The 72,089-nt window shown below is 31.6% G+C and overlaps 7 protein-coding genes across 7 annotated transcripts; 4 read left to right on the top strand and 3 right to left on the bottom strand.

The window, feature by feature from the left end:
* The first annotated feature begins 19,750 nt into the window (after positions 1 to 19,750).
* Positions 19,751 to 21,132, top strand: LOC108906234 (pancreatic triacylglycerol lipase). Its single transcript, XM_018709446.2, has 3 exons — positions 19,751 to 19,865; positions 19,929 to 20,823; positions 20,978 to 21,132. Exons 1-3 carry the CDS (start codon positions 19,811 to 19,813, stop codon positions 21,039 to 21,041), a joined length of 1,014 nt encoding a protein of 337 aa, XP_018564962.1. The 5' UTR covers positions 19,751 to 19,810; the 3' UTR covers positions 21,042 to 21,132.
* A 5,012-nt stretch (positions 21,133 to 26,144) lies between these two features.
* Positions 26,145 to 27,518, top strand: LOC108906247. The gene is made up of 4 exons (XM_018709461.1): positions 26,145 to 26,296; positions 26,647 to 26,799; positions 27,078 to 27,167; positions 27,227 to 27,518. The coding sequence occupies exons 1-4, from the start codon at positions 26,242 to 26,244 to the stop codon at positions 27,409 to 27,411; spliced, it is 483 nt and encodes a 160-aa protein (XP_018564977.1). The 5' UTR covers positions 26,145 to 26,241; the 3' UTR covers positions 27,412 to 27,518.
* A 3,134-nt stretch (positions 27,519 to 30,652) lies between these two features.
* LOC108906233 (pancreatic lipase-related protein 2-like) lies at positions 30,653 to 31,968 on the top strand. Its single transcript, XM_018709445.1, has 3 exons — positions 30,653 to 30,745; positions 30,807 to 31,701; positions 31,849 to 31,968. Exons 1-3 carry the CDS (start codon positions 30,691 to 30,693, stop codon positions 31,910 to 31,912), a joined length of 1,014 nt encoding a protein of 337 aa, XP_018564961.1. The 5' UTR covers positions 30,653 to 30,690; the 3' UTR covers positions 31,913 to 31,968.
* A 2,360-nt stretch (positions 31,969 to 34,328) lies between these two features.
* On the bottom strand, positions 34,329 to 36,046 carry LOC108906245 (UPF0235 protein C15orf40 homolog). The gene is made up of 4 exons (XM_018709459.1): positions 35,791 to 36,046; positions 35,647 to 35,737; positions 35,432 to 35,559; positions 34,329 to 34,510 (listed from the first exon to the last, which is right to left on the bottom strand). Exons 1-4 carry the CDS (start codon positions 35,914 to 35,916, stop codon positions 34,418 to 34,420), a joined length of 438 nt encoding a protein of 145 aa, XP_018564975.1. The 5' UTR covers positions 35,917 to 36,046; the 3' UTR covers positions 34,329 to 34,417.
* A 1,450-nt stretch (positions 36,047 to 37,496) lies between these two features.
* LOC108906236 (coiled-coil domain-containing protein 124) lies at positions 37,497 to 38,569 on the top strand. The gene is made up of 3 exons (XM_018709448.1): positions 37,497 to 37,704; positions 37,761 to 38,050; positions 38,111 to 38,569. The coding sequence occupies exons 1-3, from the start codon at positions 37,546 to 37,548 to the stop codon at positions 38,289 to 38,291; spliced, it is 630 nt and encodes a 209-aa protein (XP_018564964.1). The 5' UTR covers positions 37,497 to 37,545; the 3' UTR covers positions 38,292 to 38,569.
* A 3,463-nt stretch (positions 38,570 to 42,032) lies between these two features.
* Positions 42,033 to 53,659, bottom strand: LOC108906246. The gene is made up of 4 exons (XM_018709460.1): positions 53,456 to 53,659; positions 43,457 to 43,683; positions 42,773 to 42,865; positions 42,033 to 42,350 (listed from the first exon to the last, which is right to left on the bottom strand). The coding sequence occupies exons 1-4, from the start codon at positions 53,472 to 53,474 to the stop codon at positions 42,060 to 42,062; spliced, it is 630 nt and encodes a 209-aa protein (XP_018564976.1). The 5' UTR covers positions 53,475 to 53,659; the 3' UTR covers positions 42,033 to 42,059.
* Positions 53,660 to 58,925: 5,266 nt separating this feature from the next.
* Positions 58,926 to 61,656, bottom strand: LOC108906244. Its single transcript, XM_018709458.1, has 3 exons — positions 61,485 to 61,656; positions 61,217 to 61,347; positions 58,926 to 60,121 (listed from the first exon to the last, which is right to left on the bottom strand). The coding sequence occupies exons 1-3, from the start codon at positions 61,609 to 61,611 to the stop codon at positions 59,912 to 59,914; spliced, it is 468 nt and encodes a 155-aa protein (XP_018564974.1). The 5' UTR covers positions 61,612 to 61,656; the 3' UTR covers positions 58,926 to 59,911.
* Positions 61,657 to 72,089: the final 10,433 nt, after the last annotated feature.

The following is a 72,089-nucleotide window of genomic DNA, read 5'->3' as shown; positions in this document are numbered from 1 at the left end:
CCAATGTGAACAAACAGTATATCCGAAGTTGCACATGTCTTATTTTGAGGGGCATAGATGTACACATTTTAAATTTGCAAAAAATTTATATACAGGGTGTTAATGAACTTATGTCAAAAATTTAAAGGGATGAAAAGGGAGCAAAAACTTAGTTAACTAATGTTACAAACTTGTATCGGACGTTTAAGGTCATTGAGAAAGAAGCTAATTAAAAATGTGTTTAAAACTGTTTTGGAACTGCTGAAATACATGTATTTTATCGCGGCTAGTACTTACAAATAATTCTTTTCACAAGTTTGTAGGTTTCTTATGAAGCTGGACTGTATTCGAAAATCAGTTTGTAATACATTGTCGTAGTGATTGCTGTGCTGTTTTTCGAGAGTACGTTTAATAGCCGTATTTCCATGTTTTCTTTTGAAAATGGCGCATTTATTTAGCAATCGCGAATATTCAGCAAGTAAATATTTCGCATCCTGTTGTCTGGCGAACATTACGAGGAGCTCGGTTGTATCCTTAAATCCGGTTAATGGTGAAATTTTGCATTTAAATAATTAGTATCACCTCTGTCAAGCGATAAATTCCTTAATAATTCGGGTTTATGACTTGTTTCCTCGTTCGGATTTTGACTGACGTTGTTGATGTTGTAATTAAGAGTAATTCTTAAAAAGCTTAAATTACGCCTTCGGCTTCAAATAGTCGACGGTATATACTGGGTGAATCATAAATAATATCTGTAGATAAACGGAATACTTAACCAGTTTACTCTTTATACCTGTTTAAATTTAATATTATTAGTCAGGAGATATGGCCAGCAAGGTCACCGGATCTAACTCGTTTAGATTATTTTTTGTTTGGAAATCTGAAAAATACTTTTTTTATGTTTATTCCATAAATTAACAATGTATCATAACAACAGCTGCAAAATATGCATAACAGGTTGTGCATCGCCATTTTGAACATAATTATGTAAAGTTTCATGTTTAACAAGTAATGTTGTAGAGTAAATTTATAGTTTATATATTTACTTTGTAGGTTTAGGGATTTTTAGTTGCTAATACTAACCATGTAATATTGGTTGGCTATGCCCGATGTGACTTGTAATCATTTATGAGGGTATTTTACCACATCTCGCAGGCAATTTATATTGGGTTTGGTTATCTGCCTTCATAGCTGGAGATCTTATGATAAATATTTTATTACTTCTTTTGATGTACGATTTCAGAAAGGTGGCGATTATCTGACGCGAAAGCAAGGCATTTTTCCGTAGCCGACTGACTGTTGTAGGTGTTTCTAAATTGACACTGTCGGACCTTTCCCGTTGAAACAAGCGTTTAACGTGTAGAGGGTGTCAAAAACATCCACCTAAATGTGATATAGAGGCCAATTCGAGATTTGATTGAAAGGTTTCCCCAGCCCAACAGCGAAGAGTGTTTTGAACGCTCGTTGATAGTTATTACATTTTTCATTAAACCTGCTTCGGTATTTAGAAGCAGGCGTATTAAAAACCTTTATTTCCGCGGGTTGGACAAAATTTCAACCGGTTTCATAAATTATTGTTACGCTTTTCCTCTGTATGTGTGTTTAATTAAACGGTTGTTTCAAAAGTATTTTCATTGGCGTTTTCCTTTTTGTGTTATTTAAACGATTAAGGCAGCGGGCTGAATAAACAATAACTTTCACGTGCAGGTAATGTTTTTAAATACTCCTGCCAGTTACATTTGCAAATACGGGCGAATTAAATTTTTTTCACTTCGGAAATCGTGCTCGGGGAAATTAATTTGGACTCATCAAATAACGTTATGTTCAGGATATTTATTCAGAATGTTTCTGAAACGGGTTTCCGGACTTCTAAAAAAAATTTGGAACGTCCTATACAGCGTGTCTCGTTTGTACTTGTAAAAATTGAGGGGGTGATCTCTCTTGGAGGAATAGTTGGAATAGTTCACACATTTTCCTCAGAGGCATGCATGCGGGTAGAGGAATATAATTAAAGGAAAAATATGTTAAAAGTCAAAATTTATTAAATGTCCTGAAGCTTTGCAAACCCCAAAGGATAATAGAATAGATGATAGATGATAGTTGATAGATGAGAGATGACAGATGATTATTTGATAGATGATGGATGATAGATGGTAGATGGCAGATAACAGGTTTTAGAAGATAGACAGTAGATGACAGGTGATAGATGATAGTTGATAGATGATAGATGATAGATGATAGATGATAGATGATAGATGATAGATGATAGATGATAGATGATAGATGATAGATGATAGATGATAGATGACAGATGAGAGATGATAGATGATAGATCATAGATAGATAGATAGAGATAGAGATAGATGATAGGTGATAGATGGTAGATGGTAGATAACAGGTTTTAGAAGATATACAATAGATGGCAGGTGATAGATGATAGGCGATAATTGATAATTGATAGATGAAAAATGGCAGGTGATGGGTGATAGACGATTGACGATTGATGTTAAATGATAGATGATAGACGACAGATGAGAGATGGCAGGTGATAGCTGGTAGATGGTAATTGATAGATAATATATGATAGATGATATATCATAGATGACAGGTGACAGATGTGAAATGATAGATGATAGGTGAAAGTGACAGGTGACAGATGCTAGATGATAAATTATAGACGATAGATGGTAAATGTTGATGATAGATGAGAGATCACAGAGGTGACAGGTGGGAGGCAACAGGTGACAGATGACAGATCTCATATCTATATTTATTTTCTTCATAGATATAAACTTAAAAAATGAGTCATTTTCGTATATTTTTTTAAATACGACTTAAATAAAACTATTTACAATTTTCCAAATTGTGTATTTTAAATAAATAAATAAACAAATAAATATCGAAATAGCAGGCAAGCAAAGGCAGTCGATTGAAAGAAAAGTGAAGATCACGCTGTACATATTAAAACATTATACATCATATAGTTTTAGTTAATTTATATTTATAGAGAAAATGGCTCTATTATGCACATGCCGACAAAGCTAATAACTGTTTATTTAGCGAGTTCTGAAAAATCCTGGGTATGTAACAGGAATATACGGAATTATAGAGAAAACTAACTCTGGTAAATTTCCATGTAAGCCAAGCGGAACTAATCGATAAATGGTAATCGAAGTGTAAAACTTCTCCTCCAGTACTTTGATTAGATATGGCGAAAGAAAAGAATGCACATATGTCGTTCTCGTCTTCGAGAAATCTGAAAATTCTGCAAGACCTGCAACTAATCTTTACGACAAAAAATAGATCGCTGTAATACTGTTATAAATTATTAGATTACTGGTCTGTGATGACTAAAAATATTTTGAAATAATTTATTTCGAGTTATCACAATATGAAGCCGGCCTGAAGAACAAAATTATTAATTTATTTACATTTCAATCCTTGTTAAATGACCTAACAATGGAAGGATTGTTGTCAAAACACATGTATATAGCACATTTACATATTACTATTTTCATACGTACTTTTTTACTCGTTGTGTGACAATGCTCCATTTCTAACAAACACAAACGTACATTATTACTTATCCTAATGCTATTTACATTGTATAGTAAGTAGGGACTACTTAGACTTATGAATAGCACAAAACATAACGATAAAGAAAATACACATATACGTTGCTAACAATTCAATTTAACGATACTAAATCTATGGTAAAATGTTACGATCATTAGTTGTCGAAGTGATTTTTTAGAAAATAAAACTTTTTACATGATTTATTAAATATTAATTAATATTTAATTTATGTTTTAAAATAATAAAATACATGATTGATAAGAAATATTTTATAATGTTGTTCAAAGTTTTTACAGTTAAGTTTTACTATTTTTAAAGCAGTAAATCCCAGTATCAATGACCTCTGACATTGACCTAATTGAACTATACTGGTGCCACTACGTAAAGTAGATAGGGACACATTTAGAAAAGTTAAAACAGGTAATATTAAAAAGTTATAAGTTCTAAGCAAAATACGGCATGTTTCTAGTCTTTTTTATTGCTGTGGTGCTAGACATATTAAATTAATCCAAAATAATCAAACCAGCGCAAAACCGTGAACAGTTTAAATTTAAGCAGAATCCGATCCTGTTCCCAACGCTTACGAAATGCAATAGAGATTAGGCCAAGTGCGCACGCGCTGCAACTAACGCGCGTCGTTGTTTGAGGTCACATTAGCTGTTCAGCGGCGGGGTATGAAAATTACTAAAAGAAAAGGTTAAAAAAAAATCGGTTTCCACAACGGAATTTCTATCTATTAAATCAACTACGGGGAAAGTTTTTTTTATAGAATTAAGCAAAATGTGCGATGATGTGTATCAGTTGTCATTGAACAGTCAAGTATTTGACGACAACTGACTAACTGCACCTTTAGCGTCTGTTGATAAAGTAGTTGTATAATAAATTTTGTTATGAACAAACTTAACTTGCAACAAAGTGATGTGGCTTGGAACATAACCCATATTTATGGCACCTTTTCGAAGTGTTTGTTTCAAAAGAGGGTGTAGCAAATCCTGAATATTACGTTAACTTAAATTTATGCCTGTAAATTATTTTTACCCATTTCATAACAATTTAAATGTTACAAATTGACTTGTTCTCACAAAACACGATCCATTGTATTTCGAAAATTATATCGTATTGTAAGTTGTCAAAAACCGCACTAAAATGTAATTTTATGTTTCTAAAATTGCGGTTTTTATGGGCGGTATTTCACGTATTAGCAATAGGACTGGAGCGATTGTAAATCACTTTAAATTAGGTAATTTTATTGCGATATTAGTGGGTTTTCAGGAGCGCTTAAATTTTAGAGTGAAAGATACCGGTCTGGGAGTTGGTATAAGTACTCATAATTTTGTTGCGATTTCGGCTTAAACCTGTCTTCAACAATAAACTCATTTCTTAAAGCTCACCTCCTTAAAGCCAGTGACAACTTATTAAAAAGATTACATCCAAAGTTTTTTAAAATCATATACTCTGTTACTAGGTCTTGTATGTCTTACTCTATTTTGAAGACCTTGATCTAGACGTGATGGGGTCATATGGACACCGGGATCGTGATCAGCGACCCCAAGAACATAAAAGTTACTTAGTCTTGGAAAAAAGACTCGATTTCTGTTTGTGGGCTTCTGTAGTCATCCAAAATAAAAAGCAAAAAATAATGAATAAATACAATTAATACAAAAACTCATACCTAATATATTGAAACGGTTAACTATTCTAACGATTCAAAGAAACATCTTGCATTCTTGCTATTCTATTATCACCATTGACAAAGACTAATCACGAAAAAAAAACAGCTGCTACAAAGAGATCTTCAGTATAAATAAAATCAATCATAATTAATAATTTTGGTTACTATCAGAAAATACTCTTTAGATGTTAATAGTATTTGGTATGACTGAAAATGGTTCAATATACGTCATTAGTCAGTATTTGAGTGTTAAATTTCACAGTGAAATAACAATCACAGTAGATTTTATTTACACTTAAGAGTTTAATAAACGTCTGTTCCGAAACTACTCTAACGATTATTGCAGGCAAAAAAGTTTTTTTGGTATTTCATGAAAAATAATCAGGCGGGCGCTACTGTAAAACCAGTTTTTGTGGTGAGAAGTGAGGTAAAAAGTATATGGACTGTTATATTGTATACGGATAAATTGTACCCCTTGGCTACGTCACTGCAATCTATCTACTCTACTTAACCAAATACATACAAGTCTTATTTTCAGCTCCAGTGGTGATGAATGTGCAGGTACGTCACCGTTGGTAAACGTATAGGTTAATAGGATAACAGCATCCTTTCGAGTTAAATAGATAAGTTATAGAATAAATCACAAAAATGTACAATTGGTTTAAAATGATTTGTAAACGTGTACAAACCATTCCATTTTAGTCAAGGAATAGGCTTAATTTTCAAATTTTTAGTTACAATGTCACTCGGAAAAAGCATACTTGTTTAGGAGTGGGGGTATTCTTTACACCTATTTAAAAGCAATTACTGCGATTACTATATCAAAAAGTGACAACTAAATCGGATAAAACGTTTTATTTCAAACGTTCAAACATTTATTTGTTATTTAAACTAGTTTAAATAACGTCGTGCTGATTAATGTGACATTGGAGGCTGAAAATATAACGTTTAAAATGCGCGAACGTTCAACCAAACGTTAAACTTACTTATTTAATTAAGTCTATGAGTGAATGTAACTAATAGGAAACTTCATCTGAATAAAATAAACGTTAAAATTAGACGTTTTAAAAACACTGAAAAACGAAGAAAACGTAATTTTAATTGGTTGTGTGAAAATATCTTACGTTACATTCAGAGCTGCTGTAAACGTTACAATTAAACGTTATAGAAACAGGGAAAATAAGATTTTTACAGGAAAGTCAAACGAAGAAACGTTAAACTGACTTATTTCATTAAGTCCACGTATGAATATGACTTATGAACAACATTGTACGTATAGTTTGCGTAAACGTTAAAATTAGATGTTATAGAACGTTAATTAAACCACGTGTGAATATATATGTCTAAATTGTGTAAACGTTAGAAATAGTCGTCTTAAAAAAATAGGAAATTAAACAAAATATTAATTTAATTAACTAACGTAAACGTTAAAGTTAAACGTTGTATAATATAACCAATATAACTTTAATTGACTCCATGTGTGAATATGGTTTGTAAGACTCGTCATATGTTTAAGTTGCGTAAATGTTAAAATTAAACGTTATAAAATTTAGCAAAATTAAATAAAAAAAAAAGCAAAACATTTCTATATATAATAGACGTTTAAACGTACATCTATTTTTCGATGAATCAATAATTTCTATAATTCAATAATTATATTGTTTTAAGTGGTACAAGATAAAAGTTATATGAAACCTATAATAGTTTTGTTTGTTTGGTCTATTGTATTTTTATAACGTTGCAAACAAACGTTAATTTAACGTTCTCCTGTCCTCCTGACATCTATCGCTCACTTTTCTATATTTGCATATCTCGCGTACAAGATGAGTTACTAATAATTTGTTTTTGTTTCAGTGGAAAAATCGGATCTTCGGAGGAGTATGGAATATGAAGAAAGAAAACAACAAATCAAAATATGTTTGTTATTGTATTGTGTATAATAAATATTATGATAGTAGTAACTTCATTTGATATCCTAACTCCATAATAATAATATTGATTAAAAAATTGAATAAATATGTGTATTCTAACAGATATTATATAATACGACTATGGTTTTAGTGCTATATGTATACAGGATGTCTCAAAAAATCCGAACCAATCAACTTTTCAGGATCGAGTCTTCTAAAAAAAGTTTCGGATAAAGTTGTGGAATATCAAGAAATCAGTACGTACGTGACTTTGGACTTGACTTTGAACGAAAGTTTCAAGGTCATCAACTTGAAAATACTAATTGGAACATTGTATTTTTATATAAAATATAGTGTTTCTTTTAATATTTTCAAGTTGTCCTTAGTTTAACCTTGAAACTCAGGACAAGATCAAATCCAAGGTCACCAGCATATTTGCATATCTGTTTCTTGATGAACTACATCAATTATCTTCTTTTGAAAAGTGAGGGGGATCGGGTTTATTTGGGACACCCTGGATAATACTTGTATTAAGTTTAACATACATAATAAAGTTAAAAAAAAAGGTTTTTTATTTATGTTATACATAAATTGTCCAATCAGTTCAAACATAGCGTTAAAAACGTTCCGTTAAAATTTACGTTATTTAGAGAGACATATAAACGTGCATTCTAAACGATTGTTTCACATTTGTAATTGGAAGAAACGTTGAATTATATTGTTATCAGCTTTAAATGGATGTCACATTGTGGTGCTGAAAAATAATAAATTTTTCGTTTGTGACCTCATTCATCAAGTCTAGTTAAATCATCTTATTTAATTCCACGTGCACGAAATATTGAGACACCCTGTACAGCGCCTTCTTGGGAAAGCGATGAATATTTCAACTTAATTTTGGTGTGTACATCTAAAATTAAAATGCGTTTGTTCCCAGCACTCATCATATCGCTAACCAAAAGTCATGTACGTGTATAGATAACGAATTCTGCTCTTTCTCCCAGGTATACTGCCAATAAGTCATAAAATATGCACTTGTGACTCCTACATATCCCCGTCTCTGTCCGACGTGGTCTTTGTCATGGCGCCCCAGTCACACATGTGGAGTTAACGTTTCGTTACTATGGCCCTGTGATACAGATTGAGCCCATAGCCGGCTTGAAGGTAGTTTACACACTAAATAACTGATAGGAACTATTGGTTTAACCCCTACTGTCGATTACGGAAGTACTCAGTTTGTGAAATAAATGACTCCGACCTGCGGCAGCGGGCAGTTGGCCGACAGCGGCGTAGGGACAGATTTTCGCTGCCATAGGTGCGGATCAGCGAGTATATCAGTCAGGAGAATGGACGCACCCATACATACACGTTGCGATAGAAAAAACAGCAGTAAATGACCTTTATTTTCAAAAAAGTTTACTAAATAATCTGTTCTAGTAGTGTGCGTAAAATACGCATTATCCGCATGCTGTGTACATTACGCATATCTTGTACGAATGTATATGTGACTTTGTTGGGCAAAAGTCATAATTAAATTTAATAATAAAAATCAGTCAGTAGTGCGTAAATTAAAATACTTTAATGCACTAATGCGTTACTTTACGTAGGCGTGTGTTACTTCTGGCACTGATGACAACATTCCTATTGGTGCAAAAAGTATTATTCTACACATTTATTGCACAAGTTACAATTTTCATCAAGTAAGTTTATTTCAACAGCTGTACGCGAAGAAAGGGATTCATCATAACAAAAATAAAATACTAGTGGTAAATTACATAAATTCTCTTTTAACAAACCTACGCATAACGTTGGTGGAGTATCAACTTTACATGCGCTGTACAATACGCACTATTTTTGCACTAAAGCGTAAAGTGAACATATTGGAGTAGTGCGAAAAACGCATTGTTTATACTTCAATTTGTTAAAGTGAAATTGTGAGATAATGTGCATATGACTTTAATTTAGACGATTTATTAAATTTATTTAAACAGTTCTATTTGTAAATGTATTTCACTGCTGATCCACGCAAAAAAAAATAGTTGGTATTTGTCTTCTATGGTATTTTATTGTATACACTAGTGCGTACTTTAGTACATTAGTGTGTTACTTTACGCACCCGCGTGTTATTTTACGCACACGACTAAATTTCTAAAGTACTCTAATGCGTAAACTTTATATAAGTGTATAAAATAAATTGTTTATATTTTAACTTTAAACAGTACTAACGACTGTCATATTAGATGTCATGTCACCGTAGCGATCTTTCAAATTATCAAACTGATAATTATTCAACAATAATTTAGTAAAATTAAATTGTGTATATGGTTTAATGTGGATGGTTTATAAATAAATTTAATTCAAATAATATCATTGATTGCTGATGTTTGTGGAAAAGTAGATCGTCATTACCTTGTCTCATTTTGTACACTAGTGTATTAGTTGAAATACATTACTCACTAGTGTATAAAAACATTTATTTTGAAACACCCAGTATAATAACTGTATATGTACATCTTAATATTTACTTTGTTTTTTTCTAAACGCTCTGTATAAATTTATCGAAGTAAAAAATAAGGAAATTTTAACACCAAATTTATCGCCATTTATTTTCTCTCTCTCCGTCACTGAACGCAGCCGAACGGTTTCGTTTAGGGGAAAGGGGGATTTGGTCGACTACACACGTTGTACGAAGGACCTCACCGCCGACATGGCTTCTCTGCCGCTTAATGATTTGCTGCGTGGGACGAGTGGAAACTAGTATGTTTTAATAGAACCATATTTTGTGCCAGATACGTCTCATGCAGAATCGAATTCACGACAACAAATCGATGCGATGAAACTATAATCTACTTAGCACCTCGCTTCGTTTTATTCGATGCATAAAAATGAGGATTTAGGGTTTCTTAAAACGCACTGTAGAATGTTTTATTCGCATCACCACCATTACAACGAACAACACTGTTTGGCTCTATTGTACGTACGCTGTACAGTACGCACCATCCAACATTTCTGCAATAGTGCGTAAAGTACATATTGTACACACTAGTGCGAAAAATTATTTACTTATTAATATGCCATTGGCTGCTCTTACGTATAGAAAAGAAATAAATAATTTCCTTCCTATTTAATTTTAAGCACTAGGGAGTAAAATGAAATACTTTACATACGTAAATCGAAAGACTTTACACAATAGTGCGTAAATGGAAGTACTTTAAGCATTAGAGAATAAAACACATTGTTTGTTAATTTATAAAATGCCTACATATAATCAATAACTATTTTACAGCTTTAGATGTTAGTGCGTAAATCGAAACACTTCACACACTAGTGCGTAAGTCAAAATACATTAAAGCTTTAATATATAACATACTCCTAAACAATCAATAACTATTTTAATGCCTTATTTTATTTTAGGCACTAGTGCGTAAAATTTACAAAACTTGTGTATATTTTACAGACTATTGTGTATATTTAAATACTTTACACGATAGTGCGTAAATAAAAGTACTTTAAGTACTAGTAAATAAAATACATGTTTTTTAATTTACAATATGCCTATAGATAATCAATAACTATTTTACAGCTTTAGAAATTAGTGCGTAAATCGAAACACTTCACACACTAGTGCGTAAATCAAAATACATTAAAGCTTTAATTTATAACATGCTCATAAACAATCAATAATTATTTTATTGCCTTATTTTATTTCAGGCACTAGTGCGTAAAATGAAATACTTTACACAATATTTTATAAATGGAAGTAGGTACTTTAAGCACCAGTGAATAAAATACATTGTTTGTTGACTTATAATATGACTATAGATTATATCAATAACTATTTTACAGCTTTAGACATTAGTGCGTAAACACTTCGCACACTATTGCGTAAATCAATATTTTTCTCTACAGTCTACGTTACAGTTTCTGTGTTCATTATGAAGCATTAACTCATAAATTTTCTGTTCACAACTCATCTTTTTGCATCTTATAACATTTCCAATAACGGGGCGAAATCCTCAAGGTCGTTAGGTGAAGATAAAGTTAATCGATATAGGTCCTTCATTTCTACTAATTATAAATGAGTCTAAATATTAAAGGTGGATCTACTATTAGGAATTAAAGTTAGATATTCTACTATGAAATAATTTACACATTATAAACTGTGCTTTTTTATATACGTCCACTGGAGCTTCCGATTTAAATCCAATTGATTTCACAATTATAAAGTTCTATTCAACGTGGGTCCTAAACTTCTTTATTAATTTATTGTAAAGAGAAATGCGACTTTTATGAAGTACTCAAATAGATGTTTATCAAGCGCTAAGTAATTCGTTACGGGTTCTAGCGTGTTTTAGATATTGGTAGTGTTATTCCTCGCCACATCAGCGATCAATTTGATGTATCTACAACGACAATACATAAAATAACAAATTAACCTCAGTCTGATCCTTATATCGTAGTTTAAATTATTTTGTTGTGTGGCGGAGCATCCCATTAACTATTAACTAGTTAATAAATGCCACAAGTAAGTACTTAGACGGGATCTGGCACTAAGCTGTGTACATCAATATTTACTAGCAACGAGCACCTTGATTTAAACCGCTAAAAATATTATCGACAAAAACAACCCTTAGGAGAGGTTGTGTTCGACATCGCCGAAGCCATTTCATCCGGGATTGAACCACAGCCGTTGAATAATTAAGACCACCAGAGAAATCCTTTAAATATCTCAACCGAACACATGTCCGCAATTCTGTTTAAAATTCGGATACGTGGTAAATCTTGGGACCGTTCCTATTTGGCTGTTAGCTTTGAAATCCAAATATGAATTAAACTTCAACGGCAACTAATAATGAAATTTGATGTATTAAGCAAATTAGCAATTTGATATTTAATCTATCTCTGAGAATGTCGAAATTTCACATGGCTTCATATAAGGCTTTCGACAAGATACATCATTCAATTTTACTACAAATCCAAGTACTACGCAGCTACATGGGGGTTCCTCAAGGTTCGAGCTTGGACCAGCTACTGTTTCGCCTATCCATTAATGACCTTGACAATATGCTAAATTGTGAGGAGCCCTTGTACGCTGATCACGTTAAATTTATGCTTGCATCTCTTCAATTAGTCAGGCCCATAATCTTCAGGAAGGTCCCAATATAATTGCAGTTTCTGTTAACAACAAACTTAACCTCGCAATATTAATTCGCAACACAGAACCAGCTTGAAGCGTTACTGGAAAGTGTTTGCCCGTATAGTCTTTCGGATGCAGCAAGTAATACCAACCAATTGATTAGTACAATCTCCACTGGCTAATCCAATAAGAAATCTCCAATTTTGAGAGGCACAATGCAGAGAGAGAGACACAATACACAATTGAGAGACACAATATATATAAAATGAATATAAAAGCAATGTTTCGCAAAGTAGTTAAAAAATAACTATTTTAATAATTGCTTAGTATTGAGTCTATATTTATCATATTTGGTTCCAGTAGATTATTTACTGTTATTAAACCTTTATTGCAGTTTTGGATAAGTTGCAGTCACGAGTCGCTTCATTTTGGCACCTCGCGTTGCCCGAACGCCCGTAATTGCTTATTGAATCGCACACTGCGGATGCGTTAACTCAGACGCAGCAATTCATAGGTCATTTGTTGAGGCGTCAGAAAATGAACGATTACATCACGAACTTAGATCGGTCAGTTATCACCTGCCGCACAACGGCGTGGCGCCTTGTCTTACGTCCCACACAGGTCTTTCTCCAGCGCTGCAAGACGTTTTACAATCTGCTATCACATTTTACTTCTTATAATTGGCTCTTATACTCCTCGGATTATTCTTTGAATGGCCTCGCAAGTCGACGCCTTCTGTCGGCGGGCTAATTTATTTTTTCCACTACCGTGGGTAAGATACGGACTTTACGCACGCTGTACAGTGCGTAATGTACTAGTTGCGAAGTAATATATTTAGTATAGATTTCAGCGTAAATTCGAGAAACTTCTGAAGAGTTATTATATCCTTAATTTGTCCTCGTCTATTCATAAACACTCTGTATACCTTCCCATGCCAGGAACTTTACGGGGAGATACTGTATAAGCATCGTTTTTTATTCATGCTAATATTCGATCTGATATTTTTTATTTCGCGAGATAACTCATCAATACTTGACAACTTAAGTATCAATTTATAATCGGAACATATTCCTCTCTATCGCTACAAAGGGAAAGATGGAAATCGACCTGTTGACGTCAGAAATTAATGGTGGCTTAAAAAATATTAATGAACAGACCTAGTTTGTATATTTAAATGATCCTCTGCTGCACGTGGGCCATTTAATGAGACACGTCTAACGCAATTAATGAAACTTCTACATTCACTGTTTGTGGATCAATCCTCTTTGAGCGAAAGTATCGACAGGGATCAATAATTCAATTAAACAAACAGAGATTAATTCCTAAGGATAGGGTATGTCTTTATTGATCTAGAAAGTGATATTTGACCTTTCAATTTAGGAAACTGCAGAACCCTCCGAGGAGACTAATGCCCCATGTTCTAAGACCATGGGATTGAATGGCTATTTGTTTTATCTATTTGTTATAAAAACTGCGGTAGCTTGGATTACTGTTGTCCCGAAGTTAGCCTGCAATATTCTATCGGAGCAAATATATTGGGTGTTTTGTCATTAAATTTTATTAATAAAGGTAGTTGCCAGCGACCTCTACGAGATGGACAGAAACTAATAATACTGACGTGTTTAACACCTCCAAAAACTTATGTGTACCAAAGTTTATTACATTACATTGTCTTTTGGGAAAGATATAGCGAAAATTTGATTTAGAAAAAATATATTTGATCTCTTAATACCTTTATTAAACTAAATTAAACCCTGAACCCATAACTCATAAATTTTTAATCCATAAATCCTAAATACATACGTCAAACTAGTAAATCCTAGACTCAAAGGGAAAACCTATAAACCTCAAACCCATAATCCCTAATTTCATAAAACCTCATTCTATAGCCCTCAACCCATAGATCTTTAACTCGCCCACCCTAAATTCCTAGATTTTAAACCCATAAACCCCAAATTAAAAACCCATATGTCCTTGACCTAAAAACCTCAAACCCATACAATCTCGTCCTATACACCACACTCATTAGTCATAAACCCATAGACCTTAAACCTTTAACCCATATTTCTAAAACCCAATAACGCCAAACCTACAAACTTTAAAGTTACTCAAACTAATTTATCATCTCAAAATAACAATCGCTAAATTCCAAACCCTAAGCCCATAACATCGTAACCTATGAACCCTAAATCCGTTGGCCCTAAACCTATAAACTCTATACCCATAAAACATTTATTCTCAACCTATATAAACCCAAACCGACAACTAAATATAACTAATTAAATATAACAGAAATGTGTAGTGGGTACATTGATTTAGAGCTCGTATCTTTAGTGTCTATTGATGTAGGATTTTATGGATTTGGTGTATAGGTTCATGGATTTTGGGTTTTGGATTGATGAGTTTAGATTAATGGGTATGGTGTGGTGTGGTATGGGTATGGTGAGAGTTAGTAGGGTTTTTTATGGGTTAAAGACGCATAGGTGAAGATTTAGGATTCATGGGTTAAATGTCTATTGGTTTATGGATTCAGGTTTTATGGGCTAACGTTTTATGGGTTTAAGATTTATGGGTTGCTGGATATTGATTTAACGTATTATTATTAGGAAACAGCCTTTATATGTTTTTTTAATAGCTGTTTAAACAACAATGTGTTATTCTGCGGTACGAACTTTTTAAATTCTAAAGCCATACAGTGGATACAGTTTATGTTAGACGAGTGGTTTGTTATGCGTATAATTTCGAAGCTAACAGATGCTAACGTATTTAATTAGGTGTTCTGAAACTTTTGCAAATTCAGTTTAATAACAAGCTTTTGATGCGTCTAAAGCGGAATTAACAATTAACTAAGTAGTTGCTGGTAATAAACATAGTTTGTTCCTAGAGCATAGTTAGGTTCATAATACAAGCTATAGAGGTTATGCTGATAGTGTGTTCTATCCCACTAGGTAATTAATCATAGTTATTTAAATAAAAAAGTAGTTTTCCTACTATGCTAACTTTGTGCTTCCCAATTAATTTTTTGTAAATATATATTTATTAATATTTGCTACAACTTTAATTTTTTGCTCAATATTACAAATCTTATCTTGCAGTTATCAGTTGTCCCAAGTTAGGCAGCACTACTTTGACAGTAGTGTATATTGTGTTGCATAAGCTTAGATAAATATGAATTTTTTCATTTTTTACTAAAAACGAAGCAATTTCAAATCTACAAAATTTGTCTCTTAAAATAAAAATATTCAATACATTAAATACAAAATCAATTTTTATTTATTGAAAATTGTTTAATGATGAACCTCCAGATTATTCTTCTCAAGGTTAATGTTAAATGTCAAAATTCTCCATATTTGAGTATCACTGGTTGTTGAAAACGTCTTTGCTTTGAATACTATTTCGGATGCACATTTTACTATTGCCGAATTCCTTGTTTCATCTAGCAATTTTAATACAAACGTCTACTTTATATTGTGAATGTGCCTCAAGAGAAGAATGGTTTAGTCTTAGCCTATTTATTAGATATAATCTTGTAATTTCGAATTTTGAATCAGTGACCACCAAACTATTTCTTCACAAATGTATCCAACGTATATTATACCCGTAATTGTAACTATTTTTAAACAATATGAAGCAAAACTTCGTTACTAAAAAAGTGTTATGGTGTAATTTACTTACTATTAAGTATATACATAAATATGATATCAAATTCAATTTAGTGAAAAAATGCAAGTAACGGAAAAGCTTCTAAGTGACCATATGTCAGCAATTTTGTTTTGTTTCAAGAAATATTTTAATAAAACAAAAAAAAAAATTTGAAACAGATCCATATTTGTTAAAAAAATATATATACTTCTCATCAAAATAATTATACTTTTTCAAAACCTCATTACTAATGAAGTTATTTTAAATATTTATAATATGTATAATCACCATCTAAATTTTTTGCTCATAGTTGCAGGACACCTTGTATAGATATGTAAAAATGTACTCCCTTCAAAATAAACGTGCAAATTTCTCACTATCAGTCAATTCAACAGCGTCAGATCAAAGCAAGGAGGTTAACAACAATTAGGATAGTTATAAAGCAACAACGGTCTACCGGGATATCCACCAGATATGTACATACATAGGACGTTAAAATTTAGGATTAGTGCAGGATTACAAGCAGGATGTTCATATAGGATAATCCTAAATAGGGGTTACAAGGTTTACAGCGGCATAGTTTGGGGCTATCTTAGTGAAAGATTGTTATAGGCATTGGAGTTTCAATAGAATAGGAAAGCAAATCCCATTTGCCTACTGCCTACGGAAAAAATATAATTGTATCGGGTGATCATCCTACTCAGAATCACCGCTTTAAAATTTCTGTCGGCTTCAATATCTGAAAAAAATCCGTAAAGATATAAAAACGGCTAACAAGTTCTCTGGAGTGAGAAAAACCTGCCAATTCATGCTATGTTGCTAAAAGTATGAATTCTTGTAAACATTTTTTTATGTCGCACATATCTTGAACATTTACCACAAATAAAATAAGATGTATAGAAACACATGTGCATTTTTGATAAGGTACATCACCTGATATTAGTCAAGGGTTTTGTTGATTTTTAAAGTCACTTAGATTACTTATTACTATGCAAGCTAATTATATGCTATTTGAATAAAGTCTACGTATTCTTTATGAATTTGTTTTATAACAAGCAAAATATTATAAACAATATAAATACTTATCGTGCACACTAGTGTGAAAAAATTACATTTTACGAAGTATACAGCGTCCGTAAAGTTATTGTTATGCGTGCGGAACTTCAAAAAATCCCACAATTTGCAAATTTTCGATTATATCTTAAAATTAGTTAATCACCATATTATAAGGAAACACTTCAAGTGAGTTAAAAGTGCAACTGATTAAAAAAATTACCTAGATAAGATTAAAATATTTTTATTCAAATCCCAGTTCCATCAAATATGGAATGAAAGAAATCGATCAATAAGAAGGTTTTGCTAAGTTAACCTGTATTATAAACGTATTTTTTCTTATTACTGTTACAATATCATATGCCAAACTTAATCAAAATTATTTCGCTAAATAGATTATACTACCTTAAACCGATACTTTATTAGTATTTTTTTTTATACTGGGGTGTTAATTAAGTAGGTACCTCGACGAACTTTAAAGGGGGAGGGATTTTAAGCCAAAATGGTTATACAGACATGGATCCACAAATCATCAGTAGTTTCCCAGGTCAGAGGGTTAAAACTAAAAAATCACCTGTAATATATCTGAAGACGTTTCGTACAGAATGACGAAACCTAGGCTAAGGATTTATCTAATTAGTGCGAGTTACTCTCACTGAAAACCTCAGAAATTCTGCAATTTGTAATGTTTCCAAGAAAAAGAATTTCTTCAATTTAATTCGAAAAATGAACCACTTACGATTTATTGTTTTTCTAATTTTCATTAACGTTACCAATGAACGTTACCAAACATTCCACAAAAACTATTCGTTTCTCAAAAAAAATTTCAATAAAAATCAGTGCGCTCAATTCCTCAAACTTAAAAGTGGCAATTAAAATATAATTAACTTATTGTTTATATATACTACTCAATCTACATACAAACAATTATATATCTACTATTGCTGCCAAATGCCGATCCAAGCAACTGATATCACATTCTACAATTGTTCGATAATAGTTTATTATCGGTATCGGACAGAAGTATACAGGGAGGTTTCAAAAAAGTTGTCATAAATTCAGGAGTAGGTAAAATCTCAAAGAATAAGAAGAAAAAGAAATTAATCAGCTCGATTTTCTATTACGGCCTTAACTAAAGCAAGAAACTGACTTAATCTTTGATTAAATATCGGCGGAGATGAGCCACAAATTATATTTACTTGAAAGGTGTTAGCTGCGACAGACAATGCTATAAAACCGAAATAGATTATTAGGATTGATTATAAAATAGAGTATATATTATATTTAATAGGCTCACGAAATGAATGTACAATAACCCAGATAACACAAAACGTCCTTGTGATATCCTAATTAAACCTGCAAAGTCCACAGGATCATCAAAATATGATATCCATAAAATATTATTGGGACATATTTGAGGTATGTCCATTTTACATCCACGTATTTATATTATGAGGCTAGTTATAAATGGCATTTTGATTATGCCATTTTCTGATAAAGTAGTCCTATTCTGCACCTCTAATGAGGTCATTATGACGTGCTGTATGCGACATAAAACACTATAAAAATGATCCTTAATACCTAGTTAAGGAGATCATCGGTTAATATAAATAAACATAAAAGTTGCCGTAGAAAGAAGAAAAGTCCAATTTCTCACAATCCTTTTATTTTTTTAAAATAAAATAAATAAATACCGGTTTCGAGGTCCAACTTTTTCACCTCATCTTCAAGTCCTACAAGACGACAATATAATATAATTTTTTAAAATTGGTAAAGTCAAATTATGTTTAATTTTTTAACCTTTGAATATGATTGGACGCATTGTAATTGTTTTTCTATCTAAAAAAATATTTTCCATTTACGCTAATTCCGAAACAAAATTAAATTAATCTTATCAAAATAAAGTCTTGTTCTTCGATCCCAGCAATCTAGGTATGCAAAAGATAACAAACAATCCATACAACTGATATTACATTCTACAACTGTTCAATAATAGTTTTTTATCAGTATCGGACACAAATATACAGGGAAGTTGTCGTAAATTCAGGAGTTTTTAAAATATCAAAGAATAAGAGAAAAAGAAATTAAACAGCTCGATTTTTTATTACGGAATTAACTAAAGCAAGAAACTGACTGAATCTTTGATTAAATATCGGCAGAGATGGGCCACAAACTGTATCTACTTGAAAGATATTGGCTGCGACAGACAAGGTTATAAAACGGAAATAGATTAATTGGATTGATTATAAAATAGAGTATGAGGTCCGCTATATTATGTGGTTTTTTCTCTATGTTATGTGGCTTTTTCTCTATATTATGTGGTTCTCTATATTATGTGGCTCTCTTTCTCTATATTACGTGATTCGTGTGGTATATTATGTGGCTCTCTATATTATGTGGCTCTCGATTCTTAGACTGTTCTGAGAATAGCATATAGTGAAATATATATGCCTCTGGGACATACGATGGGATATCTAAAGATGTCCTAATTAGTAGCAAGTTAAATCTCAAATGCTAGACATAGCCAGAACCGTATATTCCTGGGTCACGGATGGAGGTACATTCCACCGGATTTCCTAAGGATATCTTTAGAACAGCATTGTTCTTTTTCGTAATGGGCTCTAGACTCTCCAGATTTGATGTGCTCACTCTATAGCTCAACTTTGTAAAGTACTCAAAACATTAATAATAAAATAATTAAAAAATACTTGAAAAATTATCTTCGTTAAAATAAAACCCGCTTATCGACAAACCGCATATCTCTTACGCATTTTTTCCTCGAATTGCTATAAATACCGTTCTCCCACTTAAACCACACTGAATTAAACGGCATCCTTATCAAAAATGAAGCTGGTACTCTTCTTTGTTTGTCTTTGTTGTCATTCTTTAAGTGAATCGGGTAAGCATTGTAACCCATCAATTTAAGTTTGCACAGAATTCATTGCTTTTTTTTTCATTTCAGAAGGTGCCCAAAGGAATTATGTCGCAGAAGAAGAAAACAAGAACCGCATGTCATATTTCCTTGTAGCGACAGATGATGGTGGTTATGAAATAGAAGATTTAACAGTATCTTCTCCTGAAGTAATAGCTTCGTTGACGGATGTCCTTTACTACTTCTGCAGTCAAAGCAACAGAGATTGCACTCTTGTTAACAATATCACGTCTGGTTTATCTGTAGAAACATTCGATCCTACAAAAGAAGTTTTGGTTTTGATCCATGGTTGGCTAGATGGTTATAGTTCATCTTTTAACGCCAACATAAAGTCTGCTGCGTTAGACACTTTTAATTTGAATGTGATTATTGTAGATTGGGGAAAGTTTGCGAAGAATCTGTATCTCGTTGCGAGAAACGCCGTTCCAGAGATTGGAAAATTTGTTGGAGAATTCATCCAGTCTTTATCTTCAACACATAACATTCCTCTGTCAAAGATATCCATGGTGGGACATTCTCTGGGAGCTCATATTTCAGGAATTGCCGGTAGATACTTAGGAGGCAAAGTGGGTAATATTGTAGGTCTTGATCCAGCTGCACCTTTGGTATCAATCTCAGACAAAGACTACTGCCTTGACTCTTCAGATGCGGAGTATGTCGAAGTGATTCATACAGCCGCCGGTTTCCTTGGACTGTCAACCTCTTTGGGGCACTCTGATTACTACCCAAACGGTGGTAAAGACCAGCCAGGGTGCGGGTTGGACTTTGCAAGCCGCTGCTCACACTGCAGGTCTTTCAAATTTTATGCTGAATCTATTAGAAGTAACAAATTTGTTTCACAAAAATGCGCTTCTTACTCAGACTACACACAAGGCAACTGCAGTGGACCGTACTCTCTAATGGGAGGCCATAACATGGACAAAGGGTGAGTGTTATTATTATTATTATGTGTTTCAATTTGACTGTTATATTTCCACTGTCCAACATTTTTACATTTTTTTTTTAATTTCACAATGTTTAAAAATTTTTATGTCAAATTCTTTTATATTAATATGTTTACCAATTTTCTTTATTTTTAGAGTCTCTGGAGACTACTATTTGAACACAAATGAAGATTCTCCCTACGCGATCGATTCAAATTAAGTGTAATTGTGTTGCATATTGGCATATGTGTTTTGCTCATACGCATATATTTAAGTGATCTGTTGAAGTATTAAATATATTATGAAGTACCTTTCATGTATTTAATATTCCCCACTTAACGATTTTTGAAGATTTCAAAAAGTAAACTTGTTAATTTTTAAGTAAAATTTGGTGTAGTTTCGTTATGATAGTAAGTCGTGAGACTTTCTTATATTTTTGTTAAATGTAGAGCCCGTTTCTCATAACATCAACTATAAGTTAAAATTCCATAAACTCTATTAAGTAATTTACTTACAGTTATATTTAAATAAACAAAACGTTATGCTCACAAGTCAGAGTTTGAGACATTGTTACCCAGTTTCACAAATGAAACATTTAAACAGTACAGAACAGTTAGTAAGCATGCTAAGATGGATTATTTGGTGATAACTCACCATATAAATACAAGAACTTCAATTATTTAGTGTCTTACACATTAACATCAAAATTATCTAATCTCTTATTAACACTCCCTAGTCTGTTATTAACACCATCTAGTCTCTTATTAACTCTAGTCTCATGTTAACACCCTATAGTCTCTTATTAACTCTAGTCTCTTGTTAACACTCTCTAGTCAAATTGTTAATACTCTATATAGTTTCTTATTGACACTTATAAATACATAATAACCATATAAATACAAGAACTTCAATTATTTAGTCTCTTACTAACACATTAACATCAATTATCTAATCTCTTATTAACACTCCCTAGTCTCTTATTAACACCATCTAGTCTCTTATTAACACCCTCTAGTCTCTTGTTATCACCCTCTACTCTCTTATTAACACTGTCTAGTCTCTTATTGACACTCTAGTCTCTTATTGACACTCTCAAGTCTCTTATTGACACTCTCAAGTCTCTTATTAACACTGTATTTAAAAGCACGCGCGCGCGCATACACACTCTTCACGTTCTTTTTTAAAAATGAGGCCAGTCAATCTTATTAGAGTCCGACTGAAAGCACAGAAGAACGCTACCATTCATTACCAATGTTTATGTTAACATCACACTTTTCTCTTTCAGCGTCTTAGTAAAAATAAAAACCTAATATATGATGTCCCTAACACATAGCACTTTGATTCTCAGAATTCGAGTGTAGAGTAAAAATTCCCGGGTCAGTTCGTGTTTTGACCCTAACATCAATAAACTCGTCTAGAAACGAGTTTCGAGATTTAAACCGTCATGAGTAGTTAGTGATCGGAAAAACATTGGAGTTTGTGATCTCATTACATCACAACCCTATAACCCCATATCCCTGTAACCCCATAACGTCGTAATCTGGTATTTGAACAATTTTGATAGCGAAATCTCACGTTCACCGATTCTGCAGTCAATGAAGTACTATTACGTTTTTTAAATGTAGATGCAAAGAGAAGAATCCCGAGTAACTTTGTAACACAAAGAGTTATGGGGTTAAGGCGTTATGGAGTTACGGATTTATGAAGCTACTATGGGGTTATGATGCAATCAGATTATGAATTTGAATGTTTTTCCAATTACTGGATACTTAAGCCGGTTTGAAATGTCTGAGTTTTAGATGATTGTCTTGTTGTTAGAGCCAAAAGAGGAACTGATACGGGAATTCTGACTTTATGTCTGGATTCAGCAAAGTATTATGGAATACACTGTTCTGATCCATTTTAAAGCTCCTCCTTAAAAAGAGGTGAATAGTTGTGGACATCGTCCGCTTTTTTGTCCCGTTTTTTTTTTTGTAGTAAACAGAAAAATTGTTAATTTTCATTTTTTTTCTTCTGAAATCGAGTTTTTGCGCCATTTATTTACACCTCAAATGTCCTCTCTAGGTTTGTACGCCCTGTACATCAAGAAATAATTTGAAAGGTAATAAAGTCATTTTACAATTATTTCTCTTATATACGCTTCGGTCATCAATTTTAATCTAATGGTACCTACTACTTTTACTCGTTTGTCAGTACGCTGTACAAGATAATGCTTAGGATGACATAAGCCACTCAAAATGTCAGACTAATTAGACATACCAAAACGTTTTTATAGTGTAAATAGGCATAAATTTGTCAGGCAATAGATTTTCTATGTGTAAACATTCATATATTTTAACAAAGTGTTGGTTGTTATGGCTAGTATATTATTTCAGCTCTGTACATAAATCTACATATCAGCTAACAACTTTTACTTATTTAATTAACATATATGTACTTTAACTTCGTAAAGTGGGTGCTTTTTAGTTTTTTGTTACATTCTTAAAATTCCACCATAAGCGAAAAAATATATTTAAAAATAAACTCAGCAAATGCAAATCCCAAAAGAAAAAACTGTTTAAATAGGTAATAATTTCAATCAGTATCTACCACCACAGAATAGGTATGTATTTGAAATCAAAAGTACATGTGTATGTACTGTACATATTTCAACGTATAATAATCTTGATATACATAAGTTTTCTCTCATCATGTTTAAGTAAAGAAATTCCACTTATATGAAAAATGATTACTTCCCGATTTCTTAGAATCATAAATGCTTTCCTTAGTCACTGTTAATAGTAAAAACCTATTTTTACAGTTATCAATTGTTCTAAGTTAGGCAGCACTAATTTGACAGTGGTGTTTATTGTGTTGCATACGCTTAGCGTATAAATAAGGATCAATCCATTTTTAACTGAAAACGGCAATTTCCAACCTACAAAATTTGTTTCTAAAAATAATTGTTTCTTAAAAAAAATACGCTTTTATTTATTAAAAATTGTTTAATTAAGAACTTTCAAATTTCATTCTGGAAATTAGAATTAAAAATGTTATGTTTTAAAATTACTGCGTTCTTTGAGTAGGTACCGCTAGTTAGAAAAATTCCATTTGTAATTTAATTTGAAGTGGTGTAGTTTTAGTAATAAAATTTAACACTATGGAAAAAGTGTTTTAAATAAAATAACTTGTAATCTTAAGTCATGACCGGATAAGTACTACGATATCAGCGCAATGCAAGTAATAAAGCAATTTTATTTTAGCAAAAAAGATTAGGCACAAAAAAATGTTTATTTGGTAATAATACGTAATTACCTTAAACTTAACATTTTACATGTGAAACGTTGTTAAAAGCTATCAATGTATAACATGTGTGAAGAATCAATGACCACCAAACATTTACTAGAATAATGGTTTTGGAAGTTGTTGAACGTATCGCCCTGTCGGCATCTTCAGTCCAAAAGCTTTGCCGTTACTGAGGCCCTAGAACAAGGGTCGGCAAGTAATTTTAGATGGGGTCCGGATACTTTTGAAAATTTTTAACGGGGTCCAGAAAAAAAAAAATTCATATTTCTTACAAATTTTTTATTTTAATTTGGACTCAAATTTAATCTGCTACTAACCATTAAGAACTCAAAACACTCACACAAAATGATAAGGTTGGCACTCAAACGTAAAAAAAAAACATTTTTTAAATAATTTATTTAAGTAATTTATACCTTCAAAAAATGTTTGGCGGTCCAGTAATTTACCTTCCGCGGTCCGCCAGTTGCCGACCCCTGCCCTAGAACCAATAACGAGAACTGGAATAATCATCAGGAAAGACCTAGGGTTTCTGATGGCGGACAAGCAAATTAAAATAATCCTCATTAATATAATTTAAACGATCCCCAGGTATTTTTATTTAAATTTTCGGCAAAACTATTCAGACACAACGATAATTTGACAACTAACTTGACAAATGTCATGTTATTTCCTTTGTTTTTAGAGTGTTTCTGGTCATGGCCAATTTGACAGCAGGTCTGAAACGAGAAAAATTAGTCCAAAAAATAGAAAATTGCAAATATCTCTAAAAGTAGTAACGGGAACCGTAACAATGATTATATGACTTGAAAGGAAATTTCAATCTGCATACGACGGAGTAAAACATTACCGGGTGTTCCATTTAAGTTAACAAAATTATAGCTGTTAAATGTTTTAATTTGTTGGTATACTATAATGTATACCCTTTACAGGTACCAAAAATCAAAATCCGCTTGATATCACGCTCCTGAAAAGAGTTACTAGCATCTCCGCGAACCCCTTGAACCTATCAAATTTTTTCTTTAAAAATTAATATCTCCAAATTTATAACTCCTGGGTATAGGGAATATTTAATAAAGTGACCCTCAAATTTCACGTAGAATACGAAAATGTAATAATATATAGGGTGTCCCATTTGAAATAACGAAGGACTTCCAGTATAACCGGAAGTGCTGGAGAGTTCTAGATATTTTAGTTGTGTTCGCCTCAGGGATATTGCCATGTTGCCAAATTTTTAAATTTTTCGGAGCAGTACTTTCCTAGACATCGATCGACGCAGTTCTCGGTGGGACACCCTGTATATAGACATCGGAAACTGTGGCGACAATCATATAAATGTATATTATCCTAGTAAGCGGCAATACGCGTTGTAGTAGCAGATATAGGCTAAATCTATGGACAAGCCGTGTACCCCTCTATGCTCACGATAAACAATGCTAGGGACTGTCATAAAAACAATTGCCATACACTCGACCAAGCACAAATGACAACGAAACGAACCTCGGCAAAAAACCTGGATTGTTAACCGACACGCCAGGTCGGTAGGGCAGACATTAGGGCGAACATTTCGAATAGAATACGTTGATCGATGGGAAGTTTCAGATCAGAGGCAGACATGTATAAAATAATAAATAAAAGTAGCATATATTAAAAACTTCGACTATTTTGGATATGCGCCTGTGACCTCGGTAAATGTTGAACGGTCATTTTCGTTTTTGAAATGGGTATTAAGAGAAAATGTTGCAAAAGGAAAAACTACAATTTGAAATTTAATAACCTGGAAAAAAACCTTAACGGAGCTATTGCGTTACTTATATACGAATTTCCAACGACATTGGTCATTGTTGGCTGATCACATGAGTGAGTACACAATTTTTTTCTAACTCCTTCAATGTTTCGCCCAACTGGCTTTACCTTGGTAACCTTATCAGCAAATTTAAGAAAAAAACATTTTATATCCGCTGGTAATCAACAATATTAATTGGCATTGCAATGCACTGTATCGCAATTTTACTACTTAATTTTTATGCGTTGACATCGAATGAGGTGGACTGACATAAACTGTTCCAATTATGTCGTTATAAAAATCAAGCAAAACATAGTTTCATTCGGTTCTGGGAAAGTTACTCCTCACAGCCATGATATATCTGACCCCAGTTATTGCGACAGTGTCAATCAGTCTGCTGTTTAACGGTACGTTTTATTACGGTGTTTCTTCTCCTGTTTGTATTCCGAAACCCTCGACAGTATCTTGTGCGGACACGCCAAGAATTCTGATAATTGGATAAATACAGTGCGTTGATTATCAAGAAATGTTAAAATTGCAGTGTAAAATATTTAACGGTATTTGTGAAGTGAGAAAAGAAATTAATTGATCAATCGCAGCATGACTGCCGCAAATTACTATAATTTAGGTTACCCTGCAAGAGTCTGCTTGAAAAGAAAGCGCTGGTTTCATACTGAGCGTTTGGCGTAATCGTTTACAAATACCTCAACACTTGATAAGCCACGCAATGAAACTAATTTTATATTTTTTTTTTCAGGTTTTCCGTTGATTGGAGCTGAGGACCGTGCTGTAACAACTGATCCGTCAAAAATGCAAAAATTTGTCACACTTGATGGGTGTAAATGTGATGACAATCTGCAATGTGACTGTTGTGCTGGTATAGACCTGACGAATACTTCACATCGTAACTGTAAGGATCTTTTATTATTATTTTCATAATTTCTTTTTAAAATCAGCCTTTCACAATTCCCTTGACTTTTTTTCATTTGAAAATGTTGCTCTCCTAGATAGACTGAAATTTTTTATATCCTTCTCATTGCCCTGATTTGAGACGCAGTAATTCAAAAACGGCATTACCAAAACGTTCCTCCTTGTACATAGTAAAAATGCAGGGCGATTTGCTTGCCTTCTTACGCTATGCCAACTTGTATTATATCATACCCTATCCACATTTCTGGTTTTTTTTAGTCTGCCTCAGCTTGAAATTGATTCCGAACGAAATTACCCTGAGAGCAACAGTTACAATAAGCGGAAATAGCATCTACACAGGACAAATCGGTAACCCCGACTAACCACGAATCAAATAATAATTTAAAGGACACGCTTTGCTGTTTCAGACCCAAGCGTAGCTCCAATTTGCCCACCGGCGTTAGCAGGGATCTGCCTTACCATCAACCACGTCGACATACAGAAACGCCAGGTCTGCTCTAAAGTGACTGCCACAATTTTCACTCTTGTGAAGTTCCCTTGTATTGGTCAGACAGATGGAAAGCTGGCTGTTGAACCCAATACGTATCCGTGAACCATCTCGATGTCAGGCAAAAGAAATAAAAATAAATGATAGAGAAAAGAATATTGTTTTGTCTATTTATACGACATTAATTTGGACGGTTTTTAATTTAATTTAATTAAAATAGGTAATACTTATTATTATTATATGAATTTGACTCTGAGTCAAGATCTATTTTAATAAAAAAAATAATAATATTCGAAACTCAGGTAAATATTTGTAAAAAACCTATATGTTTTAAACACATTAGCGGTATGAGCAAAATTTTTAGATGATTGTACTCATCAAAATAATTACATCTCATCAGAAACTCAATACTACCGAAGTGACATAACCTTATTTTCTTTTAATTGACATAGAATTTTCGAAAAGTTATCATGGGAATTTGTATCACTTACTTTATGTGTAGAAACACCCTGTAAATTTGTTTGGTAGTAGTTGCCGGTTTAGGTACGTAAAATTGTATTTTTTGAACAGAAACTAACCCGGGGTTGTGATTTTTTGAAGATAATCTAACTCGCAATATTCACAGATTAATTGTTTATTTTGGCTAAATAGAACAATAATGACATGTATTCACACTTACATACAAGGACTCAAGCAATTTTGAGCATGTACAAACACTGGCGAGGATTCCGGCTCTGGTTATATATCTGCCGATACCCAAGGTCGACGTTCAATCGCACTCACAGCAGACTCTACGCGCGTCTCTCTTGTAGGCTTCGGTCTAGTGCGGTACTCTGGACCATGGCTGAATTTCTTAAAATTATAATACTGTTCTGGATTCACAATTTTAATGGTGTACAAGGTGTTGTCTTTTATTAGCTTCAAATTACGTTACATTCGGTGAGTTTTTGTCTCTGCATCGTCTGGATCGCCGTGCTGGGGTTTTCGGGTTTTGTTGTCCCAAATGGAAAGTGTGGTGAATTTTGGATATCTACCAAATTATTGTATAGGGTAATCAGTCCGAACCACCGCTTTAAAATTTTTGTTAGTAGTTTGACTATCTGAAAATGTTTAAAAATAAAATTGGTAAGCACATAAAAACAACATAGACGCTGTCTCGATTGAGAAAAATCATCCAATTAACCTATACTGCTAAAATAATAGTGAATTATAGCAAATATTATTTTATTTGTCGCAGATATCTTGAACATTGTGCACAACTAAGTCAACATGAGTAGAAATACTTGTACACTTCTGATAAGGGTTTACATCACTTGAGATTAAAAAGTATTTTATTAATTTTTAAAATTCATTTCATTCAATTATTTATTATAATACAATTAGTTACATACTATTTTCATAAAAATATATAAATAGTTCATAATCAAAGTCAGATACATATTCTTCAGAAAATGCAAGCGACCTTTTTTTTAAATATGACAGTAAATTAAACGCGCCTATTAGTTTCTCTGAAAATCCAGTGGCGTAGTTTTTCTGAGGGTTTTAATAACAAAACTCCCCTGAATCTCCGCCACTGGTTGGCAGATTTATATAGAAATATACCGAATTATTACCTTTAATTAGTTACATTAGTTACAACTTCAGAGATAATTGAAAAAAATGTGATATTTTTTAAAAACGCCCTCTACCTCGGAAACTAGGGCCCTGGTTTATTAAGGATTTTGGTCCTAAAATGACCCAAGGAATCACCCCCCTAATTTAAGACATAGACTTAGGATACACTCTGTATAACCTCTTTGGTTTAAAATCACTCAAAGAATCACGCTTAAAGTTTATGACGTATTTTTATAAGTCTGTACATCTCAATAATTGTTTTATTAAACTTACAAGTGGCAATTAAAGTCTAATTATCTGTTTTGCAACTTATTTATTGATCCAATATTCAATCAAGATGCAAACAATTATATATATCTACTATTATTGTCAAATTCTGATCCAAACTACTGATTACTACATTTTACAACCGTTCATTAATAGTTTTTTTTTATCAGTATCGGGTACCATAATACAGGGTGTTTTGAAAAATTAAGAGCTGTGGAACATCAACAAATAAGACGAAAAAAATTTAAATTAGCTCGATTTCTCGAACGATATACCGCATTTACGAGTATCGCAAGAAACTGACTTAATCTTTGCTTAAATATCGGCAGAGATGGGCCACAAACTATCTCTACTTGAAAGGTATTGGCTGCAACAGACGAGGCTATAAAACGGGAATAAATTATTTGAATTGATTATAAAATAGGGTATATAATATTTAATAGACCGTAAACTCACGAAATGATAACTTCCTACACAGACATTAACTTGTACAGTACACTAAAATGTATGTAAGCTTATGATACTACTGAATTAGACTTTAATATTACAAATATTACAAAGCGAAACGAAAATAATAAAATATTATACAAAAACCCAGATAATACAAAACGTTTCTATGATATTCTTATTAAGTCTGCAAAGTTCACATCAGGATCATCAAAATGTGACATACATACGATATCATTTGAGGATATTTATGTCTATTTTACATAACACTAATTTATATCATGAGGATATCTAAGTATCTTATTATCTTATTCTGCATCTCTCATGATGTCATTATGTCGTATTTAAGAAATATCTCTTGGACGACATTTCTTCATAAAACACTACAAAACAGATCCTTGAATTGTAGACAAGGAGATCGCTGTTAAACAACTTATTTGGTGGAGTTGAAAAAACGGGCACTTAAAATAAAATTTATATTTATATCTATCACGTCTATGGACTACAGAGAATAAGATCCATCATTTGATGATTTGTAAATGTCAATGTACCATATAGAATGGTAGTAGCAGTTATTTCTTAAGGATTGGTTATGAATTAGCTAAATTGGTACAATTTAATATCTTTAGATTATTTAATATAAAACGACACAGCTTATTTTGTATTGTATGTACGAGTATATGTCCCCGGAAAATATGGTGGGATATCTGGAGGACATTGTGATTTTGTAACATAAGATATCCTTCAAAGGCCCTGAGGCTAGATACAGCCAGAACTAGGACATATCCTTCTGAATATTCTAAGGATATCTGTAGAATAGGCTTGTGCTATTTTCCCAATGAGCTCTAATCTCTTTAAATTTGATGTACTCACTCTATAGTTCAACTCTACAAAGTAATCAGAATATGTTAATAAAATAATTAAACACTTAAACAGTTATCTTCATTAAAATAAAAACCGCTTATCGGCAAACTGTAACACAATTTTTGTCTACTTGATATAAATACCAGTCTCCCACTTCAAATCACGCTCAGTTAAACGACATCCTTGACAAAAATGAAGCTGATACTTCTGTTTGTTTGCCTTTTTGGTTATTCTTTTAGGGAATCGGGTAAGCATTGTAATCCACCAGTTTAACTTTGCACGAAACTCACAATTTTTTCTCATTTTAGAAAGTTCCCAAAGAAATTATGTCGCGGAAGAAGAAAACAAGTACCGCATGTCATATTTCCTTGTAGAGACCGATGATGGTGGTTATGAAATGCAAGATTTAACAGTCCCTTCTCTTGAAGTAACAGCTTCGTTGACGGATGTCGTTTACTACTTTTGTAGCAAAAGCAGCAGAAATGGCACTCTTGTTAACAATATCACGTCTAGTTTATCTGTCGAAACGTTCGATCCTACAAAAGAAGTCTTGGTTTTGATCCACGGTTGGAGAAGTAATTACGTTTCATCTTTTAATTCCTACGTAAAGTCTGCTGCGTTGGATAAATTTGATTTGAATGTCATCATTGTAGATTGGAGCAAGGTATCGTACACTGACTATATCGTAGCTAGAGACACCGTTCCAGACATTGGAAAATTTGTTGGAGAATTCATTCAGTCTTTATCTTCAACACATAATATTCCTCTGTCGAAGATATCCATTGTAGGACATTCTCTAGGAGCTCATGTTTCTGGAATTGCTGGAAAAACCCTAGGAGGCAAAGTGGGTACTATAATAGGTCTTGATCCAGCTGCACCTTTGATATCAATATCAGACAAAGACTATTGTCTCGACTCTTCAGATGCGAAATATGTCCAAGTGATTCATACAAACACCGCTTTTTATGGAATATCAACCTCTTTGGGACATTCTGATTACTACCCAAACGGTGGTAAAAAGCAGCCAGGGTGCGACGATGGCGACATGAGCAACTGCTCACACGGCAGAGCTTATAAATTCTATGCTGAATCTATTAGAAGGAACAAGTTCGTTTCGCAACAATGTGACTCTTACTCCGACTTTACACAAGGCATATGCAATGGACAGTACTCTCTAATGGGAGGCTATAACATAGACAAAGAGTGAGTATTACACATTTATTTGTTTAAATTTGATTTATACTCCCATTGGCCCATTTTTTTCAACTTTCATACTATTTAACAACTTTTGTGTCATTCCTAAAATAATAGTAAATTGGTCAATACTTTTACAATTTTCTTTATTTTTAGAGTCACTGGAGATTACTATTTGGATACAAATGAAAATTATCCATATGCGATTGAGTCAGATTAAGTGTAATTGTTTTGCATGCTTTTATGCACATATAAATACATCTGTTGAAGTATTAATCCATGTATTTAATATTGCCTAATTAGCAACTTTTGCAGAATCCTAAAAATGGGAAGTTTTGTTAGCTATCATATTTGGTTTTTTATTGTAAAATTGCAGTAACCTTATTTTTGACCAATAAATTGACCACTTTATGGAAATGTGAAAAAAAAAAGTTAAATATCTTCAAAATTAGCGAAAATCATTACAGAATTTAGACTATAATAAATGTTAAAGAGAACAAAAAGTGTACAAAATGGAATACAGTGTTCGGCATAAAATAATTAATTCATACGTACATTTGGAATGGTCGTCTTTCACACTGTCAAATAGTTACCACAAAATGTTATCATTTGAAGATTATTATAAATTTTGACAGACTATATGCAATTTCACAATTTTTTAAATTACTTGGCAACATCGCAATCGAACGTAAAACTATTTACACTAACATTCAGCGTCGTAGCTAGGGGCTGGCCGCGGCGGCGGCTGCCAGGAGCACAAACCTCAAGGGGCGCAAACGTATTATTTAAATTATACTTTAAAGTTATTGTATTGTTTCAATTTCAGATATTATTACTTATTACTGGTTTGTAAATTAAACATTTTTTTTTGGTATATTTTGTCAGCCACATAAAATATTAATAAAGTTTATGGTTCCCTAAAATTTTAAAATAATGTGTTTTTTTTATATTTTAGGTGTACAAATTAATTTTACAAGTATGTTTTCCAAACGAATAATCATCTAATTTGTGATAAATCATTCAATCTAACAATGATGGTTTCCTCTCATTACCACAAAACGCTCATTACCTTCAATTATCGAAGAGACTGTAGTTGCATCTATCGGAGGAGGCGGAATCCTGCCTAACAAATTGGTCTAGAAATCGTTACTTTTTTGTTTAATGACGTCATACAGGCAAAATAATATTTTAAAAATTATCTATTTAAATTAACTATTAATCTCGTAGTTTGAATATTGACAGTTAAAAAGTTACAATTTTATTTACAATTTTTTCTTTATTGCTGGAATTTTTTTAGGTTTGACTAAAATTCGGGATAATTTTTTTTGTATTGAAGATAATCCGCCCTTAATTTTACAAACTTTTACAGAGCGCCACATACACCACTATTTTTGTAAATAACCAAACATACATTTTTTGTGCCACCCTGTATCAAATGACTAATAGAAAAATATGAATCCCTCATCTTTCCTCAACAAAAAAGATGTACATGTAAGAAGTATCTTAATATATTGACACGTAGCGCGGGAATGTATTAAGCAATGTGGCGCTCATTTTGAGCAATTGTTGTATAATTTTCTTTAATAGGGTTTTTTAACCTCTGGTTTAATTTATCTTTTCTTTTTAAAATAGTTTCTAATAAAAATATAATACGTTTTACATTTTATAAATAAAACTGATGAGTATATTTAACATAAAATTAAACTTATCTTGAAAACAATTACATTTACGCACTTCTAACAAATACCTACATCTTTTTTTATTAAGGTAGGACGAAAGATTAAGATCGTTCCATCATTAATTGCGATAATTTATGATCGGTTATTTACAAAAAATAATGATGTACGTGACTGACCAAAATTAAGGGCGGAGAATCTCATACAAAAAAAAAATCCAGCAATAAAGAAAAAAATGTTACTTTGATCCTGAATCTTTTTAACTACATACAGTGTGTCCCGTATTTCAGGTTAACACCTCTGGAAATCTGAGAAGGCTGTGGACTTTCCGCAAGCCAATTTTTTTACAAATAGTACCTACCCTGAAGGGAGGTTATATTCTACTAATCACTTTATTGATGTCTTTGTCCGATTGGTACTTGTTTTCACTTTCATGGCAATCTTTGACCTGATGCTTATTATAATTTTTAGTTGTCTAATTTTTCGAACTTTGGCACTACATAAAATAACACTGAATAGACATTTGTCGTTCAAATTTGGTATAAGGGTATTTTGACGAGTGCTGAATAGCCTGGTAATATTATCTTTTTGATAAAAAAATGCCTAAACCACTTTCTGGAAAAACGGCTCCTTTAAAAAATCGTAGTAGACCAGGCTTTTGTTACATCAATAAAATGATTACTAGAATATAACCTCCCTTCAGGGGTAAAAAAATTGGCTTGCGTAAAGTCCACAGCCGTCTTACATTTTCAGAGGTGTTAACCTGAAAAACAGAACACACTGTATATTTGACCACATGATTAAAAAAAATGTATAGGGAATTTATATTAATATCCTATTCTATTTTCTCGTTTTGTGTTAAACTGAAGTATATAAAAAAATTTTCAGGTAAGAACTACATCAATATTTTTGGCACTATTATTAAAAATCATGCACTGATTAATCTTTTTGATGGGTAGTTTTATTATATTTATTAATTTTAATAAACACAATGACATTTAAATAAATAAAAACATAAGATAATAGAAGAGTATAAAAGAGATCATGTACTATGATGCAATTTCCTCTGATATTTTCTTTTTCACTTCGTCTATGGTGATATTTCCTACAATTTTTAACGTTTTTGACCTAGACTTAAAACCCTGAAAAATAAAAAAATATAGTATGTAATATCATTGAGAATACGATTTATAAACATAACTCCAGTCATTTGTTATAATAAGTATTATATTAGCTAAATTAACATAAAGCTTAAGTGAATATTCATATGTATATTTCTTTTTATCAATAATTTTAATTCATTTGCTACCTCTAGAAATAAATATGTAACCTTATTTCAGAAGATAACTAAGAAGTGGAAGAGAAAATTCAAAGCACGTATGATGTTACGAAATGAAAATGGAAATTTGAATATCAAATAATAATCATTCATGAAATATATTTTCCCTTTAATTTCTGAAAATGTTTCCTGCAAATTATTTTTTCAGGCTACATAATGGGTTTTTTGAAACTTGATAACTTTCCAAACTATTTATAACTTTACGCAATTTGCTTTCTGAATCAGTGATCCTAATAATCGGATTAATATGATCACAGTTTCCAAAAACCGCTACTGTGCTCTAAATAGTGATAATTCACAGAGCACAGAGATTAAAATTTGAATGAACACTCTAAATTTTTATTAGTAAATACAGTGCATCCCATTTTTGATGTCATGCTAGGTATCTTGGCTGTTATTACATAGAGTTACTGTACTTAACTCAAAAATAAAAAAAATAGTTGGCGTTTTGTTTACTAAAAAAAAAGACTGAAGTTGGCCCCGACTAAAAACAAACGCAATAAACAGAATCTGGTGCCATGGCTGAATTTTAACTAGCCACAGAGAACAAGAAATTCATGTAGTCCAAATGTATTTGACCTGAAGATTATTCTCAAGAAATATGGTCAATTATGCAAGATTCTTTCTATCTTTAATAATAATCGGGGTACCAAAAGTCAAATGCACTGCTTTGTGAAATTTCAAACCGATTTACAATATATTAAATTATTTTTCACATTCCCACCTTATCAAACACAACGTCACTTTTACGTAGTCCTAGAACCGAGGCCATATATTTTACTAGCTCTGTGTTCGCCTCCCCCTCTGAAGGTGGAGCATTTATTTGGACACCAACTCCTTCAGCAGTTATTCCTGAAAAATATGTGTCTTATAACCCATACCTACGTAACAGTCAACTAAGTCTGATACAAAATTATAATTTATGAAATTAATATTCACCGGTAATTCCATTTTGCTTTGCTCCTGGCTTTGCCAAAACTTGTATGACTATATTTTTTGACTTATCCAAAGAGATAGCACAGTCTTCTTCCTTAAAATCATTTTTTTAATACCATATACAAAATTACATTATATATTCAGTACCTTCGGAGCTGCTATGCTTTCTTTACTATTTTTCGATTTACTTTTCTTAGACATCACACGTATGTTCTTACTTGGCTGGGAATTAAAAAATGTACTCCTTAGAATAGTTATATAGTTATTTATCATTTAATTTAAATGATATAAATGATTTAATTAAAATTTAATGTAATTTATCATTACAAGAGCTTCTAGTTTATTATATTTTTCTTCTTTGTTGTTGGCTTTCATGTAATGAATTTAGGTTATATTTTGATGTATTGACATGCGCTTTGAGCTATAAAAACTGGTGGAAAGACAATTAGTTCTAAATATTTGGAACAAGTATACGTATTTCTATTGGATGATGCTTTTAAGGAAGATCATAACAACCAATCATATGTCAAAATAAAAACTTATTGAGCATTGAGCTATATGACGACTACAGAATGAGCACATTTTCCTTGGCGTATTCCACAACATAAACAATAACGTAAAAATAATAAACGATTATTTTATTTTGTACTCTTATTTTTTCAACATAAAATAACATTAACAAGTTGTGTAAGCATAACTCTTTATTATATTATGATTATGACATTTCACAAGAACGATGAAGGAAGTGAACGATGATATTAGCTTTGTTCTCGCAGCTGTTCAAACCAGTTCAGGATCAGTCAGAAGCAGGCGTCCATCTACTTTCTTTGCTATTTCCTTAGATTAGGACTTTCCTAATCTAAGGCTATTTCTCACAATCACAGTATAAAAGAAGTAGCTAGACGATTGCTTCTGACTAATCCCAAACTGGTTTGAATGGCTGTGCGAACAAAGCTATTAGTTTAAAATCACTTTCATGGAGAAACCCCAGCTTTATATTTAACCATTATGATTTGATTATATTGAATTTATTTTTAGCAATATTTGTTAACTGCCTTGGTTTATTTTTAATATGGAAAGCAGTGAGAAGTATTCAGTGCCGTAATACAACAATAAAATACTTTTAACATTAAACAATAAAGTTAACTACTAGGTACTCAACCGGTAACCAAGAATTATAATAATAAACATGCAATCACGTTTGTGGTAATTTTTCTTTTATAGTACAAATACATCTCGAGCATTCACTTTTTTAAACTGGCTTGATACTACGTGTCCGGCTTTAACCAATATAGATACTAAATTACTTTCTAACTCCGAATGTACGTTACATTTTGTAAGACATAGATCAAGGTAGCATTATTTGTATTCTTTCATTTAAATACACCCTGTATAGGAAGAAATGTTCCAGTAAAAATCATTTTTTATTTGCAGACAAGCAGAAATTTAAGGCATTTAATGGGGTTTTAAACAATGGTTTTCTTATTTTGTAATATCTAATCTACATATTTATGTAACCTATTAACATTTCCTTAATATTAAATATATTCGATTTATATTTAACTTAAGTAATATTTTAGTTTCAATCATTATTAACTTCTTAATTTGCTATATATAAAAAAATAATCTGTTGCATTTTCTTTAACTTTCTCTCTCGAATTTAATATGTAAACCTATTTTTATTTGATAAAATATTTCTTAAAAACAAATAGAATTCTAGTATTTTAATTCTGAAGTTTCTGTGCGAAATGTAATTCTCTGCCTGACAACTAGGTGGCGCCACTACTTGGTGGTTTGTATTTGTGGGAATTCTTTTTCCTAAATGTTCTGTGCTTCTATGATATGACCCGTATGACTGACGTTTACAAGTTGTCATGATATGTTAGGTTAGATTCCAGAAAAATGCCCAAAAAATTCGCTACTGAAAATACCAAAGCCGTAACGGCCCGAGAGAGGAAAAAGCAAGCAAAAGATGAAGCTGCCTCCAAGAAGCAAAAAGAAGTAGAAGATGCTTATTGGAAGGACGATGACAAACAGATACAAAAGAAGCAGCAGAAAAAGGTTTACTGGTAATTTCCTATAGAAAGCGAACTTAAAAACAAATACGTATTTTATAGGAAGCTGAGGAGAGAAAACGACAGGAAGCGCTACAGCGAAAGGCTGAAGCAAAAGCTTTGCTAGAGAAAGAAACTGGTGAAGCAGTGAAGAAAACGTTGAAAGTTCCACCACCTGTAAAGGTTACCAGAGCTCAGATATCTGCTAAGGTTACAACAGAAACCAAAGTTAAAGAGAAGGAAGAAAAGAAAATCGAGACACATTTGGACGTTCCGTTGGTAGAAAACCTGAACAGGCTTGAGATTGATGGTGAAGAAGCAAGGACTATTGATGAGGCCATTTCTGTACTAAGGTAAGATTTTAGTAGACATATCGTGAGATGAAAGCTCCGTAACGTGTCTCCACTTTATAGTTCGAAAGCAGAGGATGCCGACAAACACCCCGAGAAGAGAATGAAGGCCGCGTACAATGCGTTCGAGGAAAGAAGACTTCAGGAACTGAAAATTGAGAATCCGAGTCTAAGATTGTCTCAACTGAAGCAGATGATATTCAAGGAGTGGCAAAAGTCACCGGAAAATCCTTTAAATAATTAAATTTAGGTGGAATTGAAGTCGATGTTATGACGAAGACAAAATTATTGAATATGGATACGATTGACGCAACAATAGGAAAAATAATGTCTTCTGACGATAAAAAAATACAGAAAAATTGTTGTTAAATACATCACTTGGTGGTATTAATTTTTTTGAGGAATTTAACATGATCTAAAGAATTTTCATTTTGCGAATAGGTCTGCGTATCTGGTCATATACATATGCAATTTATGTTGTTAATTTTTCAATTTTGGAATAAAATTTAAAATTCCATTTTATATTCGCCAATTTTGTTCTTGTTCATAGTTTGATTGTTTACTGTTGTTAATCAAATCACAAGAAAAGTATATAAGCTATATTTTATAAACTTATAAAACTTTTCCAAAGATAAAGCTAGAATCTATTAAAATAATAATAATGTCGCTACCCCTCATTCTAATCGCAAGCATTAACCCAGAAGTCCGAGACTTATGTGGGAGAGGGGGCGGCATATAATACTAATGGCCTTTATTACTGTAAAAAAATGTAACATAAAGAAATACATATTTCATCCTGACAAGGAGAAAGCAAGGTAATCGGATTTTTATAATTTCTGATATTTATGGTACGTGTAGTTTGGACCTTGAATAAGAATTTTCTGAAGTAGTTCGACGCAACGTTCATAAATTACCGAGATAATCGATTTTGAAGTTTAACCTGTTAGCTAAATCCATTATTAGATGCCACACATTCTTCAACTGCAAGCGTGGCTTGGTGGGTGGTGTTTGGTTTCGACAGTCACGAGATCACTGGTTCGAGTCTCGTCGCGCGACATTTTTTTTATTTTCAAAATTAGTTTAATTAAATAAAATATTTTAATAAAAATTTCCAATATTGTCTTGGTTTAAGAAAATTTTTGTACTTTTTTCGAATTTCTACGGGGGGCAACTGACCTCCCCTGCCCCCCTTGGCGACGCCCTTGGTATGGAATAGTTTTGTGTCCACCACGTATATGAATATCATAAATATTATATCTAGTATCAAATTTATCTCTATCATAGAGAGGGGAGGAAGGGTCGTTAATAATTTTGAAAAGTTGTTTTTTTAAAGATAATTTAAATATGTCTGTTGGAATACAGAAGATTAATGTGGTAAAAGATTTTTTTTATAAATTTTTGACTTAGTTTCTATAACGAAAGTCCCAATTGTTGGTTGAATACACAAAAGGTAAGCATAAATTACTCAATTGAATGTTAAAATTATCTTATACACAGTAACTGTAAATTTTATACGTTAATGTTAATAACTTCTGCTGCATGAAGATAATGGGTGTTATGAAAATCAAAATATAGCTGGGTATAGTCGGCGTAAGCCTGAATCTTACAATTTTTTAAACACGAGGATATTGCAAGTATATATTAAAAATGGCAAAGGTCCTAACTCTGAGCCCTGTGGTACTCCTGTGGTAATATCAAAACTATTAGAGAAGCTATTGTTACTAGGTATACATTTTTTGAGTACGTCCGTTAAGGTAATAACTAATTAAAACCGACTCATCAGAAAAGCCCTAAAAATTTAACACACTACATCATGGTTAATAGTATTGAAAGCTTTAGAACAGTCTAACAACACAAGAATGCAATTATTGCCCTTATCACATGTTTCGATAACATTTGCGATTGTGTTGAGAGTGTTTGCATAGAAAATATAGTGCTAACGATTAAGTTTTGTATGGAGTGTTTGTAAATAAAATTACTGGAGTTTGAGTTATTTGTTTATTTTTTTTAATTCAAGTTTCCTAGCAACCTCAACATTAAATATTAAACTTTGGCATCTATGGCATGGAAGATGGCGCCACTGTAGCAGTTAAACAACCAGTCGAACTTTGATAGGAAACTACTAGATGGCGTCTATATTATAAAACTCGTGTCGTCCCATAACCTTTTTAGTAGTGACGTCACATACGCCAAATAATAGACAACCTTATATACTTTGGACATAAGTTCCAAAAAAATGTCTTCTTTGTCATGACCTTAAATATTGCGATATTCTGGCAATATTAGAAATATTTAAGAAGTTTCGAACCCCAAGTGACAGACTAAAAGAATTATAGAATTTATATATTTAAATTTATAGAACAATATTGACTTTTATAGTAATTAATAAATTAAAATTATATCAATGTTACTGAGCATGCGCATTAAATATAATTTCATGTAAGCGAAGTAATCTCGTAACAGGATATCATTATTATCATTCACGAAAAGTTTGGTAGGTATTGGTTAAGAGTACGTCTACAACAAACCACTTGAAGAAAAAACACTCGATAAAGACACTGATACAGTACAGCACCAAGAAAAACAAAAAATACTTAGTAGAAGTTAGTAATATGTGGTAGAACTAGAAAATGCCAAGATTACACAAAAGAAGAGAAAATATGCGAATGATGACAGTGATGACATATCAACAAGATCTGACTTGAGTATGAGGATATTCTTTCTGATCATGCGCATTAGGAATAACACGGCTAAAGTTAAATTTTTACTTTATTTAAATTTAGAAATATTCTTTTATATCGTTTTTTGTAAGTTTTAAGCACATTAGTGTATTTATTTTACCAAACACGTGTTGGATGTTCTTAAATACGTCTAAATCCTTGTAAAAATAAATTTATTTGAAGTTATTCATTTTTAAAATATCTGTGTAAATAATACACACGGGTCAGATTCGGTACTATGACAATTTGTTGCGAGTTGCCTAAATATGTGACGTCACACTAAAAGAGTACTGTTTTTAATCTAGTGAATTTCATTTCTGCAGGTTTGTTTCATAAAATCCCTTTGAATGATTTTTTAGTAACACTATTCCTTATCCCTTCAGGTACCTAAATAATTATAAACTTTTGGTGCAAGAACCGCATGAGTAGGTACCTACTTGTATTTCTAGTACCTATTATATTCATGCTGCAAAAACATCTTTATTTTAGAATGCTGATAATTGACCACGAGGAAAAATATTTGACTTAGATCCATAATTGATGTTTCTTTGTAGAAGAAATCAGTTGGATAGACATATGCTTTATTATACATAATTTTCATAATCCTCTTGCGTGTTTATTCTAATTTATTTTAAATATATATTCCTTACCCGCCCTCCTCCAATTATACCATACCCTATATGCGAATTATAAATAAAATTGGGCCAAGTATTTACCCTTGCGGTATTCCATAATGCAAAATTACTCCTTACGACATTGCCCTGTTAAACAACTCTGAATTAAATTGAGTGCAATTCCTGTGATTCCCACATCTACATTTTCTAATAGTAAAGTATGATTTACACGCTAAAAAGTTTTAGATAGATTTAAAAATATACAGACTTTGATATTAAATTTTGTATTTTGCGCCACTTATTGCTATAGCGATGAGTAGCAGCACTAGCGCCATCTAATCGCTACTAGAGCTTGTTCTTTGTAAATTGTAAATTTGTAAATCAATGTATTGATATAGAGGAATCTACTTGTAGCACTAAAAATTATAATGAAATTATAATTCAAATGTACAAAAATATTTTGGGTTGCAACGAAATTGGAGTACCTACTTATGGGTAGTTACTCCAGGCTACTTTTGAAGCTTCCATAGTTCGAGCTCTTATTTTTTTTATCAGATCTCTGTATTTATTTGGGGTTTTGCCACCCGAAAAAAATTAAAACACTAATCAAAATAATTTTTGCCAAAATGTATATAAATTAAAGAAAAAAAAAACTTTTTGTAAATTTATTTATAACTATTATAAATTCCTAACAGGTAAAGGTGGTGGGGGTACATCTGGAATATCGGAGTTCTTCTTTAAATTGGCGATTATTTGTTTAGGGTCGTTAACATTCTCTAAATACTCTTCCAGCGCTTTCGTTGGTATGTTTTCTTGTACTTTCTGCTCTGGCTTCGGATAGTAGGGTTCATAAGTCAACTGAGGTGAAGTGTAATACGGGATATACTGTTGCAGGGGTACCACATTCTGAGGCAAATTCTTAATGCCACCCGTTGACGCTGGCTGCAGTTGATTTGATCTTGCCTCAATCTGAAAATACGAAAATGTAGTCAGTGGTCAGTAAATTATATATCAAAGTACAGACATTAGAGATATTCTACAATATATACCCAAATTCTTGCCGCTACACCTCATTTTTACACAGTCACACAAACTAATGGCTTGTTCTTTTGATGGAGACTCTGTTATCGCTTCGGAACCGCTTATCACGAATCTGAAATCAGTTTGTCCTCCAGATCTTTAAAAAATGAGGTGTTTGCGAATATCGTTCTTCGAGTATTACTTTTGTATGACCAACTTACTGGGCATCAAATAAAAGATAAAATATGTGTATTTGCTATTATTGGCCGTTACTGGCAATGTCAACTAAACAGCATAATAAAATATGTTAGGATTCCCAATGTGAATGTAATTAAAATAAATTTCTCATAAATCTACTTTAAGATACTCACGTTTTGTTCCGTTTCTGCAAAGGATTGTTTGGGTTGTTCTGAAGGCTGATTTTGATTGCCTATTATATCCTGCACCACTGGACCTTCATGAACCTGTGGAAATAAAATATATAATAACGATTTTTTTCCCTGTACCAAGTAGGAATTTTATTCCATTAGTGTAAAAAGATGGTACTTTATACGCGAGTTGAAAGTATTATTTTTTTATTATCCAAAGATACGAAATGTCAAGAAGGTAGGTTCCAAAATTATTGACCCTTGAACAAAAACTACTTAGCGAATATCTCAAAATCATTTAAAATATTTGGATGCAAAAATCAACCTCAACAATATTTTTTTCTTTTCTTTCATAGTCTAGGTCTGTAACCAGTTAGCTGTCACTGAATTTATTCCTTCTTGTACTATGACCAAGAACAGAAGTAAATGTCCCATAAAAATGTCTGTTATTAAACAATTAATGAACCTTCCTTTAAGCGTAAAAAATCGTGAATATCTAATACACCACCGTAACTTGACGGAAATTAGTTAAAAACAATTTTTTGCCACCCAACTTCGCTTAAAATCCGTTCAGGTAACTAAAATTCTTCATTGTTTTACAACAAAATTCCCTGAACCCAAAATGAGTGATTCAACGTTAAAAAAAAATTGTAAACATCTTAGGAATCCATCCGTAAGGAAACTTACGTATCTGGTAGGGGAACTCTGGATGGTACTGATGGGTGTGTAAATTAAAGGTGAAAAGGCTAATCCAACGGAAGTAGTTCTAAGTACTGGTTCATAGACCGGTAAGGCTTGACTAGGAGCTAGATTCTTCTTTGTACTGATCAGCACGTTGTATATCCTTGGTGACTTCCGGGCACTTTCACATAGAGACGCTAAGGCCAGCGATATAACAACGATGTAGATAGTATCTGAAAAAAAGGGACATCGTTAGAAGCAGTCTGTATCTCTTTTATCAACAATACAAGCAGCAAACCACAAATCAATTAAGCACTTTGGTCTTGTTGAGTTCAATCTTGAATATGATCAAGCAAGTTATGCTAGTACTGAGAACGCACAACTTTGTACCTATTAATTATTGCAAAAATCTCGGTAAGAACTTGAGAAAACATTAAGATATGGTTCTAGACAAGATAATGTATTTTACACCCCCCAACGCGTAAAGTACTTACTTTACGCACCAGTGACTTAACTAGTACGAAAAAGTTAAATTAGGTTTCACTTACAGTTACAGTACCCTATAAACTTCCTTGTAAACAACATATTTTACACCTTAGTGCGTAAAGTACTACATATTACGCACCAATACTCAACTATTACGCACAACAAGTTAGATTAGATTCTACTTACTGTTACATTATAGTATGAAAATTACATATAAATAATCTATTTTACACCTTAATGCGTAAAGTACTTCATTTTAGACAGTAGTGACTCAACTAGCCCGAAAAAGTTATATTAGTTTTTACTTACTGTTGAAGTATTGTATACAAATTATTTGCAAGCAATCTATTTTATACCTCTTAGTGCGTAAAATACTTAAGTTAGACACTGGTGACTCAACTAGTGTGGAAAAGTTGACTGTCATAGCACAGTATGTACATAATTTGTAAATAATATGTTTTATACACCAATGCGTAAAGTACTTATTTTACGCAGTAGTGACTGAACTAATGCGAAAAAGTTAGATTAGATTTAACTTACTGCTATGAAACAGTAGGTTTAAAAACAATATAAACAATTATTTTACACACTAGTGCACAACGTACTTATGTTACTACCTGATGACTCAAATAACTTAGTGTTCAATAGATGTACATTTGAAAAGAACGGGTTTTAATTAATTTAATTAGCTGCGGCAATCTGTCTATATACATTGGATAAGGGATCGATTTAATAATTTTAAATACTGCAAAAACTATGTCAAATAGCCACATTACCGAGTAATGGACTTCCTTGGCTGAAACTGTGAAAATTTGTTTTACAACTAGCAAATGGAATTATGTTAAAATTTACTTTATAACACCAGTATGTCGCTCTTCTAGAAGTATGTATAAACAAGCCGTTGCTTCCAGGGAGATAATAGCAATCAAGTTTTATAGCTGTATGAATCATTGACGTACTTGACAAGATTGAAAATTTTAGTTCATTGTAAAAGTATACTGGACAAAAAAATTATCTTCGTACAAAATCCTTTTGCAGACAATTTTTTTTATTTCTAAAATAGTAAATTGTAAATTAGTGGACCATGAACTTCTATTACTCGATACACAAATTAATATTAAGATTAATTTTAACTAAATACTCAAAATATTTATGTAAGTTTCACTATTTTTACCAATGGATGAATGTACTTTACGCACACTTGTATACAATGTTTTTTCTACTTCCGACATATTTTACGTATTAGTAATAAGACTGATGGATTATGAATTTATCAGCAACTTGTAGTATTACCTTAAAAAAATAAGTACTATTGAAATCAAATTTAGTTGTAGTCCGAATAAAAAATTATCTGTAAGTCATTGAATTCAAAGTACCGTGAAGTATGTGTGAATATGTAATTCCAAATTTGCGCAACATTTGTTTATAAATATGTCATAGACAGAACCGTAAATCAATTAACAATGTGGGTCATTTAATACAACTTCATTATGCATGTACAACGATATTAACGTAAATTATTATCCTAAAGGCTCTAGAAATGAAGTAACAAAGGTTCCTATAGGCAATGAACATAGGCGAAGCATCTTTCACGTCTTTAAATAGCTGAAATATTGCGCAAGTGTTTTGAATACTATTGCAACATCAAGCAAGATGATGGTCAATTGAAATAAACAATGGAAAGTTCCGGATGAAATATGTCAGAAAATAAAATGCCAAACTTGGACTACCTAACACTGTATATGTATGTCGTGATCTCATTATGTTTAAATTTTAATAATGTTGCCATATTTTTGGAATTGAAACTATATCTAGTGGTAATTGAATTTTGTTGTGACTACATTTCCAAATTTTCTTTTAGTTTAATTAATTTAATTTTTCAAATATTATTAGTTTTTGCAAATATAAACACACAGGGTGTCAATTTAAGTGCTTCTCAGAAGATTAATTTATTTTAAATATTCTCGGTTGTATGTGCGCGCTTATCAGTGTTGCCAGTTGCTACATTTTTTAACCAAATGTATAAAATTATCCATCTTACTAAAGCACTGTGTTTATATTGCGAATCTCAGGGTTAATGACCTCTGATATTGACCTAGTTTTGGTACATAATATCAATCCACCTGATGTGATACAATAGAGTACTAGGTAAGACTTGACAACAATGCTGCTGTTGCTTTCAATTGGTTATGCGCGTGAGACTAGCGCGTGCGATTATTTGAGGTTACAGTAAGGTTAAAAAAATCCAGTTTTCACGACGGGATATGAGAAGTTAAACTTATAAGTGCTTTTAAATATATGACCCCCATTCGAAGTATAAATGTTGTTTTCAGTACCTCAGAAAAGAAATCTCACCCCCCCCCCCCCCGGACATTTTATTACAAAGAAATTATAAATTAACATGTCTAATTTAATTAGGCTTGATTTTATTTCTTTGGGCAATGTTAAGGATTGGAATTCGTTAATATCAGTTATAAAAAACGTTTTAATTGCTTGTAAACAGCGATAAGATAGACATAATACAATCAAGTAATGTGGCATTTAAATTTTAATTAGGTGATTAATGAGTGCGATAAACATGAGAAATCATCATTGAAAAGGAAAGTGGCCAACACCGAAACCGCTGCATGTTGCACATGACCTTAAACTTTAGTATATTTTAATACAACAGTAATTGTTAAATATTTATTATAATGTTTTTTTGTCTCTCCAGCCTTATGCCGCCTGAAAGCAACCTTTTTTTTGAAATGCCACACCTACTCGTGTTCACCTGTGTAGGTCATCGGATAGAGTGGGAACCCTGTTTCGTTCGGTTATCATTTCCGTTCTGCGACTCTGCTGCCGAGGTTGCCAAGTCTAGTAAAATTTCTCTATTCTAGGGAAAGTTGTGGACTATTCCTTAAAGGTCGTATTTGTGGTTTCGATCAAACTATAACGAAAAATAATGTCAAAGTACAAAATATGTCCATAAAGTAATGTCAGTGAAGGCGATGCATTAATATTTATTCATATTTTTTAAATCTGTAAATTTGGGTGGCAACACTGTACGCTGCAAGTAGTACGTGTACCCTTGGATTACGCAGACTTATAGAAACATCTTTTAATGATACATTACGCAAGACCATACCAACGTTCTAATTCAAGGCGATTGTTCTCATGGCTGCCGCTTGAACGTTACTGTTCTACATCTCACGACTTCGGTATATTGTTATAACAAATTAAATGTTAGAATCGAAAGAGTGGTAAATATTGAAGATCGTGATTCACGTTTTCGCGTGGGTGTTTTGGTGAATACCTGGCGAAAGGAAAACATACAAAAAATGTAGAGAATTGGATGAGAGAATCACGCATTGCATTTTTACTCCAAGGTTTTAATAACAGTAATTTTATTTTGGTTATTATTTATAGCTTTCGTAACTAAATTACTGTACAGGCTGTAGGTACGAATGGGGTCAGATTATATGGAGACTATCTTTGTTCATTTTCTCAAATTCCGTTGTGGAAACTAACTTTTTCTTAAGCGTGATATTTTAACAATCAAACGGCACTTTATTCCTCCTCGATATATGCAAGTTTTTATTAATAGAATTTTATCCACGCTACTTGGCATGAAATACCAATTTCAACATATATATTGATGTGTTGAAAGGTGACATCGATCATTAATGCTAATGCACTATCAGCAGACAACGATTTTTCTTCATCTGCAAACAATTTCATCCTTTTTTTATTTTGAACTTCGACTGATGCTTCCGATAATAGCTTGTCAGTTTTGGGCGAGTTTCTCTCTTCTTCATCCTGCATTTTCAGTAGCTGTAGACAGTTCTACAGTTCTACAGTTTTCAAATTTTTATACACTCCGTATGACTGTTTACAAGCCGACCACGATGTCTATGGCATTTACTCCATTGTATTTAGAATATGAAGAATAACTTTTCGTTTTTTAATAAATATCATCTCGCTTATTGTTAGAGGTGGATCCAACAAACCCTCTATGACTATGCTGGACAGGGAACGTTCTATCCAAATATGTTAAAATATACAGGGTGTTCTATTTAAATTAACAAAGTTAACATCCGCGGCCAATTTGTTTGGACTTCATTTGTTTTTCTACAATCATTTTCGAAAACTTCATAAAAAATCGTGTAACTTTTGTATTTCAGTTTTTTACAACTCTTAAAAAAAAAGTCAAAATATAGTGAATCACCCTGTACATACCTAATACGTGATTTGTTAATAATATATGACATTGGTAATTTGTAATGATTTAGAAACAGAAACAACCTACTGGGCAGCTATAAAAAAATAAAAAAGCCATAAAAAGTAAAGGTCTTGAATGGAAACAGACATTATCATAAATACCATTATCACAAATTAGAAATAAACAAAGGTAACAGTTTTTTTGCTTTTGCCAATTATGTAATACCACATTATTAGATAACGATCACTCCCTATTTATTATTGTTGATCAGCAAAATTTCTGTGTGTCAAAAAAACGACATGAGTTTGCAAAAATATAATTCTAACCTCAACCCGACTACGGTAACCAGCTCTTTAAAGCGCCATAGCAGAGCTCACACATATTTACATTTATATTTATAAACCAATTTATCACCATTATCATATTTGTCATCATATTTATACACGACAAGGTCTGACAAATTTAACCTTTGTATAAAAAAAAATTGCAACACCCATTTACTTGTATTCGTAATGAGTTGTTTAGTTGTTGCCACGTTATCAGAAGGTGGAATGTAACTGTCATTAGAAAAAAATACGTTTTCCTTATCACATTTCCGCATCCAGTCGAAATAAAATTGATATTGCTGGCGTTTCTCGAAAATTAACTGCGAATGGATTTATATCGATAATATCGCTATTTTTTGTTGGTACTGATTTAATCAAGTAATATATTTTTAGCTGAATGTTTACACGTTTACTCCAGACCCTGACATACAAGGTGTCTAAGGCGTCTTTGTGAGGTGGGTATTTTAAAAATTCAGACAGAAATGTTGAGCATTTCTGTTCTGTGAGAGAAAAGCAATACTTTATGACGTAGTACTTGCTATGCGAAGCTTTGCGATAATCTTAAATTCCTTACCACATATCTAGTGCTAACTCAGGAGAATTTTTTTTAGGAACGATAAAGACCTTGCTAACACCTTCTTGGATTATTTTGGTAGTGTTTATGAACCATCGTTAACTCAAGCGCTGAAACATCTAAGGATTCCTGTATGTCTTTAACAGACATTAATTATACCAGCACTGCTCAAATTAAAGAACAAGTAAATTGGAAGTATAGAATCTGGACCAGATGGGTTATCAGAAATTTTTATCAAATCTCTGTCATTCTTTTTAACTGATATTGAATAAGCCAGTTTCTGAAGGAGTATTTCCTTGTATTTTCAAAGAAGCTTGAATTACCCCAATTCAATTCATGCAAGTAAAAGTAATACTTGGAATTATCGTCGAATTACATAAAAAGTGTAACATTTTTAACATTAAGGCGATGTTTCGCATTGTATTAGCTATGTTCTGTACAAATTTAGTTTCGAGCAACTCTCTAGGTTTCAAAAATACAATACCTATGTATGTTTTCAGCCACGAAATTTGAATAATCCCAAATATTTCGAATTTTTACAACCAGGAACGGCGGTGACAACAATTATATACTTTACTCAGGTAATTTTACTTGCGACGTCAAAATAACCATAGAACCAGTCTGTAAAAGGACAACAGGAAGATGAGAACGAATAAAAAGAGACGTAAGCAGAAGGAAGGCAAGGGAGAACAGAAAACCGCTTATTTTAATAATCTCCGATTCTTCTCTGACTTTATTATGTGCCACCCTGTACACCGGCGAATACCACCGGAAAAAATTAGCGAACCACAAGCAATACAAGGAAGCCTGATAAAAAGTGGACGCGGCAAAAAATCCGTACATGTTGCTTATAACAGCTTCGATCGTAATCTAAAGAAACTGATTCACATTACAAATTATTGTTGGGTGTGGCTGGACTAAAATAAAACGAATCCAGTAGAACACCTACCATTTTTTTTGCTCCCATTAAAATATTTAACAAGTATATATGTAAATCTATGGAATTGATTAAATCCATGAATCAGACCGAGGACTTTAATACGCGCTAGAACTGAGGGCAAAGAAAATAGATGAGAATATAATTAACATTAATTTATGCTCGTGTTATGTAATTTTTTTATGAATGAACGAGCCAGTCGTGATTTGAAGATTAATAGCAATATTTTAACAATCAAAGCTTAATTGTTTTTCTATCAATGTAAACACGAAAATGTAGTTTTGTGGTTACTTTGCTTTTTTATTTCAGTTCGCAATTAAAAATTGCAAATAAATAAACGGGAATTCTGTTTAATATTCATAACGTATACGTAGCTTAATAGACAGCAATGTAATGAAGGCGGTTTGTTGTTATCAGAGCATATAGAATTCAAGGGCTTTTGGCTTAACCTATCAATAACATTATGCAAATAAGCCTGTCTAGAAAAAGCTTCTGGTCTTGTTGAACTTGCGCATAGAAATATTCTATATATTTCTATTGTCGCTGTGTTGGGCTTTGCTGCACATATTTGAGATTCTATTCCACACTTACTTTCAAACTATTTCGAAGGATCAGATTTACGCAAAAAAATGTTACGAATTCATTATATTTTTACGAAAACTCAATATTAACGGAGTTGCAGAGCCTCAGAGTTATTTTTTCTAATTAATATTTTGCCAAAAGTTATTTTTCAAATTTAGTACATTTTAAATAAAATAATTTTTATTCCTCGTCGAGATAATTGATTTAGTTAAATTACTATCACGAATTTTAAAATAATTGTTAGATATGTGCATTGGAGCTTAATATGAGACACTCTGTATAAAAACGAATGTTTCTACTAAATGAATTATTTCCAGTTCTCTGGGACGTGATTGATGGATTTTTATAACCTTTGTTTCGATTCGAGGTTTTGGTGATTTCGAATTCTCGTTATCCATGAAAATAAAAACTTGTCAGTCTGTGTTTCGTATTTATCTGAAAATGCGTTGTCACGATTGATTACGAGGTTGCTGCATTTTAATGAACGGAACCTTATCGACGTATTTGAGCAATTTTTGAAAAAATAAGATTTTTTCAGAAAATAATGCGTAAAGTAATTATTCCACACACTTGTGCGTAAAGTAAATATTTCCACACTACTTCGAAAAATCCAGTAATAAAATTAAATTGAATGCACTATTGAGATCATAAAAGCTACTGCAAGAAAAGCGAGTGCGTAAAGTACGTTGTACTATGCGTAAAATTGTACTTCCTCACTAGTGTATAAAATAAATATTTTAGCCCCTAGTAACAGAAGTCACTAGTGCTTAAAATTAATTGGTGTAAAATAATTTAATTTATGATATATATTTTTCGGCAGTAGAAAAAATATTGCAATTCAAGTGTAAAGTACTTTCTTGACGCATGAGAAAATTGCACTAGTGAAAATGACAGACTGCAAGAAAGATCAGTGCGTAAAGAACACTACGCACATAGTACAGTATGTAAAATTTAACTTTCTCACACTAGTGTATAAAGTAAATATTTTGCACACTAATGGCACAATGGTACACTAGCGTTTATCTTTAATCTCTAAGATAATTGTGCGTAAAGAACACTACGCACATTGTACAGTATGTAAAATTTAACTTTGTCACACTAGTGTATAAAGTAAATATTTTACATACTAATGACACAATAGTACACTAGTGTCTATCTTTAATCTCTAAGATAATTAGTGCGTAAAGAACACTACACACATTGTACAGTATTTAATTTAACATTCTCAAACTAGTGTATAAAGTAAATATTTTGCACATTAATGACACAATAGTACACTAGTGTTTATCTTTAATCAGTTTAGTCAATCGAATGGACTCACGACTTATTTAGTTTAATATAATACCATAAATAATCAATAATTAGTGTTATTAGAATCCTCTGTGTTTTTTTTACAAAAAAGATTCGGAATAATTTTTTTTCGAGTTTATATCTTTGTGTCGATAACTTTAATGAATAAAAGGTCTGTCAGATTTGGGCGGTCTTCTCACGCTCCAGTTAAACAAAAAGTTAAAACGCTTCCTGTTTACGCCAATTAGTCTCAAGGATGACTTGATCGAAAACATTGCGAACTTTTTTGTTTCGACACAATGGTACAATGATTGGTAATCGGCTTACTATGGATCTGGCTCAGAATCCACTTAAAATTCTCGCATTAATGTCACAATCGATGATGCTAATTTATGTCAGTATGGGTAACGTTCTCTTCGGCAACTTTTTGCTGTCTGACACTATTTGGATAGTTCATTTTATCTCCCCAAATTGTCAAGGAGACGACAAAAAAATAGTAAAAAGACGCCTTATAATTTACTTTGAAACTAATGCAATTCAACAAAAAGAAATAAAAATTGTTGCAATTTGCAATAAAATAGATTAACGTAACTCTTCCTAGTGCGAAAATATATTTCACACTAACGCGTAAACACTTTATACACTAACGCGTAAAGACTTTTCATACTAGTGCGTAAAAGCTTTTCGTACCTTTGTGCAAATACTTTTCTGCATTAGTGTGCACGTACGTTTCGCTAATGCGTACTTTTTGCACTAATGCGTAAGTACTTTACGTACTAGTGTAACAAATAAATTATGTGTATATCAGTTTGTTCCAGTGATAATACTAACAGCTGTAGTACTAGTTGTCAACTCGCTGCCAGACTGTCAAATTGACAGTTATCCGGAAATAAAATTCATAAAAAGCCTATACAATTTGGGTATTCTAGCAGAATTTTTTTGTAGTAAAAAATTCTATTCTATTAGAAATATAGAACTATAAAATTCATTTTCTTTCCAATTTTTTTCATATCGAACTTGAAAGCGATATCTCAACAGCTGTAAAAGTTATTAGAAGTTTTGGAAAAAAAGTTATTAATAGAAGTGAAGTTCAATGAATTTGGAAATTATAACTTCCTTAAAATCGGGCAAATCTTGAGCCCGCTACAATTTTTTTAAGTTATTCTTCCATTCTCTTGGCCTACTACGATTTTTTTTCAATTATTAAAGATTAAATGTGTGTCTCAAAAAAACTGTAATTATTTCTACTAAAGTCCAAAGTTGCTCTTTCTTTCGACATTAATTGAGAAAAAATGATTACTGTTAAAATATCAGGAACAGTTACAACTTTTTTTTGTCTATGTAATTTAGAAGTAACTAGATTTTTGTAGAATTTGGTAAGGGCGTTTTCTGAGTGGTGTAAAATATCATTCAATTTCTAATAAATTGCAGTATACACAAGTATTTTTAGATTAACATTAGCTTCGGAAAATACATATTACTACCAAAAATTTTATATTTTAATGAAAGTATTACTTTATTCGTAACTGTTAGCATTTATTATTAAAAGTCAGTAACACAAAATATTTTTTTATAATCTTATATTAGCAGTAAAAATGAGAGCACAAACCAGACAGTTTTCCAGTCATCTTCACAAATCGGAACACTCCTTCACTAATCAAAGTTACCGCAACTGTCCACACCAGCTAAAACTACAGCACTTCATCAAACAATTCCGACGAAATTGCACGGTTCTTATTCAACTGATACACATTGTTTACCTTGTATAAAATGCTCCACGACAGTACAACAAATAATTACCTTGATAGAATACAAGAGATCTTATATAGAATCATATTAAGACTGTCTCTTTGCAGTGCAGTGTCTACAGATCCGGCCTCGAAATATTCCTTCAGAGGGCCTATTGCAAGTAGCGGATCATTTTCTGCAGGCTCAAAACTAGAATTTTCCAACTACTGTGCGTAAAGTACTAAATTCACGCTTTTGTACATTAGTACACACTAGTACAAATTTCATATAAATATAACTAAAGCTGATTCGAATCATGAATGTCATATCCAAAGTTGATTCAGATGTACTTTTAATTTTAATATTAAAAAGTTGGTTGCTGATACAAGTAGCGACATAACCAGTAATAATTACTCTATTGCTTTAATTCATTTTAGACACTAGTGCGTAAAATGAAGTGCTTTATGCACTAGTGAGTTTAATTTAAAATAAACGTAACGAGTTATTCTTTTGTAGGTTTAAAATTAGAATTACGCGTAAAACCACTAGTGCATACAGTAAATATTTTACACACTAGTGCAAGTGACACTTTAAACACTGGTGTTAAAATGAAATGCTTTATGCACTAGTGTGTTTTATTTAACATAACATCACAACATTTCTATTACTTTTCTTAATGGGTGCCTTTCAATAAGTAACTGATAACTGCAGTTATAAAGGTCGAAGATATTTGAGCAGTAAATAAATGGAATAGCGAAGATCCGAATAGTTTTTTCTTGCCATAATAATATGAACAAACATTTTTGGAACCGCTGTGGCTCCATATGTTATCACCAGCACAATTCATTGTATTAACGTCTGTTTTAGTATATCTAATAAGAAAATACGGTTATAAGTACGAATCCAAGAAAATAAATGATTCGGCGTCCTATCTACGGCCACAGCCATTCGTCTCTAGGCGACAATTCCAGAGGTTCTCAATAAGTTTCACTACAATATTAAGCAAGTAAACAAAAGTCTGTTTTAGGTAATGTTAGTCACTTCTATGATGTAAGTAAAATAAACCTGTTATCTTAAAACAATAAAATAAAATAATGTTTGTGTTATCATGGACAAATTTTGCGAGTCCGACGCTGGTATCTCGGTCTAGGTAATAGGCTGTTAGTCACCTCACCTGCAGACCTGTAAGTGAAGTATATTTTTCAGAAGCAATCCCTTCACTTTGCCGACCGAGAGCCTTGCATGCAATGGTGGTATTTGCAATTAAATTTATTGTTGTTATGTATACCCGATATGTAAATACGAATGCCTAGACATATATTCACCTAGCAGAAGCAGTCCTTAAGCGTGCTTTTAAATAATAAATAATTATGAGAAAAGATAATGGTACCATTAAGAAAACAGTAACGTAACAACTACCGTATAATTGTCAATGATTGTTAATGAAACAAACTCGCTGGGGACACGACTGCATTTAAACTATTTTATTATTGTAATATTTTTATTTCTCGGGAAAAATTGACAGGTACAATGTCGGCAAAGAGGGAGAATGTCGTATCTCGGGAATACCTGAAAATTTTATGGCCACTTGATTTATATTTATTTTACGAGGCAGGCTGACATAAAAAGAAAAATAAAGCGGCTTTACTGCTACGGTAATTCTTATTTTAGATAGTGTCTTTTAAAGGATTAAAGTACATCTTTTAGCCCTAAGGGTAAAATTTGCAACAACGAGGCGTAAAATACAAAGTTTAGTGCGTAATGTAAATACTTAACGGAATAGTGCGTACTGCAAGTACTTACGCACTAGTGCGTAATGTACATATTTAACGCAGTTTTGCGTACTGTACGTATTTACGCACTAGGGCGTAATGTACATAATTAGCGCACTAATGCATTATAAATTGCGGTGATATATCATTTAATTGTAGAAGCTAGTGCGTAAAATATACTATTTGTGTTGGTTGACACCCTGTATAGCGTTCATGTATCGAAAGCTAAATATATCTAAGCAAACATACATTGCTCGACTGCATTTAATTGTTGTTTCAAAATGTAATACAGTTTTTTTATTGTGAACTAATTGCTATTAAAAGTAATCAAGATATTTTTTTAATTATCGCAGCAGTGAAGGGAAAATACTATTTTTAATAAGCTAATGTGCTACCGGTTTCACAACTATATTTTTTATGGTATCCATAAAAGTGAAATTGAAATTAAGTAACAAAGATCAATACACATACTTTGTATATTAAAACGGACAAAAAAACATTTTTAATCAGCTTTTTTTATCGGAACCATTCAAATAAGTAACATTTTTGTTTATTATTGTTATTATTTTCATAAAAAAAACGTTTCAAAATTTCTGTTCACTCCACCCAACTCAATTTAATTTTTGTTTCATAGCGCATGGAACAAATTTAGAAATATTTGTTGTAGGTACAGGCAATTTTATAAGCAGTAATATTAAATTCTATATTTTCAGCTCAATAAAACAAACGTATTGTGTAAATTCATTAGTTTCAGACACGTTTGCATATAGACAGATTTGAAAGAAACAAACATGTAGGTCAGCTTTAAAATGTACAATAAAAAATTAGATATTATCAAAAATTAACACCGACTAATCTAGTATTATATTTTAAAACAACAGTTCCTAATGCATTTTTTCCAAGTATTACATAAGGGATTATGTATTTCGTGTTACTAAAACGTAAATGTCGAAAAAAAAATACTTACATTAAATATGACATGCTCTACTTGTCTACCCAAAAATTAGTTTTGTAGACAACTTATAATTTATGATAAGAATAAATTAATTCATATCCATCAAGAATTATCAACACTTTTGGCACTGACAGGTTAAATTAATTTGTCCCGATTTTTTTTAATTAATATGAATTCAAGGTAAGAGAAAAGAATAAAAAATCAAAAATCCCACCTGATGCTGAAACAGGTAGACGTTCGTTAATTAATTATCCGGTAGGCTTGGATTTCGATTTCATATTGTCCACAATCACAGATAAGAACAAGAGTCGAAGGTTAAAAAACTATTTAGAAATTTAAAAGTCCATACACTATTTTCAATGTGTTTTCTTTCACGGATAAGTTAAACGCAAATTTTTGTAAATAAAAACGGCTATTAATTAATACATGTAAGCATATATTATCTTTTTTGCTTTAAAATTTCTGTAGCTAATTTATCAATATTCCACACCGAGCTTCATCTTGTATCTATACCATGAATTTAATAAAACTTAAATGCTTATATTGTAGTTCTCTGATACTAATACTTCTAAACTTATCCCTCCAGCTTCTAGGTGGCACCACCAGTACAAATAAAATTGAAAATGTAGTCGGGATAAAATTAGGAACTTTTATGGCAAGAAATACTTGAAGAAATACTTAATTTTGTATCCATAGGATATTAAAGGTATAATTTAAAGAGTGCATTTGCTTCTGCATATCAGTAAGCCCATCTCACACTGCAAATCTGATTTGGTCTGAATTGATTCGAACTGATCTGAACTGTATTGATCTTCAAAACACACCAAAATATTCCTCAATAACGTCAAAATGTATACCAAAATTGCCTACATCATCATTAAATATCTTCAAATTAGTTATAGAATATACAAAAGTATGTGTAACGAAATAGCATCGTAATATATTAAAATATATTCAGCATACATCGATATACCTCAAAATATGTTAATAATTCATTAAAATACTTTAAACTATTACAAAATACATCGAAATAGTTTTTGAATACATCAAAATAGCTCAAAACTGCTTTAGCATACATCAAAATACGTCAACACGGCTTAAAAATACATTAAAAAATACGTTCAGAATACATTAAAGAACTTCAGAATACATTAAAACACGTTAAAATAACTTTAGAAAGCATGGAAATATGTACATCAAAACAGTTACAATACATCAAAGTAACTTCTTCTGTGGTATCAAAATGTGCCAAAAAATATAAGAACATACATCAAAACGGCTTTGAAATACATCAGAATACATCAAAAATTACTTCGAAATAATCAGAACGCATCAATGTACATCGAATTTGTCGCAGTAGATGAAAGTAACTTTATAATGAGCCGAAATATATAAAATAACTTGAAGATATATCAAAATGTCCTAGAATTAAAATGCACCAAAATACCACAATATATTCTCAGAATATATCAAATTATCTACAACAAAACAATGTACCACAAAACAACAGTACGTTAAAATAACTAAATGTACTTCCAAATATATTAAAACATTTTAGAATGCAGTGCGTCAAAACGTCTTAGAAATACATTAAAATATGTCTATCCGGCTTGAAAATACATCAAAATATATTAAAATACCTTAATATACTTTTAAACAAGCAGCTTTCGTGCATGCTTCAAGATACATCAAAATGACTTCATAATATATTAAAATAATTTTAAGCTGCACCAAAATACATTAATTTAGCTTTAGAATACATTAAAATACATCAACACGACTTGATACATTAAAATGTTTGTAGAATACAAGAAAATACCTCATAATATTTCATAACATCTTTGGAGTACATCAAAATAGTTTTAATCCAACAAAGTAACGTTGTAGTGAACGAAAATACATCAAAATAGTCTTAAAATATTTGCAAGTACATCAATAACAGCAATGGAACATACAAAACGCATGAAAACCTTTAGAATGCACACCACAAAATACTTTTAGAATACATCAAAACAGCTTTAGAGTATATAAAAATACATCAAGATAGTTACAAAACAATAAAATAATTTTAGAGGCCAAAACAGTTCTATAAACAGAACAGCTTCAGAATACAATAAAATACATCAACACTTGATACGTTAAAATATTTGTAGAGCGCACGAAATAGCTTTAGAATGCATCAAAATACATCAAAATAATTTCAATCCATCAAGAAACCTATTAGAAAACCAAAATACATTAGAATAATGTTAGAATATTTCAAAGGACATCAAAACAGCGATGAAACATACCAAAATGCATCAGTCTTTAGAATACATCAAAATAATAGCAATACATCAAAATAAGTTTATAATGAATCAAAATACATTAAAATAGCGCTTCAAATTGCAATATTTCCAATACAGCTCTAGAATGCCTGAAAATACGACTAAGTTTGTTCGATTTAACTCTTTAATTTATTATTTACCTATTAATGTACTTTAAAATGTATTTGTTTGTAACAAATAATGTAAAGCAAAACTTAAGGCTTCGAGTAGTTATAGCATGGGGAAAATATTACATTGTGTGATATATAAACCTCCATATTGGTCGGGTAAGTAGCCAACCTAATAAAATATAAACGGTTAAAGTAGAAAATTTTATTGAACATAAAGCTTTAGATAAACACTACATTTTGAATTATACGTTTCTACAATAAAAATAAAACATAACGTTGAAATTATAAATCACCGTTGCTTATGGATGACGGCGGTAAACTTATTCGAGGAAAACTCAAGCATAAAAGTGTACAATGTAGGTTTATTAGTAATACATTTATAGCGTGGTTAAACCTTTCATTTATGAGTTTACCTCAAATATAAATGGGTTGAAATAAATCTACGTGTCATAAACGAATAATTGGCTATTTACCGGGGTAATAGAAAGTTAAAGTTAAAAGTTAAGTGCAGAGAAAAAAGATCCAACTTACCCGATAGCCCTCACATACTTTTTCTACTACCATGCGTAAAGTACTAAATTTACGCACGCTGTAGCGTATGTAAAATATTCAAACTAGTGCGTAAAGTACCTAAATATTTAGCACACTAAAATTACTGACAGCTGTAGTACCACAAATCATCCCAACCAACTATCTTTAATACACTCACTTTACGCTCGCTCTACACTAGTGCGGAAAGTAAGTATTTCACACTAGTGCGAAAAGTTGTTCATAAATTAATTTGTAACAGATTTTTATATAATAACGATACAACCTTATTTCATTTTAGACATTTACACTGTACACTAGTGCGTAAAGTAAGTATTTTACACACTAGTGCGAAAAATTATTCATAATTTAATTTGTGTAAAATGAAATACGTTACGCACAGTGCGTAAAACATTGTTTCATAATTCTGATTAAAACTTTCAAAAAATTTCACTAGTGAAAAAGTGTTACTTTAGACACGTAAATAACAATTTTATTCGTTTTCTTGAAGAGCGAAATTAACAGTAAGTTAAGACAGAGACAGAACAATTTACCTTTACTATAATGAATAAAATTTGCAAATAATTGACAAACTAAACAACTTCCTACTTGTTAAATAAACCATTTATTAAATAAATAGAACTTTTAATAGTTGTTCTTGCCGTTGTCTTTTTTCGTGTATCCAAAAATTTGTACGAAAAAGTGGAACCCTTTGCCGTAGTTGGTCAACACGTTAAATTCTATAAAATTATGTCCTACCCCTCCAGCTGCGAAACTAGGGTAGCCTCCCTCCCCATTTGGAATTTCATCAAATATGTTGACACACGTTATATATACCGGTCCCTCCACATTCATCTAAAAAATAAATAGCATTATTCTAGTTCTTGCATAGGACCGTTAGTGTCAATTTTCTTCTACACTTTCGACCCTCGATGATTTTTAAAGAACTAAATCGGAAGAAACGCAACGTTATCTAATTAAAAACTGTGAAATTAACTTGCTTTAGTAAAATAAATAAATTAACTATGTAATTCTGTTTAAAATTAAAAAACATTAAGTTATAGTTTAAAACATACAAATCGAAATATTGATTTTTAACTCGAAATATGGATTTCAAATTTGAAATTTTGAATATTGAAATAAGTTTCAACATAAAATAGTTTTTATACGAAATTTGAAGTGTGAATTTAAAATTTCAAAATTCATACACGAGTTCCAAGAGGAAAATTTGAATTTTCGTCAAAAAATTTGCACTTCAAATTTCAAGATTCAATACAAAAATTCGAAATTCAAATTACATATATTTGAATTCAAACATGAAATTTCAAGTTTCAATTTAAATTTAAAAATACAAATTCAAAATGTCATTTAAATTTTAAGTTTATAGGGCTTAATTTTATCTAATTATAAAGTTTTAATTTCAAATCTATAAATTGAAGGCACTATTGAAATTTACTATAAAAATTTCAATTTGAAACTTGCAAATAAAAACGCCAAATAGCATGATTCAACTAGAAATTTAAAAAGATGCAAAAGACTTAAAGATATGCAATTTTAACTAATTACAAAACAGTTGAATTCATTTTTTATAACACAATAATTATGTTATGTTCTTACGTAAAAGTCGTTTCATAATTTAAAAAAGTATGAATTTCGATTCTGACGTATGATTTTTTTACTTGCAATTTAGGATTCAAATTTTCATTAGAAATAGTTCTAATATGGAATTTTAAGTTTGAATTTGACACTTCGAAAGTCAACAGGATATTTTAAACTTAAATTGGAAATTATGAGTTTTCTCTTGAAATTTGAGTGCAAAAATAAAATAAAAAATTTGAACAAATATACAAAATTTCGAATTTCGATTAATTTGTAAATTTCGAAATTTAAATTATTGTATTTGAATTCGAAAAATTTAAATTCAATATTTACAAATTTAGCCGAACTTACCCGTATAGTAGCAGACACATGGCTTTTTCCATCGTTTGTTAGAATAATATTTTCTTGGTGCAAAACCCTATGCTTTGAACTGCACCTACCTATGAACAGGTGATGAGGTTTGTTTACTATCTTGTACTCAACTAAAAAAAAATACCTGAGTATTAAATCTGGTTCAAAAGGAATCACGAACTAGTCCCAAATTGTTTTACTTAAATTTTGAGTTTTCCAACCGGTCTTTTAATTAAACTTAAGATTTTAAGAATTTATGGAGACGTACTTTTTGGTAAGGTCACATTTTTAGCCGTCACTATTGTATTAGAATTAGGAATATCACTGCTGATAATCACAGGTTCACTCTGAATACATACCACAACACATAAAATAATAAAGAAAATATGATTCATTTTTTATAACTAACGCAGTATTTTTATTAAACTGAATCTGGAACTGTTACAATCAGACGCTCTTAATGAATGAATTTAATGTCATCTGCATGTCAAAGGTTATCATTACACTACGAATTTTATTTACTAATATTAGATTCTCGTCATCGAATTTGTGACAATTCTAGAAATAAATACGAATTTTTGTGTAGTAAAGCAAAATAATTATTAAACAAGTGTCTAAACTTACACTTTTTCCACAAATGGAAAGGTGCCTTACACACGGTAGCATGCCATGATTACTTCAAGATATGTTTCAGAAAATAGATTACGCACGATTCATTTTACGCACCAGTGCGTAAGTTATTTTGTTTTACGCGGATTTGAAAATAAACCTTATTTGAAACAAATTTAAATATAAATTGTCCATTTTAAAGAAGTATATATATTTTTTAACAATATAATTTTGTGATAAATTAAAACACTAGTAACTTATTTTTCACACTAGTGTGTAAAATATTTACGCACTAGGTACTAGACGAATATTTTAGAAACAGTAGTAAATATTTTTAAAATAAATTTCCCATCAATTTTTGATATGACATTAATAGACTTTTATTTCAAATGCTTTTAATTAAATATTAACGTACTCACGAATATATTGCTACATTCCAAATATGTAAAATAATTTAATTCCATTATTACTAATTGTCAGTTTGGAAATTTCGACACCTGTAACAAAACACGAATAACTTATTTTTCACACTAGTGTGTAAAATATTTACGCACTACTACTACTACGCCAAAGGTTAGTATTTTAGAAACTGTTGTAAAAATTTTAAAAATAAATTTTTCATCAATTTTTGATATGACATTAATAGACTTTTATTTCAAATGCTTCTAATTAAATATTAACGTACTGTAATAATGATGAGTTCACTCACGAATATGTTGATACAGTCCAAACAACTAAAAGAGCGAATATACTGATTTTCTAAATTAAGGTGCAGTTGCAATAAAGCTCCACAGAACCCAAAGTCCATAATTTATTTACAGACGTATCGATCCGTCATAAAAACTGTGAGTAAGCAAAAATTTCACGTTTTTGCTCGGTTGCCAGCTTATTTGTCATTTATTACATTACTCCTGCATTTTATAGCAGTATGCCTCCATTCCGCACAAGGGGGGTCGATGTCTCTGTAAAGATTTCTGCTCGATACTATCTCTCACTGAAGGAATACGCTATCTGGTGGTGTACCGCACTGTTTAATATTTAATCGCAGTAATCTATCTTCCACATTAAATGTCTGGAGTGTGCTGCTCTCATATATATTTTATAAGCGACTAGCAGACGGACTATTTAGCAACCCTATCCTTTTTATTAAATTCGTAGGCTATTGAATTATTTCAAAATATTTACTTTTATACAGGGTGTTCTAAAATAAAGAAACACTAGTCATATAAATGAAATTAAATCTTTAAAAAGTATGTAACTTTGACGAGTTTAAAATAAATTTAATTGAAACAGTAGATGCACTTTTATTTTAAATGTTAATTGTTAATAATACAGTGAAGGATAATCGGTAATTTTACTTTGTTCTGGGTCGATTTTAAACACTATTGTATAAAATTACATAATGCACGCACTACTGTTATAAATTATATAATTGATTCACTAGTGCATAAAATTATATAATTTGTACACTAGTGTGTACAATGAGACCACCAGTGCATCTAACTATATGATTTGCGCACTAGTACGTAAAATAAACTGCCATAAGACTGGACAGTGTTACTTTATACACTACAACTCTATTTTATTATGTTTGTTCTATAAAATTTGGCATGAGGGGAATTAAACAATAATTCACTCCATTTTCAATTAAATTTTACTCAAATTGTATGTGCTAATTTGTTTTAAAATAATACTATTGGTTGCTAACACCGAGGAAATATAATCGATAATTGTTTTATTATCTGGTTCGATTTTAAACACTAATGTAAAAATTTATAAAATTTGTGCACTGGTGCACCGAATTATACAACTTATGTACTAGTGCGAAAAATGATATAATTAGTGCACTATGCAAAAAAATATATAATTTGTACACTAACAGATAAAATCATAAATTTGAACACTACTGTGTAAAATTATATATGATTTGTGCACTAGTGTGTAAAATAAACTGTCATGGGACTAGGACACACTCTTTACGTAAATTACATAACTATTTTATTGTTTGTTTTATAAAATTTCGCCAGACATGAATATTTATAATGCTGTTCTATTATTTTCAGAAGAAAAGGAAACATATTACAATTAAACAATTAATTTTATTATGTTTACACAGTACGACCTACCAATTTAAACAGTAGGTGTTCATTTATTTTTAAATACTATTGGTTGGTAATGCAGTGCAGAAATTATTAACGATTATTTTATTATCTGGTTCGATTTTATGCACTAGTGTGTAAAATTATATAACTGGTGTAAGAGTGCTTAGAATTATATAATTATTAGTGCACAAGTGCATAAAATTATATAATTACATAATTTGTACACTAGTGTAAAATTATATAATCTGAACACTAGTACGCAAAATAAAATAATTTGTGCGGCGGTGTGTAAAATTTCGTGTCATGGGACTGGAAAGTGTTACTTTACATACTGTTTACATACATACTATTTTATTATGTTTGTTTTATAAAATTTGGCTAATCATGAATATTTATAATACTGTGGTATTATTCTCAGATGAAAAAGAAACATGTTACATTAGGGGAATTAACAATAATTTACTATTTTGCTTTATTTTACACATTAGTGTATTTTATTATCTGGTTCGAATTTAAACACTAATACAATTTGTGTACAATTGCGTAATATTTTATAATTTAAGCTCTAGTGTTAAAAATTATATAAATTGTGCACTAGTGCACAAAATTATGTAATTTGTGCACAAAATTATGTAATTTATGCACAAAATTATGTAATTTGTGCACAAAATTATATAATTTGTACACTAGTGCATATAGTTATATAATTTGAACACTAGTGCATACAGTTATGTAATTTGTGCACAAAATTATATAATTTGTACACTAGTGCATATAGTTATATAATTTGAACACTAGTGCATACAGTTATGTAATTTGTGAACCACTGTGTAAAATAAACTGTCATGGGACTGAAAAGTGCTACTCTACATAGTGTTTACATATCTAACTAATTTATGTTTGTTTCATTTTTGACTAATAATAATTAATGTTGCATTATTCTTAGAAGAAAAAGAAACATGTTACGTGAGGGGAAATAAATAATGTACTATTGGATCTCATTTTACACACTAGTGTTAAACACGGACTTCCAATATCAGTTTTCACTCATAAGACCGCCAACAAAAGTATCACTAGTGCACAAAGTGTTATTTGTAAACTTGTCATATAAATAACTACTTTGAGAGATTGAGATTAAGGCATCGATCAATTTCATTTTAAATGTCGGAAAATAAGGTATATTCCTAAGCCCGGTAAGTTTTGTGTATCAGCAAAAGTGGGGTGCCATTAAGATTTCACAGTTCAACTGGCCCTGGAGAGGGAGGGTGCTGATGCGAAAAAATGCGGTTTTCTGTTTCCCTCAGTTGGAACTGATGCAATTTATGCACTGAGTATATTGTATTAGAAGTAACCACATAATCAGTTTCTAAGTGTTGCCAGAAATTAATTCACATTAATCTAGGTAGATTGTTAAAGTTCCTTATTCCTTTGCGTTTGAGCATTAATTTAACGTGGGTAAAATTGTAGTAAATATGTTGATATACGGCGAATGTAGACAAAACACTGCAGCCGCAGATCTTAGTACACCCTAAAAGCTTCAGTAGTTCTTCTTAGGAAATATCTCTCAATATCTTTAAAGTAAAGCTAAAGGGCTTTTGCTACACATTTTACTTTATTTTTGGCCTTTCAATAATTTAATTCCGGTTATTTAATAATTAATTATTAAATATACGACTCCTGAATTATAAATTTTAAAGGAAGTTCAAAACTAAGGTAAATGTGTTCTTTGACAAAAATTAAAGTAGCTTATAAACTCTGTATCCCATTTACGTGTTTGTCAGTGTCGCATTGACAATTTATTTGTTAATGGCTTTTTAGTTAATTTCCAGTGAAATTGGAGCGCAAATGTTAATTAATGAGAAGGTAATAAATGAAAATATGTACGATAAAAGAACAACTTCGATAATTATGAATACTACCGTTTGTTCGAAATGGGGGAAAAAAACGGACAGTGCCGGTAATTTTAAATTTATGTTTTATTTATACGAACTATTCATCCTCATTTTTATGAATAATGAATAGTAATTGAAGCTTATATTTTAACGATCATGCATTGCTCTACCGGCTGTGTAACGCGGACTGTTTTCCTGTACATATAAAGTTAGTTTCAATTTTTATGGCTTTTATATTTCTATAAATAAAAACAATTTCACTAATAAAATATTACAGAGAGTGATTGGCGTAAAGCCCTCATACAGGGTGGTCCGTTATTCATGGCTCACCATTGGCGTCTGGGAAACCGTAAGATACAGATTGTTTTACGTCAAGAACAACTAGATTTTATTAATTAAAAAAAAATTATTGAATTTCCTTAATTTTATAGGTTATTCTGGAAATAAAATAGTAGTGTTACATATTGACCTAATTTTATCCTCTATCTATTACTGTCAAGATCCAATATGGCGCCCATAAGAAAAAAACAATTGATTGTTGCATAACTGAAATTAGTTTTCGACAAAAATGGATTCGTCGTATCTTCTTATTCCTCAACACCAAATTTCCGCACTTTCTGTTGTGAAATAAGGACGCTAGATGGCATTTTCTAAAATCGCAATATTCCAGAAACGGCAGCAAATATCTCTGATCTGTTTGGTTTATTTTAATGACCCTGAGAAGGCACGACTTTTTTCGCGGTTTCCCAGATGCCAATTGTGAGCCATGAAAAACGGACCACCCTGTATACATACGCTTTTCCTGTATGTAATTATTATGTCATAATATTCTTTAGAAATAAATGTTGCCATTGTTACACTTTTGAATCACAATCTTGTCTAACTTCAAAACAAACGAACGTGTTAAGGACTATATGAACATTTATGCGTATCATTTTCTTTTTGGTTCGCATTAAAATTGTTTTTGGAATTTGTATTTTGTGGTCGAACTGTATTCCAAAATCGAAGTGCCATAACGAGGTGATAACGCTTCAAGAGTCCATAAAATGAGCCAACAGCTCTCCAGCTCAGAGTCCTTTATAACCGCGAATTTTATTTTTAATTAGGACGACGATAAATACTCATTAATACCCACCGAACAAAAATGCCTTCCTCTATACCGTTTGCCTAATACTTAAACATTTGTTTTTATTAGTGGTAATCCGAATTAATGCCCTTATACCAAGCATCAAACGCGGCTTATTGATGCGAATAACCCACTTGAGGTAATCTTCATTCAAGCCACCCGTCAGTTTTAATGGCAATAATTATGCGACACCAACTTTATCGCCATGTCATATGCGTAGGTCACGCGTAGGGCCCTATTTAATTACTGGATGAGTTAATAGTTCTTGCATAAATTACGTGAAATTTTATTACAACGTGTGTTTTTATTATTTCCACAAATGGAGCCGGTTTATTGCGGAGTGCCGCAAGGCAGTGTATCGAGGACCGTATTGTCCAGAACTTATATACAGGAAGATTTATTAGAACCCTATTTATAGGCCTGTGTTTAAGGCAATCCAGGTCTTACTCTATTAGCGACCATCTTTTAGGTGGAAGTCACTTGCAGAGTCTACTAACGACTTTGAATACTGAGTATCCACTTTGGACATTAAAGAGCGACTAACTTCTTCCCTTGCGTCAGTTTCCCTCGATACTTCTTGTTTTGATATACAATACTTAATTATCAACACATGAAGGAAAGCGGAGGTTATTATTTTATCTTAGTCATCAAGGCAGAGAAGGAAGGCTCGAGTTGCTTGAGCCCTCTCAATATGACATAGGTAATACAACCGACGAATGATCCAGCTGTGTTTTTATTATTTCCACAAATGGAACCGGTTTATTGCGGAGTGCCGCAAGGCAGTGTATCGAGGACCGTATTGTCTAGGACTTACATACAGGAAGATTTATTAGAACCCTATTTATAGGCCTGTGTTCAAGGCAATCCAGGTCTTACTCTACTAGCGACCATCTTTTAGGTGGAAGTCACTTGCAGAGTCTATTAACGACTTTGAATACTGAATATCTTATCTTTATCTTAGTCACCAAGGCAGAGAAGGAAGGCTCGAGTTGCTTGAGCCCTCTCAATATGACATAGGTGATACAACCGACGAATGATCTAGCAGTTTTTGATGTTTTTGCTACAGACAAGGTAACTCCAGGCGTAGACTGTGGCTCCATTTGTGTATGTTTAGGATACATCTCATTGTAAATACGAGATGTCTCTAAAGAGTTACCATTGGCAAGATCTTAAACGAACTGCATGTCGGTCATCATACTACTAAGAATTATTTTCTGACAATCGGCTACTACAAAATCTTCATTTTGGTTCTCATGTGCAGATCAAGAGGTGTATCGTTACATAATTTATATGATTATACAGGCGCTAGCAAAATAGTTTTTACTTCTACTCTCTAGATAGTAGGAAAAGTGTTTGTAATTTTATTTTTGTAATTTTCTCCTTTCTTTCAAGGACAAATCATCTTAATTTTGTTATTGTATAGTTATTTCATTACTACCTTTGTTGCATCAACGGATGGAAATAATAAAGAACTCAGACGATTTTTTTTTGAAACCCGGTGCCACCGCGCCAAGCTGTTACAGCCCAATATTTTTACAATACCCCTTAATACATATGTTGGTTTTTAGCCATATACATTTTACTGCGATCACACCAACACGACGCTAAATTGCAAGTCCGTCTCAACAAAATAAAAGCGAAACAAAAGTTATTTTTGTCTGTAAACTTACGGTTTTAGTGTCCAGGTTTCTTTTACAGCGAGTGCTGGCTTGGGGTTTCTCTTTTCTGCAATAAAAAGTTTCCCTCAACCACGTTTCACTCAGAATGGTATAAATTGTATAATGTAAATAGTTAACAAGCCCAACTGCTACAGAGAAACAGAGAAATATTACAGAAATAATAATTTTGGCGGCCGGTATTGTTTAATTTTAATCATTTCTGATTGACCTTGGCTTTAGTCCAAATACGTATAAGGAAATTATAGAGTTTTCTAATTGGAGATGTTTGCAGTTAACAGACAAACCTGGGAAATCAGGTACTCAAACGGAAATATGGCTCGTTTGGTTTCTGCTTTTGCACGTAGCGAATATCGCAGCGATCGAAATTATGCGATGCATAAAGTCTCAAAAAGCGATCATAAAATAAATCATTTTGTCGTATAATAAACCCAGCAATAAAAATCAGTTTATTTGATTCTCCGGAAACCTGAATTTCTGGGAAAAGTTAAATCTATACGCCGATGCGTTTTATTCCGAACGATTTTCAATAGATATAAAACAAATCGAGGAATTAAATGTGATTTTAAACATTATTTACACGACACTCGTATTTGTATGAGCAGAACAACAGATTGTTAATAATTCACGCAGGTGTCCGCAAAATCGAATTTTATATTGAAACCTACAGAGCGATTGTCTCCAATAATCCGAAACCCGTGTTAGCCAATCATTGCGCTGCAGGATAGAACCTTGTAAGTATTTTTTGAATAAAATCTAAAAAGGAAACACTTTATTTTCTTACTAAAAATCTGTCGAAATATCCTATTTCTTGGATGTAAGAGGGGGCATGCAAATTTTTGCTGGAATACCTTCCATACAACTCACATAATAAAAGTGTAGATCTGGGCGAGGTCCGGAACATTTTCAAAATTGAAAAAATGTTTAAAAAGTTTTAAAAAATACCCATTTTATCTGGATTTTTTACTTATACCTCGGAACCTATGCATTTTGGAAGAATATTGAAGAGGAAAAAAGTTTTAGAATTGAATTTTGCACAATATACTGTAAGTTGAAAATGTTTAAATTTATTACCGATGTTGTAAAATAGCAATAATTGATTTAAAAAAGACAAAATAATCAAGTTTTTTGGATAATTTTTAGAAAATACTTTAATTGTTTCGAGGGCATTCTAATTTTGGTAAAAAAAACTTTAAGGTATAATAAAACAACACACCAAATTTCATTAAAATCGGTTAGATAGTTTTCGCAAAATAATATTTTGAAAAAAATGTTGAAAAAATATTTCGAATCTTCAAAATGTTGTACAGCCTCAAATAAAGCATCTAGATACTTGAAAATTTTTTTTCATAGAAAAGACCGCTCAACCTTTCAAATGGTTTTTGAAAAATTGAAATCGGTTGGTTAGGACGGCCACAGTAAATTTTTAAAGTTAACACCCTTTTTTTATTTTTAAACAATTGGATTACATTTATCAATTTTCAATTTTGTTTTTTTCAAAAATTATAATTTTAAAGTACTATTTTCTCTTAATTTTATCTGTATTTAACAAAAAAAATAATTTCCAAATAAAAAATAATAATTTGTTTAAACAAAAATTATTTAAACAATTGTAATACTAAATATATTCATATTCAGTGTTGAAATATATACGTAAANGATACTTGAAAATTTTTTTTCATAGAAAAGACCGCTCAACCTTTCAAATGGTTTTTGAAAAATTGAAATCGGTTGGTTAGGACGGCCACAGTAAATTTTTAAAGTTAACACCCTTTTTTTATTTTTAAACAATTGGATTACATTTATCAATTTTCAATTTTGTTTTTTTCAAAAATTATAATTTTAAAGTACTATTTTCTCTTAATTTTATCTGTATTTAACAAAAAAAATAATTTCCAAATAAAAAATAATAATTTGTTTAAAAAAAATTATTTAAACAATTGTAATAATTATTGCAGGATTGCATTCTGCTAAAATTTAAACAGTTCCACTTTTAATTTTGTTTTATTTTAATGTTTAGCACGGATTGGCTAACTAAAAAAGATAATCGTATAGAATACATACACACTGTTTAAAAAAATAGTACCTGCACATAATTGTTTGTGAAAATTTGAAATGGCAAAAATAATTATTTTAAGACATACGTCAGTTTTATTTACCATTAGTAACATATCTACGTACTAACATTAGTTAATATTTAATAAAGCATTTATTTTTCAGTTCAAGGGATATTGAAAACTGTGTAAAATATGGTATATCCGAGCTTTAGTTTTATTATCAGATGAATTATATATTTATTTTTAATTACAGGTTATATCTGCCGGAATTATATATAATCTCGGAACTTCGATGAAATTTTATTTACAGAATAAATAAATAACTTACTCGCAGTGTAAATAAATGATTACTTTAAATAATGTGTTATGGAATAGTATAGAGTAGGTGTATTAATAAAGGATGGTTTCCGGTGTTGGTGTTGGTTTGGTGAATAGCTCTAATAAATACCTAACTTATGGATTAAAGATCATGGGGAGAGATAAAAAATAGCAGAGTCACTATTTATGTGGTTAAAATGTAAGGCAATACAAATATGAACAGATGTATTAGAAAGTATTTTTAGTCGTCTTCATTATGTATTTATTGATTTACTTAGGTGGATGTAGTGAAAATTAAATATTTAATACTGCTTCAATGTATTTTCATTTCTAGTCAACTTAAGTAACGAAATTGTATAATTAATGAGTTGTTCATAACCATCCCCTTTAAGAGAGAAAATGCCTCTGGAAGTGTAAACAAATATTTTTTATACAGTGCATACGCATTTGAAGTAAAACTTGCAACCCACGTTACCCGAAATAAAAAATAAACATTGTATATTACTCCCGAATTATTTATTCCATCCGCGACTATGGCGTAATTGAAATCTGTGTAAATATCGCAACAGTTGATGTAATTGTAAATTAAAAACAACATGTATTTGATTGGATGGTTGAAGATGCGGAAGCTCTTTGTAGTCATCGTAATAAATTTACAACTATCGATTCCACAGGTGTACGTAAAAATACAGCAGATTATACGATTAATTTTCAGGCGTGTATAGGCCTGAAAAAAAAAATATGTGACACGTTTCTGATATAGAGAAATTTAACAATGCAATATCACTGTAATGAATTGATATCGAATACGCTTTAATATATTTAACAATTAACGTGTTAATAATTTGCATTATAATCGACACCCTTTATCACGAAGGGTCTATTTGACCAGTAAATTTATGTAACTATTTTATGTTTAAATTTACCCCGCATCATAAATTAGTTATCTTAGGGTCAAATTCTCAATGAAACGCATTGGGTCGATTTGACCCGTAGCATTGTATTAGGGGTCAAATTGACCCCAAATGTAACATTTTGCTGGACTGTCCTTCCATGTTAACTAGATATCTTTATGAAAGTTTTTTTCAATAAA

Source organism: Anoplophora glabripennis, unplaced genomic scaffold (assembly GCF_000390285.2).
Source record: "Anoplophora glabripennis isolate ALB-LARVAE unplaced genomic scaffold, Agla_2.0 scaffold32, whole genome shotgun sequence".
In the NCBI taxonomy this organism is placed as follows: domain Eukaryota; kingdom Metazoa; phylum Arthropoda; class Insecta; order Coleoptera; family Cerambycidae; genus Anoplophora; species Anoplophora glabripennis.
Note: the sequence above shows the minus strand (reverse complement) of the source record. Positions and strands in the feature narration are given on the sequence as shown.

Excerpts from the sequence above, each read along its gene's own strand:
- LOC108906246 (XM_018709460.1), bottom strand. Across the intron at positions 42,866-43,456 it reads AGAGTTCCCCTACCAGATAC|GTTCATGAAGGTCCAGTGGT; the intron begins GTAAGTTTCCTT and ends TTATTTCCACAG. Across the intron at positions 42,351-42,772 it reads TTGCAGAAACGGAACAAAAC|ATTGAGGCAAGATCAAATCA; the intron begins GTGAGTATCTTA and ends TCGTATTTTCAG.
- LOC108906245 (XM_018709459.1), bottom strand. The coding sequence starts at position 35,916 with ATGATAAATAACTATATAACTATTCTAAGGAGTACATTTTTTAATTCC. Across the intron at positions 35,560-35,646 it reads AAAGCAAAATGGAATTACCG|GAATAACTGCTGAAGGAGTT; the intron begins GTGAATATTAAT and ends CATATTTTTCAG. Across the intron at positions 34,511-35,431 it reads GTGACGTTGTGTTTGATAAG|GGTTTTAAGTCTAGGTCAAA; the intron begins GTGGGAATGTGA and ends TTTATTTTTCAG.
- LOC108906234 (XM_018709446.2), top strand. The coding sequence starts at position 19,811 with ATGAAGCTGGTACTCTTCTTTGTTTGTCTTTGTTGTCATTCTTTAAGT. Across the intron at positions 19,866-19,928 it reads TCATTCTTTAAGTGAATCGG|AAGGTGCCCAAAGGAATTAT; the intron begins GTAAGCATTGTA and ends TTTTCATTTCAG. Across the intron at positions 20,824-20,977 it reads GGCCATAACATGGACAAAGG|AGTCTCTGGAGACTACTATT; the intron begins GTGAGTGTTATT and ends CTTTATTTTTAG.
- LOC108906247 (XM_018709461.1), top strand. The coding sequence starts at position 26,242 with ATGATATATCTGACCCCAGTTATTGCGACAGTGTCAATCAGTCTGCTG. Across the intron at positions 26,297-26,646 it reads AATCAGTCTGCTGTTTAACG|GTTTTCCGTTGATTGGAGCT; the intron begins GTACGTTTTATT and ends TTTTTTTTTCAG. Across the intron at positions 26,800-27,077 it reads GAATACTTCACATCGTAACT|TCTGCCTCAGCTTGAAATTG; the intron begins GTAAGGATCTTT and ends GGTTTTTTTTAG.
- LOC108906233 (XM_018709445.1), top strand. The coding sequence starts at position 30,691 with ATGAAGCTGATACTTCTGTTTGTTTGCCTTTTTGGTTATTCTTTTAGG. Across the intron at positions 30,746-30,806 it reads TTATTCTTTTAGGGAATCGG|AAAGTTCCCAAAGAAATTAT; the intron begins GTAAGCATTGTA and ends TTCTCATTTTAG. Across the intron at positions 31,702-31,848 it reads GGCTATAACATAGACAAAGA|AGTCACTGGAGATTACTATT; the intron begins GTGAGTATTACA and ends CTTTATTTTTAG.
- LOC108906244 (XM_018709458.1), bottom strand. The coding sequence starts at position 61,611 with ATGAATCATATTTTCTTTATTATTTTATGTGTTGTGGTATGTATTCAG. Across the intron at positions 61,348-61,484 it reads AAATGTGACCTTACCAAAAA|TTGAGTACAAGATAGTAAAC; the intron begins GTACGTCTCCAT and ends ATTTTTTTTTAG. Across the intron at positions 60,122-61,216 it reads ATGTGTCTGCTACTATACGG|ATGAATGTGGAGGGACCGGT; the intron begins GTAAGTTCGGCT and ends TTTATTTTTTAG.
- LOC108906236 (XM_018709448.1), top strand. The coding sequence starts at position 37,546 with ATGCCCAAAAAATTCGCTACTGAAAATACCAAAGCCGTAACGGCCCGA. Across the intron at positions 37,705-37,760 it reads AAAAGAAGCAGCAGAAAAAG|GAAGCTGAGGAGAGAAAACG; the intron begins GTTTACTGGTAA and ends CGTATTTTATAG. Across the intron at positions 38,051-38,110 it reads GAGGCCATTTCTGTACTAAG|TTCGAAAGCAGAGGATGCCG; the intron begins GTAAGATTTTAG and ends TCCACTTTATAG.